Raw genomic sequence first — 72,089 nt, 5'->3', positions numbered from 1 at the left:
TCTATAAGTATTTTGAATTGTATTTTCATTGTTTTTGAACCTCCTTTGGTATACTTCAACAGTCACTTCAACCTCAACACCTTCAGTTCGCTTAATATCGATTTTATATTTTCACTTCATTCGTTGAGTTTGTGCTCATGACTGCCGTGGACGTCATGTTTCCGCTTTTGGGCAGTTCCTGTCTCTTCAACCAGTTTTTTTGGCAAGAAGACTCACTCTCTTTGTACAGTCATACGATGTAACATCTCAGTTTCTAACGCGTCCATCTTTGGAAAACTTTATCCATTTTCATCATTCATTATGTCCTAGTTTGTGTGCTTATTCAAGAACCATTCAACGCATTTTTCATCAGTGAACGTTTTTCAACCATATTTTCTATGAATTTAACTTACCTTTCGGGACTTTTCTACTAAGCGTCCTTTTTGCAAATCACGCCATGCTTTCTGCGTACAACGTTTTTCAATTATTCATCATACTATTATTATGAACTGTAAGTAATTTCAACATGAATTCCACATGATCTTTCAACAATCCTCAATATGAACTTTTGATTTATTATTTATCACTTCAATTTTACTGAGCATCAGTACACATTTTTTAGCGGTCACATTCATTCTTCATGTATGCCCATAGGAGATACATTTTTCAACTTGGGAAGTCTTGTGCAAGTGCAGCTTACCTTATTCAACATTTCAACTCAGGAAATTTGCGCAAGTGCAGTTTGCCCTTCATCGTCAACCGCTACTCATTTTTAGCTACTCAGTCTTAGCTACTCATCATTTATTCATTCATCTTGTATGCTCATAGGAGATACATTTTTCAACTTGGGAAGTCTTGTGCAAGTGCAGCTTACCTTATTCAACATTTCAACTCAGGAAATTTGCGCAAGTGCAGTTTGCCCTTCATCGTCAACCGCTACTCATTTTTAGCTACTCAGTCTTAGCTACTCATCATTTATTCATTCATCTTGTATGCTCGTAGGAGATACATTTTATTCAGGGAAGTCTTGTGCAAGTGCAGCTTACCTTATTCAATATTTCATCTCGGGAAATTCGCGCAAGTGCAGTTTGCCCTTCATCATCAACCGCTACTCATTTTTAGCTACTCAGTCTTAGCTACTCATCAGTTATTTAGTCGAACTTTGTCAATCTCAATTCTTACTGATGCCAGTGATTTCAGTCGTCAAGAACATTTTATCTCTTTTTTCAAATATTTATTCACTGCAATTACATCAACGTTAGGACATAACCTCAAACATTTATTCTACTTAACTCATGGTGGAACCTTTTTCCAATTAACATTCAACCAGTGAAACTCATTCAATTTGTGAAGTGCCCATTCGTCGTTATACTCATTATCAATTTAATATTGGAACAGTCTCAACTTTCAATATCTCAACGTATTCAAGTCAAGTTCTCTTCCGCATCGGTCATCGTTTATCAGGATATAATCAAGATATCTTCATCGTTCAACTTCTATTAGCCCAGCAGCTGTCTGCAACTACAATGTACTTGACAGGAGTCAAGTTTCATCCTCGGAATTTGAGTCACCGTAGGCCTATCACTTTGGCAACACATCATTAATTATTCAGGGAAGTCTTATTCTATTATTCACATTTTTGTACTTACCCGCTCAGAGGCACTGTGTTTACTGGTAGTCTTCATCCCATTCAATTTTGTTCCTGATTAACTTTTTATTCCTAAATAATAACTATTTAAATACTATCAATCATTCAATTTCTTTTATCTTCTATTATTATTACTTATGTGTTCTACATATAGTAATATTCCCCATGTAACTTGACATGCGTTAAGCTGTCATTTCCCAGCCCGCTTATGTAATACAATATGCTGAGCTTCGTCTCCTTTCAATATTGTATTTGGTATTTTTCAACCTTTTCTATTTTTAATTATTAATCGAACCTTCAGTTCTGGACAGACTTTCTGCTCCTTCTGCTTACATTATAGCCAAGTTGCTGTATTTGTCCTCTTTCAGTGTTACATAGTCAACAGCTTGAAAGCTTCAGGTACGATTGGATTCTACCTAAACTGAATTCCTAGTTTTCATTTTTTGTGAAATTAGGTTATTGTTCATATTCATATAATTTCTGTATTTTCATACCTTTAAGATTACTAAGAATTTTGCAGGACTTTTTATCTAGGATTTTTGTCTCTCGATTGATTTTATTATTCAGGTTAAGATTCTCATATTTACTATCATTTTTCAAGTATTCTAAATTTTTATTCATTTTAAACATTGCTAAATTTTGTACGTTCAATTCAATCTTTACTCATTGTCATTATTATTCTATTATTAGTTTCAGCATCAATATACTCTTTGTGTATTTCAACATTAACATTGTTATCCCAACTTTATCTTTGTATTACTCAATCTTTTGCGCTCACAGAGGTAACATCATTTTTGAAACATTGTATCAGTATTCTTAAACGTACTAGCAAAAGTCTAGGTACAATAAACAACTTGAGTGCATTCCTAATTCTTTTTATTTTAATTACAACTACATTAATTTAAAGCATTTCAATAGTTACATTCAAATATCAGCTTTACATACGGATAATAAGAAACTTATTATCTATCATTCTTCAATTATTAGTCATCATTATTGCACTACCTTTGTGCATTCTACTTGTGCTCAGACGCACAGTAAACCAGAGGTATTTTTTCGGATCTACACATTCAAGGTTTGTAAATCCGCTCATAGCAAATAATGAAAAGCTGTCAGTGCCTAGATCAGATATAGATCTCATCTACACACTTCCACACAGTCCACTACTTTGCAGATCGGCCTTACAACCCGATCTACTGACAGTCAACATTATTTCTTGGTAACTCCGGGCCGAATTATTTCTTGGTCCTCGTACGGGCACGGATCGTCTGGCATCCTGTGGTGATTCGTAACTATTTATTGGATTACTATTTTCAAGTTTCTCTTTGGGTACCTTAATTTTTTTTCAAGTCCTCTGTAGTTAGTTGAATATACCCAATACAGGTAGAGCAGTCAGCGTCCATGTTTATCAACTGCATTCTAGCATACATTAGTCTTACATCATTCTAATAATACTCGTATATATTTCAGTTTTCGAAGGGTGAACCAGCACTGAGACCAGAAAGGTACACTACGTTGTATCGGCGCAGTGAACCAGCCAACCTGTAAACTGTTCGTGGACCCAGACCTGAGCGAGAGCCGATTCCAAGCACAGAAGCATTCAGAACACTGCTGCACCTCGCATCTTGCCAAGTCTAAAGGCAACTCATCTGGGGACCGAATCAGTCGCTGGCTATTCAATTTGTAAGACCGAACCATTTATCAATTCTGTAAATTCATTTTACCGACATACCTTTTGTAATATCTTTTCTCTGTGAGCGTCATAAATTTTTTTAGGATTACTAATCAATTCTTGCTATTTCAAGAGACTTATCTATTCATCAATTTACTTAATATTTTTAAATGCATTGAATTCATGCAAATATTAATACTTACCACGCATTTGGTGCTATCTTGACATTGTGCAATTATCATTAATCTTTACGCAATTAGTCAACAAACCATTAACGACATTCATTTATGTCAAACAATCAACCGATTAGTTCACTGACAATTTCTATAATCAACCATTGTGTACTTATTGCGCTCATTATTGTGTTACATTGTTTTATTACGTCCATTCAACATTATATTCATATATCTATTCTTATATTACTCAAATATTAATTTTTTTTTTCAAGTCTATATATTTTGTACAATTCAGTATGGAGAATCCAAACGACTCGCTCGTCACCCTTGAAGGTGAAGTTTCTCAAGGTGAGGTCAGACAATGTCCGTCTCCCACCATTCCTAACAATCTTGACACTATCAATCAGCAATTGATTCGATTAATTCAAGATGGTGTTATCAAAGAAATTCAAAATCGTAATGACTATTTTTTTGCTGAAGATCTCAAACAAGAGATGTTAATGCTTAAGAAAAATTTTCATAGTACTACTGAAAATTTTTCCAACAAAGGTTTGCCTGTTGACATTGAATTGTGTCACCAAATTCGCCAGAATTTTGGTACTGTTAATTCTGTACTCTCCAATGCCATATATGAATATGAATTGAAAACTAAAAGAGTAAGTGAAGTCAGCTCCCCATCTCACTCAAGTCACGTTGATTCTCCTCACATGGTGAGCGCTCGTCTACCGGACATTCCATTGCCAAAATTTGACGGTAGTCTCAGCGCTTGGCTCAATTTCAAATCGACCTTTACAAGTCTTGTTATCAATAACCGTAACCTTGATAATACATTGAAATTTCATTACCTGCGTCAAGTCCTTTCTGGAGAAGCACTTAATAGAATTTCTAATTCTCCTTCTGGAGATTTTGAGTTAGCTTGGGAACTCTTGACTCAACGTTACGATAATTCATTATTGATTGCCGAAACTCATATTTCAGCCATACTCAACCCTCCTAAACTTGACTGTAGATCATCCCAATCGTGGAGATTATTTATTGACAATCAAAAGACAAATATCTCTGCTCTTGAAGCCCTTGCGCTCAATATCAGTGTGAAAGATCTCATTTTTATTTTTCTCACTGTGTCACGATTTGACAATGCTACTATTAGAGATTGGGAGAGATTTTGTTCTACCAAATCTCAACTTACCATTGATTGCCTTTGGGACTTTTTAGAGTCGCAACATAAAATCGCACAAGCAATGTCGAGCTCATTCAACAACACATCAGTGCAACGCAATACGCCGGCTAATAACCAGCCTAGCACCAGTCGACAACCATCACAGCCCAAAGCCAATATCATGAATTTCAACACTTCAAATTCACCAAATGTTTTCAACAGAGCATCAACTTCTGAGTGTTATTTTTGTCGCAATGGCTCTCACAACATTTTCAATTGTAGTCAACTTCTCAAAATTCCAACTTCAGAACGAACCTCTGCTGTATTGAAAAAATCCTTGTGTGTCAACTGTATTCGGCCATGGGATCGAGCTCACCAATGTCAAGGTTCCTGCAAGACGTGCAATTTACGACATCACACGCTACTTCATGGGTCAAGTCCTGTCCCTAAGAGGTCCAACTATGTCACAACATCGAACCATGCGCGCAATCCAGTGAAAAATCTGTCGCAGAGCATGCCGTACTGTGAGTATAACATACCTCATCAGTCACAACAACAATTAAGGTATGATAATCAATACAACCAGCCATCGCAAATGTCATCAGTGCATCCAGCATCAATGAACTCCAATTCAGCAGTGCCAATGACACACATGGTTTCACCTGCGCCGCAAATATCAACTAGCCTTGTCCAGCAGTTGCCGACTTCTAGTGTTGTTGTCAATTCAATTCCCTCTAGACCTCAGTCATCAAATTCTGAGGGAAGTCGTCAATTTGATTCATCTCAATCCAGTTTGCAGCCTGCCACAAATGTTGTTGAATCTCACAATCAGACAGTCAGCTATGCCCACAGCGCACCACAAATCAAATCCATTGATAGCAGACGCACTTGCATCATGCCTACAGCCCAGTTGATTGTCTTTGACAAGAGTGGTCAAGCTGTTATTTGCCGCGCACTCCTCGACAGTGGCTCTGATAGCTGTTTTATTTCACGTCAATTAGCTACTCAACTTCAATTACCCACTATTTGTACTGGCAGCACAGTTCATACTGTGTCTGGCAGTAATGCTACCTTATTGAATTTGTCATCTTTGAGTATTCACTCACCTGACCGAACTTGGTCAACTCACATTGATTGCATTGTCACAGAGAAAATTGTTCCTAGTGTTCCACCATCTGGACTCAATTTTTCAGATTTCAATATTCCCCCCAATGTTGTTTTAGCCGATCCTACCTTCTTCAGAATTTCAGGAGTGGATATACTCTTAAACGTTGATGTCTACGCCATGCTTCATTTACCTGGTCAAATTCGCCTGTCCGAAAGCTGTATTCTTCAGAATACCAAGCTAGGTTGGATAGTCTGGGGCTCCATTCCTGCTTATAAACCATCTGTCACCCATCAACACATTTCCAATTTCGTTTCTAGCATTGAACATGTGTCCAACGCAGACATCTCTAAGCAATTGGAAAAATTTTGGCGAATTGAAGAAATTGATACTGAATCCAGCACGCCAGCAGAACATGCACAAATTGAGCAGCACTACATTGAGAATGTTCAACGTCAAGATGATGGCAGATTTTCTGTAGCCTTGCCGAAAAAGGATTCATTTCATTCGTTAGGTCAATCCTTCAGACAAGCATTGACTCGCTTTCACTCGCTGGAGAAACGTCTTGATACTCATCCTGAACTCAAGAAACAATATATACAATTCATGGATGAATATATTGATTTAGGTCACATGTCTCTTGCACCACCTTCATCTCCATATGATCCATATTATCACATTCCTCATCATCCAGTTTTCAAGCCAGATTCCACGACTACCAAACTTCGAGTTGTGTTTGATGCTTCAGCGAAGTCCACTTCAGGATTATCACTCAATGATGTTCTTCACATTGGTCCAACAGTGCAGCCTGAGTTGTTTGACACAGTGCTCAGATTTCGTATGCATCGTATCGCATTCATTGCTGATATAGCGAAAATGTACCGCCAGATTCTTGTTCATCCAAATGACAGAAATTTTCAACGCATCTTTTGGAGATCTGATCAGAATCAACCTATTCAAGAGTATCACTTGAATACTGTCACTTACGGCACATCCTCAGCTCCATACCTTGCTACACGCACGCTCAATCACTTAGCAGATGTTGAATGTTCACTGCAATCAGCAGTTCATCAAGCCATTAAGGAAGATTTTTACGTGGATGATCTTATCAGTGGTTCATCTTCACTCTCATCAGCCATAGAGTTGGCTCATCAATTGCTTACTACACTTAATAAAGGAAATTTTGAACTCAGGAAGTGGTTGTCTAATTCGTCAGAATTACTTTCAACGATCCCAGCTCATCTCATCGAGACAGCTACATCACGACCATTATCTGATTCAAACGACAGTGTTGTTAAGGCACTTGGTCTCATTTGGAATTCTACGGCTGATCAACTCACTATTTCATCCAACATTTCAAAAGTTGTTCATCAAACATCTTTCACTAAACGTCAATTATTGTCATGCATTTCTAGCATATTTGATCCGCTTGGACTCATCTCACCCATTGTCATTCGTCCCAAATTGTTATTTCAAAAGCTTTGGCTCCATAAACTTGATTGGGACCAAAAGCTACCATCTGAGCTTCTCACAGAATGGTTATCCATACTTCATGATTTACCAAACATTGCGAATGTTTCTATTCCACGTTGTGTTTTGCCACCCTCTTCAGAGGTCGATTTGGAACTGCATGCATTTTCTGATGCCAGCGCAACAGCATTTGGTGCTTGTCTTTATGTTCGCAGCTCATCATCGGACGGGGTTCAAGTTAGATTGCTTACGTCAAAGTCCAAGGTAGCGTCCATAAAACCATTGCTCACAATTCCTCGTTTGGAACTCCAAGCAGCATATTTGTCATCGAAATTAGTTGTGAAAACAATTCGTGCTTCCAAGCTCAAATTTTCCAGGGTAATCTTGTGGACTGATTCCAAGGTTGTGTGCGATTGGCTCAAGGCTTTGCCAAACAGAGCAGATATCTTTGTTTCGGTTCGCGTCTCTACGATTCAGAATCTTACAGCAGATTTTACATGGAAACATGTCACTACGAAACATAATCCTGCTGACCTAATTTCGAGAGGCTGCACTCCAACAACACTCATCAACAGTTCACTTTGGTGGAACGGCCCGTCTTGGTTGTCCAAGCAAGAAGCTACATGGAATGACATCTCCTGTAATGTTGCAATCATCCGTCCTATCTCATCACATGCCACTAGAGTCACAACTTCAGTGTTGAACAATATCATTCATAAATTGTCTGATTATCATCGCATCACCCGTTCAACAGCATACGTTCGTCGTTTCATCCATAACATCACTCGACGTCATCATCCTGATCAGCGCAGATGTGGTCTACTCACAGTAGAAGAAATTCAAGAGGCAGAAATTGCGATCATCCGCACGGTTCAAGCAGAAGCATTCACAGAAGAGATTCGTCTTCTCCATCAAGGCAGAGAATTGCTTCCGTCTAGTTCCTTGAAAGCGCTATTGCCATTCATTGACAATGACTCATTATTGAGAGTTGGCGGCAGATTGAGTCAATCGGACTTGCCGTACGACTACAAACATCAAATCATCTTGCCTTCTAAACATCGTTTCACTCGTGCGCTCATCATGTCATATCATCGACGTCTTTCTCATGATGGAGTTCAGAGCAACATGACTTCATTACGTCAGCGTTATTGGATACTATCTACTCGTCGTACAGTCAAATCAGTTTTGAAATCCTGCCATTTATGTTTTCGCTTCGCCAAATTTCGTTCGGAACAAATCATGGGACAACTTCCTCCTGTCAGAATACAGTCTGATTTTCCATTCTATAACTCTGGCATAGATTATGCTGGACCGTTTTCATTACTTGTTGGTTCCAAGAAATCACGCACATATTCGAAAGCTTATTTAGCTATCTTCGTCTGCATGGTCACGAAAGCAGTACACGTAGAAGTCGTCTCAGAGTTGACAACGAAAGCCTTTATTGCGGCACTCATTCGCTTCTCATCACGTCGTGGTATTCCACACTCCATATTTTCGGACAATGCAACCACGTTTGTAGGTGCAAACAATGAACTACAAGATCTACATCAGTTTTTTGAGTCATCTAAAACTCAACAAGATATTCATAACTACACGTCGGTTCTCAATATCAAGTGGCACTTCATTCCACCTCGCGCCCCATCTTTTGGAGGTCTATGGGAGAATGCTGTCAAGAATTTCAAGAAAATTTTCAAAGTCGTCACATTCAATCATATTCTTAATTTTGAAGATATGACTACATTCGCAGCTCAAATTGAAGCTATCCTTAACTCTCGTCCACTCGTACCTCTTACAGAGGACCCTCAAGATCTTCAGTATCTCTCGCCAGGTCACTTCTTGGTTGGTCGCCCATTGACTGCGTTGCCTTTCCATTGCCCACCCACCACCCATGTCGATAACAGGTGTCGTTGGAAACTTCTTCAAAAAATCACTCAAGAACTTTGGGACAGATGGTCTAAGGAGTACTTAGTCACACTTCAACGCAAGCACAAATGGCTTACTGAATCGGACAATCTCACAGTTGACACCATGGTTCTTCTGAAAGATCTCAATTCTGCTCCTTCCACATGGAAGTTAGCTCGCATCATTGAAACCCATCCAGGTGCTGATGGAAAAGTTCGTGTTGTTACAGTGCAGACTGCACATGGTAGATTCAAGAGAGCCATCTCTAGTCTCGCTCCGCTTCCAGCATTTGAAGATGATTAATTTGGTAGTCTTTCACTACTTGTCCTTTTTGTATTAGCATTTATTCATCATGTTATCCACCTATTATTCGTATTGCTCGTATATTTCTATTCGACTCATCTAACATATATGTATTTTTTCGTACTCATCATTTTTTTTGCACTCGCTACGTCTTGGTTGACAAGACTTGTTCCTGCATCGAGGGGGGAGCTTTATGTTAGATTTCGTCTCATATTTTAGCCAGTCTTATGGTCGTCCATCTTGTTTTTGTAGCATTTGAATCTACCGCTGCTACAGTCCGCAGACATTTTTCTCACGTGTCATGCGATCTCTGACGTCACGGTTTCATTGATCGCTTGATCGATAGTAGCGCTAGTTGTCGTCTGCTTCTTTCAATGTTTTCTAGTTTAATATTCGTCTATAAGTATTTTGAATTGTATTTTCATTGTTTTTGAACCTCCTTTGGTATACTTCAACAGTCACTTCAACCTCAACACCTTCAGTTCGCTTAATATCGATTTTATATTTTCACTTCATTCGTTGAGTTTGTGCTCATGACTGCCGTGGACGTCATGTTTCCGCTTTTGGGCAGTTCCTGTCTCTTCAACCAGTTTTTGGCAAGAAGACTCACTCTCTTTGTACAGTCATACGATGTAACATCTCAGTTTTTAACGCGTCCATCTTTGGAAAACTTTATCCATTTTCATCATTCATTATGTCCTAGTTTGTGTGCTTATTCAAGAACCATTCAACGCATTTTTCATCAGTGAACGTTTTTCAACCATATTTTCTATGAATTTAACTTACCTTTCGGGACTTTTCTACTAAGCGTCCTTTTTGCAAATCACGCCATGCTTTCTGCGTACAACGTTTTTCAATTATTCATCATACTATTATTATGAACTGTAAGTAATTTCAACATGAATTCCACATGAGCTTTCAACAATCCTCAATATGAACTTTTGATTTATTATTTATCACTTCAATTTTACTGAGCATCAGTACACATTTTTTAGCGGTCACATTCATTCTTCATGTATGCTCATAGGAGATACATTTTTCAACTTGGGAAGTCTTGTGCAAGTGCAGCTTACCTTATTCAACATTTCAACTCAGGAAATTTGCGCAAGTGCAGTTTGCCTTTCATTGTCAACCGCTACTCATTTTTAGCTACTCAGTCTTAGCTACTCATCAGTTATTTAGTCGAACTTTGTCAATCTCAATTCTTACTGATGCCAGTGATTTCAGTCGTCAAGAACATTTTATCTCTTTTTTCAAATATTTATTCACTGCAATTACATCAACGTTAGGACATAACCTCAAACATTTATTCTACTTAACTCATGGTGGAACTTTTTCCAATTAACATTCAACCAGTGAAACTCATTCAATTTGTGAAGTGCCCATTCGTCGTTATACTCATTATCAATTTAATATTGGAACAGTCTCAACTTTCAATATCTCAACGTATTCAAGTCAAGTTCTCTTCCGCATCGGTCATCGTTTATCAGGATATAATCAAGATATCTTCATCGTTCAACTTCTATTAGCCCAGCAGCTGTCTGCAACTACAATGTACTTGACAGGAGTCAAGTTTCATCCTCGGAATTTGAGTCACCGTAGGCCTATCACTTTGGCAACACATCATTAATTATTCAGGGAAGTCTTATTCTATTATTCACATTTTTGTACTTACCCTCTCAGAGGCACTGTGTTTACTGGTAGTCTTCATCCCATTCAATTTTGTTCCTGATTAACTTTTTATTCCTAAATAATAACTATTTAAATACTATCAATCATTCAATTTCTTTTATCTTCTATTATTATTACTTATGTGTTCTACATATAGTAATATTCCCCATGTAACTTGACATGCGTTAAGCTGTCATTTCCCAGCCCGCTTATGTAATACAATATGCTGAGCTTCGTCTCCTTTCAATATTGTATTTGGTATTTTTCAACCTTTTCTATTTTTAATTATTAATCGAACCTTCAGTTCTGGACAGACTTTCTGCTCCTTCTGCTTACATTATAGCCAAGTTGCTATATTTGTCCTCTTTCAGTGTTACATAGTCAACAGCTTGAAAGCTTCAGGTACGATTGGATTCTACCTAAACTGAATTCCTAGTTTTCATTTTTTGTGAAATTAGGTTATTGTTCATATTCATATAATTTCTGTATTTTCATACCTTTAAGATTACTAAGAATTTTGCAGGACTTTTTATCTAGGATTTTTGTCTCTCGATTGATTTTATTATTCAGGTTAAGATTCTCATATTTACTATCATTTTTCAAGTATTCTAAATTTTTATTCATTTTAAACATTGCTAAATTTTGTACGTTCAATTCAATCTTTACTCATTGTCATTATTATTCTATTATTAGTTTCAGCATCAATATACTCTTTGTGTATTTCAACATTAACATTGTTATCCCAACTTTATCTTTGTATTACTCAATCTTTTGCGCTCACAGAGGTAACATCATTTTGAAACATTGTATCAGTATTCTTAAACGTACTAGCAAAAGTCTAGGTACAATAAACAACTTGAGTGCATTCCTAATTCTTTTTATTTTAATTACAACTACATTAATTTTAAGCATTTCAATAGTTACATTCAAATATCAGCTTTACATACGGATAATAAGAAACTTATTATCTATCATTCTTCAATTATTAGTCATCATTATTGCACTACCTTTGTGCATTCTACTTGTGCTCAGACGCACAGTAAACCAGAGGTATTTTTTCGGATCTACACATTCAAGGTTTGTAAATCCGCTCATAGCAAATAATGAAAAGCTGTCAGTGCCTAGATCAGATATAGATCTCATCTACACACTTCCACACAGTCCACTACTTTGCAGATCGGCCTTACAACCCGATCTACTGACAGTCAACACTGGATTTCTTGATAAAGTATCTGCTTCAACATTTCCTTTTCCTGGGCTATATATCAATGTGAAATCATATTGCGATAGGTAGTATACAAGATCTCCCAATTCTTCATCGGTTCGTGCTTTCACTCTAAGATTCTCCAATGGTTTGTGGTCTGTGATCACTGTAAACTTCCGTCCTATCAACCAATATTGCCAATACATAATTGTCTCTTTTATAGCCATACATTCCAGATAAATAGCTTTTTTCTTCTTTTGAGCAGGGCTCAGTTTTTTTGAAAAATATGCTACTGGATGAAGCTCATTATTTTCTTTTGGTTGTTCCAGTACTGCTCCAAATCCCTCTCCACTGGCATCGGTGAAAATGAATACTGGTTTTTCATAATCATAAATTTGTAATACGGGACTAGAACATAAGTATTTCTTCACGTTTTGGAAAGCTTTATCACATGTCTCTGACCAGATAAAAGGTATGTCCTTCCTCAGTAGATTGTGTAAAGGTTCTAGAACTTTCACTGCATTCTCTATGTATTTATAATAGAAATTTATTTTCCCCAAAAACTGGCGTACATTCTTCTTGGTTTTCGGTTGTGGGAAATTTTCAATTGCTTTGAGATTGTCAGTGAGTGGACGGACTGAGTTATTTTCAATTATGTGTCCCAAATATTTAATTGAACTCCTTGCAAAGTTACATTTTTCCAATTTCAGCTTGAACCCTTCTTTATAAACCGCATCAAGTACGAGGTTTATATGTTTCAAGTGTTCCTCAAATGTCTTTGAAAATATTAAAATATCATCAATGTAGCAAGTACAAAAATCAGTCAACTTATTTTTTTGTAAAGTGTTACCCAATATTCTTTGAAAAATTGCAGGCGCGGTCTTCAAACCAAATGGTATCCGTAACCATTGATAATGGCCTTCGTGGGTCACAAATGCAGTTTTCATTCTGTCTTCTTTTTTTATTGGTATTGTCCAGAATGCTGAATTAACATCAAGTACTGTGTACCATTTACAATTAACAGCCTTCACTGTTATATCTTCTATTCTTGGGAATGGTTGTGGCTCTGGTATTACAATTTTGTTCAGTTCCCGGAAGTCAATACATAGCCGTGATTTTTTTTTCCTTCTCGTTTGAAGGCAAGTGTAACAGGAGATGCAAATGGTGAAGTTGAATATTCAATCAATCCTGCCTCTGAAAGTTTTGAAATTTGTTGTTCTATTTCTTTTTTATCTGGGATACACGTTCTGTATGGCTTCTTAATAATATATTTATCTTCTGAAAGTTTGATTTCTGCCTCTGCATGTTTTACCTCACCTACATCATATTTGTGTTTTGCAAATAGTGATTCATAACCTTCAATCAGCCTTGTTATTGTTTGTCTCTTTTCAGTATCAAGATAATTCAGATTGCTTTCCATATTTACAGAGAAGACAGATGACTCATAATTCAATCTTTCAACATCTGTTTTGTCATCAACCTTCTGTAAAATTTCTAAATTTTCATTCTGTATCAATTTGAACTTTTTTATTGCATCCAATCCAAGAAGTAAGTCATAAGAGAAATTATTGTTCTTCACAACATATACATCTAATATTTCTTCGATTTTATTGATTTTCATTGGAATTTTGGCCCGGCGATTTGTAAAATTCACACCACTAATAGTTCGAAAAAGGTTATGGTCGTTCATAAGTTTTGTCTTCAGCTCATCAACAATTTTCTGATTTATTAGAGTGATATTTGAGCCACTGTCATAAACCCCTTTTACAATCTTCTTTTTATCAACTAGTACATTAACTGTAATCAATGGAATGAACTTACACGCCGGCTTATTCAGTTTTTTGAGTTATGAACATCGAGTGTATTTTCCTCACAGGTTGTGAAATTCACTGTTTTATTTCTATTCCTACAGATCTCTGCAGGATGAAAGCGATTTGGTTTTCCCAAGGCTGTACATACAGAACAAGGAGTCTTCTTTCTTCTTATCTCTTCCATCTTTGTTGAGTCTTTTTTCTGGCTATTTATATGACTATGTCCGTTTGAGTTTGTGAATGAATCATATTTTTGAATCTCATTCATCAGATCTTCTGTGGTCTCGATATTTTCCTCATCTAATCTATTCTGAATATGAACTGGTAGTCCCACAACAATATGTGAGATTCTAGATTCATCTGTCATAGTTCTTTCACATTCAAGCAATAATCGTTCCTTCTTCAAAGCATAATCAAGCATAGATCCAAAATTTTCAATGTATTTGAATGAATATGCATATCTCACATTTGACCAGCCTTTATTAGAAAAAGTTTGGAGAAATGTTTTTGACCACAAATTCCAATTTTTCAATCCTAATTTATATTTGTTGGAAGTATACCAATCTTCAGAACTCCCTTCTAAAAATAGTCTTAAACATGTTATTTTTTCTTCATCGTTGTGGATATTGTAACGGATACATTCTTTCTCAAAATCTTCCAGCCAGAATTTTGCATTTTGTCCAATTTTCCCCGAGAATTTTTCCAGAACAAATTTCCTATCAATATCAATTGAAAATTCACTCTTACCTTTTTTCGGCATGTTGAACAAAAAAATTGATTTATAATGATCTTACTTCGCACATTAATGAATAATTGACGAAAGATTTTCATTTACTTTAGAAAATCGATTTTTAATGTCAATTATAATATAAATAATCTCAATAACTTAAACTGTACAAATATGAACATTCAATGATAGTTTGATAAACAACATTAGTAAATTATTAACAAGTCATATGGTTCATATGATTAGAAAGAAGAAGCGTGAATGTAGAGCAACCAGCTTCTTACATTTATTTGTTCCATTTATTTAACACTATATACAGCATATTTATTTGATTTCATATTTCATACTCTCTGTCCACTTAATTTCATTCAATGAATCATTAATTACTATTAATTATATTATTATTTGTTTTTCTCTCAGAATTTTATTACTTTATTTCTCTTTATTGTCGGTCGGCTAGATGAATGAAGTATGATTCAGTATAACATTTCTCTTCAACAGAACCTTTCCATTCAGTCAAATCCATATATTATCTTGATGTTACTTTTGCATTATATTTCTGTGTGTGAATGAAGAGTAGAATCTCACGTGATTGTGATCTAGTTGTCTTTCTTATACCGTTATCATGACTACGCCCAACTTATCTGTTGCCTCCGTTCTCTGTCCTAATTCTTCCTAATTGGTAGGGTTTACCTCTTTGTCATTTTTCTGTGTCACAATGGAAATAAGTTACCGCTCATACACTATCAGTATGCAGTTTGTTGCCTAATATATGTATGTGTATATATATATTTTTTTCTCTCTCTTTAATTATTTTGCTAATTACAGTATTTTGATTAAGTTATCAGCCTTCTGCTTCTTTTTTCTTCTCAATATTCACTATTCCTGTGGTACTTGTATTTGATCAACAGTATTAGTATGCTTGTATCAATGGAGCCGAACCGTCTTGACCATCTAATACAGCGTTATCCTATTGTTCATAGCGCTCGACTTCTTCACTTGATTTTGTTTTTCTTTTATCTCATATGATTTCTATATTTCTTTTCTCATTTCTTTCTCTGTGTGTGTGTGTCAGTATGAATGTGGTAAGTGTCTTTTTTGTATCTTCTTGTTATTTCGCCGTTTCACCCCTCTCTTCTGCCTTGCTGCTTCGTCGCAGCCACCTTGTCTATACAGCAGGATGACGGCGCGGCCGCGCTGAGTGTCGGCGATGCCCTCAAGCGGGCTGTCTCTCCTTTCCCTGATCGTCTCAAAGTCGCTCATGTCAATGCACAATCCCTTCTCTGCCATATAGATGAATTTAGGCACACTTTCGAGGGCAAAGATTGTGACATCATTCTTATATCTGAAACCTGGCTAAAACCGACAATCCCTAATCGACTTGTCGCACTAGAGGATTATGTGCTCATTAGGGATGACCGGTTACACAAGAATGGGGGAGGGGTTGCTGCGTTTGTCAAGCGTTCTCTGTTGCCTGTTCATAAGTTTTCCTCTGATACCTCCCGTGCAGCTAGACCTGAATACATGTTTATTGAGGTAAAGTGTAACGGAGTTAAAATGTTAATAGCAGTTTGCCACAGGCCGCCTCATATTAGGTATATGTCAGAATTTGAGGAAGCACTACTTGAGCTGATGGTGCCCTATGAACATGTGGCTATCATGGGTGACTTCAATACTGACTTACTTGGACCTGATACTCATGACAAAATACAACTGACCACTATGTTTTTTGCGAATGGTATGACCTTGCTGCCTCTCCAAGCTACGCACTATACATCCACCTCTGACACATTGCTTGATCTTATTGCAGTTGCTGATAAGAAGTCAGCTGTGTGCCATGGGCAGATCCCTTTTCCAGGCCTTTCAGCACATGATATGATATTCCTTGTCTATAATATCAAGAGGCCTAAGCCTAAACCTAAAATAATCACTTATAGGGATTATAAGAATATTAACTACCACAGCTTGTTTAATGATGCAATTAACCTTGACTGGCTATACATATTCCATACTAATGATGTTAATGTCATGTTGAACATTTTGAATCACAATATAATCTCTCTTTTTGAAAAACATGTTCCTTTGAAAAATCGTAGAATGACCAGGGATCCTGCTCCATGGCTCACTGATGAGATACGCCAGCTGATGAGGGATCGAGATTATTGGTGCAAAAAAGCAAGAGCGTCAAAAAGCCCTAATGATTTCAATCATTATAAGCGTTTGAGAAACTCTTGCAAGCAAAAAATTAGAAATTCTAAAGCTACATTTTACCGAGACTTGATCTCCTCAAAGCGATCATCAACTTCATCTTTGTGGCGTGCTCTGAGGGAGATTGGGGTTGGCAAGGAGAGGCAGGTACCGACTGTTGCTCACTCGCTGGATGATCTCAATGATTTCTTCACTGACATCCCTGTAAGTTTGGACCAAGCTCGTGCTCACTTTGACTCTCTGCCTGATTGTCATCAAAATGAGGATTTCTACTTCTCCAATGTCACGGAGCAAGAAGTCTTCTTGGCTGTTCATAGAGTAAAGAGTAATGCTGTTGGTGCAGATGGTATCCCAATCAAATTTATCGAAATTATCCCTCCTCTCATCCTTCCTTTCCTCACTCATTTAATCAATACCTCACTTTCAACGTCGGTTTTTCCTGATGGCTGGAAGTCATCTATTGTAATCCCCTTGGACAAGATCCCTAACCCTCTCTCTCCATCTGATTATAGGCCTATTAGCTTATTGTCCGTCTTGTCAAAGGTTCTGGAAATCATTGTTCACTCTCAATTGAGCACATCCGTTCATGGCTCTGGATTGATTGGTGACTTTCAATCGGGGTTCCGTAGTGGTCATAGCACCACCTCTGCACTCCTGAGAGTAACTGACGACATCCGTAGGGCCATGGATAATAGAGAGCTAACAGTTCTAGTCCTAATAGATTTTAGCAAGGCATCCGACAGTATTTTCCATCCTACTCTACTCTACAAACTCAGAAAATTAGGTTTTTCCAACTCCACTGTGGCATGGGTGAGGTCCTATCTTCGGGGTCGGTGTCAGTGTGTGAGAGTTGGGGATGCCTCTTCACGGTGGCGTGAAGTGAACAGAGGAGTTCCTCAGGGTTCGGTATTGGGTCCTCTATTGTTCAGCATTTACATAAATGACGTGACAAGCACTCTACTTACGACCAGACATCACCTGTATGCAGACGATTTACAAATATACCGACACTGCAAGAAAAATGACTTTGGCGTCACAGTTGATGAGGGCAATGCTGACTTGACTCGTTTGGTACAGTGGACTGAGAATAATGGACTAAAAATTAACGAGACAAAATCGAAATCTATAGTGATAGGTTACTCAAGACTTTTAAACACAATTGACATATCTAATGGACCATACATAACATTGAATAACATACAATTGGAATACAGTTCTGACGTGAAAAATTTGGGACTGACAATGACAAGGACTCTTGACTGGACCAGCCACGTGACTCAGACTTGTAACAGGGTCATTGGGGGGATCATGACATTGAAGAGGATCTCTGACTTCATTCCCTTCCCTACAAAGGTTATGCTGGTCAAGACTCTGATTTTCCCAATCTTCAACTACTGTGACATTGTGACTCTTGAAATGACAGTTCAACTTTTGCAGAGGATGCAGCGTGCACATAATTATTGTGTTCGCTTTATCTTCAACCTGAGACGTGACGACCATGTGGCCGAATACTTTAACTGACTTGAACTCATGAAGCTGCATGAGAGTAGATCACATCATGCTTTGTGCTTCCTGCATAAGATATTGAAAACCAAAACGCCTAAGTATCTGGCAGTGGAGTACCATTACTTGGGTGATTTTGGCCGTGGAGGAACGCAGCATGGATCCCATCTGCTGGCTGTCCCAACACATAGGACTGTTATGTTCAATAAGTCGTTCCTTGTGACAGCCTGTAGTTTATGGAATTCTTTGCCTGCTGAGCTGAAGCTAGTTGAGGGACGTCGCCAGTTCGGCGCGGCTGTCTTGCGGTGGATCAGAGGTGGTGGACTCGGCTGGAATGCTCCCTAACCCGTAATTCAAGTCCATATAGTGTATATATGTGTGTGTGTGTGTATGTGTGGTTCCTCTCTTTCTTCCTCCTTTCTCTCTTCCTTTTCTTTTCTTTCTTCTCCCTTCTTCCCTTTCTTCTACCGGAATAATCTATGGATTTGGACTGAAAATTCTCAACTGTATTCACTTTTCTCTTCTTCCTTTCTGCATAACCACCTTTACGTACTCAAATTTGAAAGTAGTTCGAGTTTTCTCTTTTTTTTATTTTTATATATAATAATAAATAATTATAATATAATAAAAAATTAAATATAGTTATTATATTTATATATTTTTTTTCTTGTAAATTTTCTAAGTTATTGTTTTCTTTTACTTTAGTTCATTGTTTATGATGTTGTTTTAGTTGTAACTTAGAATTGTATAGAGGGTTAAGTGTGAGAGAGGGCCGGCTGCGCCCTAACTTCGCCCTCCTAGGTTTTCAATAAAGGCAGCAATTCAATTCAATTCAATTCAATTCTCTCTCTCACTCCTTCTGTCTAATGTGAACTCTTATTGTTTTACTATCGCTGCGGAAATCAACTAGTTTACCATTCTGATCAACTATCTGAATTACAATAGATTGAATTCTATGTGTGTTCAATGGAAAATAAATAATTGGATTTGGTGATTCATTTATTAGAAAACCAGGTGCAACCTTTGGAAGAAATTCAAAAATTGTATGAACCTCTTCTCCATTTCGATAACTACCGCATGCTAGATTACAACTAATCTGGAACGATATTATATTTGTGATGCACACTAATTGTTTAGAATAATGCCATTTATTTGCTACTAGAATTTCTCTATCAAAACCAAGTATATCAGCTAGTGAAGTGCTCATTGTTAAATCAACATCTTTATCCGCTTTTAATTCACATAGCATTGTCGTATTATTCCCCTGTAGAATGAGATTTGTACTATCAACATTTAATTTCCTCTCTATTTCACTTATTATATGATCAATTTCAAAGGAACCTGTATCCAAATCAACCAATTTATCACCATACTTAGAAGATGAGTTGACATTTTTGATTATATTCGGTACACTATTGTATGTCCATAAATTAATCAAACCAATTCCATATTCATAGCATGTTTCAAGCTCTAATACAGTGGGTAGTACTTCTATTACACAGCTACTACTGTTTGATAATGTTATTACAACCATTGTGTGTGTGTGTGTTACCACCTTCCACAACTGACTAAACACATCTGCAAGAAATAAAAGACAAAAATGACCGCATACATTACTATTCAGTTTTTGTAATTGATCATAATTGAAATAAATTCCCACATTTGGCTCTTGTTTGAAATAGTCTATTAATTGAACAGGTGGCTGTAAATTACCAATTGGATCAAAATGATAAACTCTATGTGCATGTTTTTTATAAGCCACCCAATGTGTTCCAAGTTTATAATTGCTTTTTCACTGAAATTAATTCTTTTTGGCAGTGTATCAATCATATAGATTCCATGTAATTTAATATCTAAAATATCAGCCCAATCTTGTAGATCATAATTTGACAGCAGTCCTTTAATCTTCATGTTTTCTCCTTCTTTGTTGCAGTTTTTCTCCTCCTCCTCCTCTCAATCTTTTGTCTGCTTGGACTTGGGATGATTCTACCATCACCACTCAAAAGTGAATATGGTCTTGAATAAAAACCTCGACCAGCTATGTGTTTACTTAATTGTTTGATTGCTTTATGTCGTAAATGTGCACTTCTTCACTCTGATAAATTATTTTTCCAACCTAATGTTTTCCGTTTTCCTTTGTGGCCGTGGCCGCCACCACCAAATGCAGCTTTTGCTCTAATCAAATTTGTAACTAGATATGCAGCTGCCTCTCAGATAAACCAGTGTTTGGATTTTTGAAAACAGCCCATGCAGTGTCAGCCAAATGACGATCGGCCACTGCTCGTGTCTTGTTATCACTGTGCTGTGCGTATGCTATATCATGCACTTTACATGCTTCATCTAATGAATTAATTCCTTTATCCCCCCTCTTTAATCTTTTATCTAACTTTGTGCCCGGGCCACAAAAGCGATAGTTTGGTGGGATATGCAATTCAATTGGTAAGTTGTCGACAATTTTATTAAGGGCGGTTGAGGCGAATCCACTAAGTTTTGATAAAATACCAGCGCCACAACGACGATGCATTGATTTTCTTGCTACCAACCTTTCAATAGCAATGTTGAATTAATACTAAATAGGAAATTCAGTTAACCGTCACCCACCTCAAATATATTACAAAGTTGAAATGTTGTTATCAGCAGAAAATTTGATATACTATCACCTGACGCTGGGTTTATGTTAATACAACTGTTCAATGATGTATAATTGTAGAAAAAATCACATATTACCTTCCGTTGATCATTCATATAAGCATACCACTTGTCTAGTCCATCATCAAATAATTTCGTTGTTTTATAATTCATTTTAGATTGAACACATAGTCTTATATAAGATAATATATGTGCTCTATAAGCGGTTAAATTGACACCACTGCTGCTGCTGCTGTCTTTCACTGTTCGGTTACTACTACTACTACTACACAGTGTAAAAAGTAATATCATACTAATTGTGTATATTATGAATATAACAATAATTAATTCATAACCTGTCTCCATTGCTGCTGCTGCAACTGCTACTGACAAACTAAGTTTGCGTGTATTTACTGTGCGTGACTTTGACTATAAATAGACAAGTACAACAATGATTGCACATCAGTTGTTGTTACGCACACAAGGTTGGCAGACACGCACGCAAGGTAAGTTAACAACAACATATATATATATATATATAATATATATATATATATATATATATATATATAAAATTCACAAAATTTTTAGAAATTTGAAAATATTTTAAAATGTAGTTAAATTGTTACAGCTGTAACAATTTAACTACAGTGGTCAGGCAAAGTAATTGAGTGCAACTCCAGCATTGCCATCCTCATTCTTCTTGTGCCAACTGAAAAACAAACAAAACACATAATAATAATATTATTTTTCTTTTTCAGTTGCTGACTAACACAAATGTTGCCGCAAGCAAGAAAGCGTTGTATTCATTGTATTGATGATGATGATGATACAGTTGAGAAAAAAGCGGTAAATTACTTTAAAGAAATAGATGGGCTTGACTCATTTTTTGATGGTAATAAGACGATTTGGCCACACCAGTATCCTAAACCCAATCATCTAGCAGAAGCAGGTTTCTATTTTTTAAAAGTGCACAATAGAACAAAATGTGTTTTTTGCAATGTAGTTTTGGAAAATTGGGAAGTCACTGATTATGCTATTCCTGAGCACAAAAAATGGTCACCCAAATGCGAATTCATAAATAATTTTCTTGTCGGCAATATTAGAACAACAACTTTCCAGAAAAAACCAGATTATGATGTGCAATACGAACGTGAAAATTCATTTATGAAAATAGACTGTTTGCCGAAAAATTTCAAACAGCTTGCAACTGACAGTTTTCACTATGGAATTGATTTTTCAAATTTGAATGGATTTGGTCTTATTTGCAGTGCATGTTGTATGTGGGCAGACATATCGATCAATCAATACCAATTGTTTGATCTACATATACAATCATCGCCAAATTGTGAATTTGTGAAAAAAAGAACAATGAGTAAAGAAGAAGGAGAAGAAGAAGAAGAAGAAGAAGAGAAGAAGAAGAAGAAGAAGAAGAAGAAGAAGAAGAAGAAGAAGAAGATTGTTAACAGAAGTGTATTTATATAACAGTAGAGTTTAGTTTGTAGAAGACTATTGACAGTGCTAGCAAAGAAAACTATTTTATGTGTAGGAGAAGAAGAGTGATTAGTTTGCTAAACAAAACTTGTATGGAACTTACATTGATTTCGGTGGTGCAGGAGTGTTTGTTGAAGTTTTGCGATTCATGATTATCCACTTGATGATTATAGAAGGCAAGAATAACAAAAAAGTATATCTGTTTGATGCATATGTTGTATGCAAAATTTTAGTACAGATGCTTTATCAGCTTGAGGAAAAAACGGCTAAGTTGTTTGCACCTTGCAATTTCGTTGCAAAGAACTGTAACAGAATCAACATCTGTCAAAGTAACAGCTGTGAGAAAGTTATTGTGCATATTATAATTGCAATCAATATGTTGTCTGTGTGTGTGAGTAGTGGCAATATAAAAGCGTTGTCTGCCATGCGTTTTGCTTACATTCATTTGTTGTGTCTCGATTAAGTTTGTTGCAAAAATCATTGTGTGTGTGTGCTAATGGATTCACTGCAATCGTCAGAAACAGCAGCTGCGGCAGCATCAACCTTCACATAAGTGAAAAATATTTTATCTAATTATTGATTGTTTTTACAAACTGAAAATATTTGTGATAAAGCAATTACATTGACATGCTTAAAGTTCTATTGTGAAGATTATATTGCCTTGCTCTAAACTGTAAATATTTGTGCAAGTAAATTTTATCTGTTCATTCAGTACGATTGCAAATGTATACATTTACACACACACACACACCACACACACACACACACACACACACACACACACACACACACACACACACACACCACACACACACACACACACACACACACACACACACACACACACACACACACACACACACACACACACACACACACACACACACACACACACACACACACACACACACACACACACACACACATACACACATTTCATTCTATTTGTTTGTTGTTTCCAGATGGGGGGAGGAGGTGGTGGTGGTGGCAGAGGAGATAATGGACTATGAAGGCGATGAGACGGATGACTGCACTTCACCACCATCAAAACTTTTTTGTCTAACACCAAAACCGATACGATTAGACCAGAGGCGTTGGTATCAAAAACACGGTGTCGGAAGAGGACGACAAATCTTCACATCAGCTGAGGAGGGGCTGCAGTTGCAGAAACCATTGACCAGTAGTTGGTCTAGTGAGCAGGGACTGGATGCACCTGAAATTTTGTGCAACAACACGTGTTCGGCAGCAAAGGACGAAGCCAACGAAAACAGCAATAAAGAAAACAACGATCCACAATCAACAACTTTCAAGCGGTGAGAAATTTCTTATTATTACTACTACTGCTATTTCAAGTAATTAATATGGATCATACAATTGAAAGAATAACCAGCATAAATTCGAGCGCAATACGATATTGTCTTTTATTTAGAAAAATATTTATCGATGTTGTTCAAACATTACTGCAAATTTTGAAACCTAAACTAATTGAACTAATTGTTGAAGAAAGTGAACATTTTGATGGAAATATTAAATGGAATTTTGTAACAACTGTTTTATTGAAAAAAGTAAATGTTGATCAACAGGAAGTTATTGAAACTACAACAAATGCATCATTCTATATTTTTACGTCTGTGTTAGTAAATGTTGATGAACATTTAGATGAGTTGCAAGATCAGTTTATTAGAGGTGTAGATAAAATAGAATCGACACTTGACAAATTTATAAGATACGGTAGTGAATGGAATGTTGTTAGAATTATTTCCCTTGATTCAAATATTATTCGTTATAATCCTTTAACTGGTGGAAATAGCACTTATATTGAAACACCTGCTTTTATAAAAGCAAAAAAAGCCATTATAAATGTACAGAACAGAAACGATAGCAATTTTTTTCTATGGAGCGTACTTAGCTATTTTCATTTTAGACGTAGCAGTATGACTGTTGATTATCTTAAACAATTTGAAAACACACTAAATTTGACCGGTATAAAGTTTCCTAGCACAGTGCATGACATTAAAAGTTTGAATTACAAAATGTGAGCATATCAATCACAGTGATTGCCTATGATTCAAGTAACAATAAGTTTTTCCCATACCGTTGTTCAATTTATAGACAACGCGAACACAAAATAAATCTTTTACTCTTGTCAAATGATACAACACCGAAAAAATGGCACTATGTTCTGATAAACACACGTCAAGGGTATAATGGTTTGTCACGACTACTGAGCCACCACTTGTCATCACATAACGGACAAGTGTTTATTTGCCCATTTTGTTTCAATAAATTCACAACTAATAGACAAGCAAATTGTGATGGGAAAGCAAATTTAGACAAGCACATGGATTTGTGCTCAACATTTGCTATACAAAAAACAATACTGCCTAAACAGGGTGAAATTTTGAAGTTTAGCAATTATTCGTACACTTTGAAAAATAAATACATTGCATTTGCTGATTTTGAAAGTTTTATTGTACCAACAAATAATGATGATGATGTGGATGATGTGGATGATGATTTGCTTGGAACTGATATAAGAAATAGCTTTACAAGGAAAACACAAAAACACGTTGCTTGCGGTTACTCATTTATTATTTCAGATGAATTAGGTGAAATATTTTACGGTCCACGCGTCTATAGAGCTACAAGTGTTGGTGAGAAAATTGTTGAAAAATTTCTAGATGAAATCATAGCCATAGGTCGAAACTGTTCTTTTGATATGCAATGTGAAGTGCCAATGATTGAACTGAATGAACAACAATTATTAGATTTTAACAATAGTAGAAACTGTTTTTTGTGCAACGATGAATTTAAAGACAACGATATTCGATGCAGACATCATTCGCATACGACTGGCTTGTATCTCGGTGTAACGCACAAGTCTTGTAATTTAAATGCAAAAGCACCGTCATTCTTAAACTGTTTTTTTCATAATTTTTGCGGATATGACAGTCATTTCATTGTAAAGGCTTTAGCAGGACGAAAGGAAAAAATTCATTGTATTGCAAACTCATCGGAAAAATTCCTCACAATTACAGTAGATCGGGTAAGATTTCTTGATAGCTATCAATTTTTGTGATCAAGTCTACAGACACTTGTTGCCAATCTTGCAAGTGATAAAGAAAACATTGAAACAAATTTCAAAGTAATGTGTGGCATATTCAACGAAAAAAACCAACAACAATTGCTATTACGCAAGGGTGTCTACCCCTATGAATATATAACAGATGCAGACAAATTTGATGAACAGCAACTACCGCCGATTGAGGCATTTTACAGTAGTCTTAATAATACAGCATTACAAGTAAGCGATTACAAACATGCACAAAAAGTATGGCACAATTTTGACATTGAAACGATAGGCGATTACCATGATCTGTATCTTCTTACCAATTGTTTATTGCTGGCAGATATTTTTCAAAATTTTGGGAATGTATTTTTTTCGATTTACAAGCTTGACGTTTCCCACTTTGTTTCGTTACCACATTTTTCGTTGAATGCAATGTTATTTTTGTCAAAAGTACACTTGGAATTAATCAGCAATGCTGATATGAACCTGCTCATAGAAACTGGTTTACGCGGCGGCTTGTCAGTCATTCCCCACCGTCACGCAGTCGCTAACAATAAATTTATGGGTTGTAATTATAATCCAGCTATTGAATCTAGTTTTTTGTTGTATCTTGATTGTACAAGCTTATACGCTCATTCAATGATTGCATACAAACTACCACAATCAAATTTTAGATTTTTATCACAAGATGAAATAACAGTTTCAGGCGATTCTACAACTATTGATGATGAAGCAGACATTGGCTATATAATCTAAGCAGACCTGTTGTATCCTGTTAATTTACATGATTTACATAATGACTTTCCACTCGCACCGTTAAAAGATCAGCTGCCACACAGCCTGTTCTCATCATATCAAACAGAAGACAATGTTGTGCACAGAGAAGCGCCATCATCCTCACATGTGATGGACGCGCGCGCTAGCGCATCAACAAGATTGTTAGCAACCCTTCATAATCGTAATCATTATGTTCTTCACCATAGAAATGTGAAACTTTATTTAAGCTTAGGCATGAAATTGACTGCTGTACATAGAGTAATCGCTTTTCAACAGTCATACTGGCTTAAACCGTTTATTGATTTGAATGCACAACTTAGGAAGGAGGCTAAAAATTCATTTGAACATCAGCTCTTTAAATTTTTGAGTAATTCACTGTACGGCAAGATGCTTGAAAGTTCTAGGAAACGAATAGATTTTAAGCTAATTACTAGTCAGAAATCATTGGAAAGATTGATTGCAAAACCAAGTTGTATTTTGTGTTTGACAAAGACATTGTTGGTGTACAAATGTGTAAAACAGAAATAAAATTAGATCGTCCAATTTATGCTGGTTTTTCTATTCTTGATTTGAGTAAATTTACAATGTTCAATTTCCACTACAACATTTTCTTGAAAATGTTCGATCCAAGCTGTGTGAAATTATGCATGAGCAATACAGACTCATTGCTATATCATATCAAATCAGACGATATCTATGCAGTTATCAAACAAAATCTCCAACATTTTGATACAAGTGCTCACCCCACCACTCATTGTTGTTATAGTCAATTAAATCGTGGTGTACCTGGTACATTTAAAGATGAACTTTCTAATTTCCAAATAACTGCTTTTTTGGGTTTACGGGCAAAACTTTACAGTTTTGAATATATTTTAAGCAGCATAAATAGTAGTAGTAGTAGTAGTAGTAGTAGTTGTTGTAGTAAGTATTTAGCAAGTAGTAAGGAATTAGCAAGTAGTTCTACTAACATAATGAGTAAACATACAGCTAAGGGTGTAGCAAGAACAGTTATAGATAATAAACTGAGGTTTGATATGTAAATGTCCGACAGATAGATTAATACAACGCAAATGTTTTTCACAATTACGTAGTTACTCCCATGATATTTATCAGATAAGATGTGCAAAAATTGCATTATCACCATTTGATACAAAGAGATATATTGAATCAAATGGAATAGAAACAAAAGCGTGGAGTCATTATTCAATAGAAGAGAGAAGAAGAGAAGAAGAAGATGGAGGCAGCTGCTAGAGCTAAAGCAGTGAGAGAGAGAGTATGGGTGAACAATCGGCAGCAGCAGCTGCTGTTGTGTGTAGAGAAAGTGGTTATCACAAGTGGTCAGTGTTGTGTGAAGAAGAAGAAGAAGAAGAAGAAGAAGAAGAAGAAGAAGAAGGATTGCTGTTGGCAGGTGAGCTGAACTCCAGCAAAACGCACGCACGCACACAACGTGCAGTAGTAGAAGAAGAAGAAACAAAACCAATTTATGATGACGGATTTGCAACAGAAAATTGCACAAGAATTACATCGACCAGCAAGAAGGAAATTTAACAGACGTAATTATATACTAAAAGGAATAAAAGACCTCATTCAAATTGATTTAATAGAGATGCCAGAATTTGCTAAAGCAAACAATGGCTATCATTATGTGTTAATTGCTATTAATTGTTTTCCACGTTATGCTTTTGCTGAACCATTAAAAACTAAAACAGGAAAAGAAGTTGTACAAAAATTAGCGCGGATATTACAGTTAAATAAAGGTATAAAAAATGTGCAAAGCGATTTAGATCGTGAATTTTACAATAAAGATGTTGAACAACTATTGGATAGATTACACATTAATCATCACAGTGTATTTTCTGGAATGAAGGCAGCTTTTGTAGAAAGATTGAATAGAACATTGAAAACAAATTTGTATAAACAACTAACTGCTAGTGGGACACAAAAATGGTTGAACATTTTGCCAGACATTGTAAATCAATATAATAACACTATTCATTCCTCAATTGGCATGACACTGGCCAGTGTTACACGACGTCATGGAAAACAGTTGATCATGTTACAATTGAAGAAGAATAAAAAGCAATCATGTTTAGTTTATCGTGCAAAGTTTGCATTAGGTGACGTAGTGCGAATAAGTAAGTTTCGTCAGGTTTTTGATAAAAGTTTTAGATTAAATTGGTCGCCAGAACTGTTTATAATACATGCTGTTTATAAGCAATCTTAACAATGAAATCATACAAGGTCGATTCTATAGTGAACAATTGATGAAAACGGAATTATCACCGTCTGAACAAAATACATATTTGGTTGAACACATAATACGAAAATCTAAGAATAAATGTCTTGTTAAAAGGTTAGGTTTTGATAAGCCAAGCTGGGTAGATAAGACAGATATTATTACTCCAACTGTACAGAAACTACGTGCAAACACTAGCAGTTATCATCAATAATATTGTTTCAGATATGATAGAAACATAATGACAGAAGTGGCGGCAGGCCCACTGTTGTGTTTTTTGCTGAATGGTAACGATTTGTCTCGTGTTATTACTAGAATTATATATCTATTGTGTACACTAAAAGCAATGTGTGTAACATGTGCTGATATCGAAAAATGTTTTTTTGTAAACTTAAAAAAACACACAAGCAAGTGAATGTGTTGATGATGATGATGATAAGTTTCATTCAAGTATATGCTCCCATAACAATGTATTTTTGAAAGAAGCAAATCAAAATGGATTCGATGTGGTTGATACTTGTATTTGTGCTCAATTTTCTATGTCACTGAACATACTTTACTCACAGATTAAATCAACAAAGTTCAATTCAGATGATGATGATAAAGAAAACATATTCATTTATATTTTAGTCAATTGTATGTCAAAGGCAAATCTTGATTAGTGTGTGTGTGTGTAAATTTTGTTGTAATAATTATTAGCTGAAATACTGTCAATATTTGTATTCTTTTGCAAGTGAAAGATTGAATTTGTTGTAATAATAATTATTAGCTGAAACACTGTCAATATTTTTTGTATTCTTTTGCAAGTAGAAGATGAAATAATTATTAGCTGGTGCGTGACAGATATTATCTTGTGTTAATAAAAGCTGTATGTGTACATCTGATCATTGTGTCTATGTTTTCTTCATCCACAAACCATTTGTAGTACGTAGCAGCAGTAACCTATCCAGTATAGTTGTTGTGCAGATGCGCATGTGTAAGCAGCAAGCATGCAGCAGCAGCAAGAGTTGATAAAAATAGTAGTTATTATGTCGGCGGCGGCGGTACCGCCAGAAGAAGCGGCAATAGCAATAGTTAACTTTGATAATCTTATTGTAGATTCAAAACAAGCAGACAAAGCTTGTCTAGATAGAAAAAAACATGGTGAATTTTTACCAAGTTCAGCTAGAATTCTAATTTGCGGTGCATCAAATTGTGGAAAGACAAATGTACTGCTGAATTTGATATTTGATAAGAATGAATTCAAATTCAAAAACTTATACTTGTTCAGTAAGTCATTGTATCAGGAAAAGTATAAGTTATTGGATATTGTTTTTTCAAAACTCAAGTGTGTGAAATATAATAAATCTGACAACATTGAAAGTATACCACAGCCGAATGATGTTGACAATCATTCACTGTTGATATTCGACGATTTGAATGTTAAATGTGTGCCGCAAATACGTAACTTTTTCACAATGGGCAGACACAGAAACATAGATTGTGTGTATTTGATTCAAAGCTATGGTGCAATTTCAAAACATCATATTAGAGACAATGCAAATATGCTTATTCTATTTAAAATGGATATGCATAATTTAAAATTAGTGTTTAGAGATTTTGTTGGATCTGATATGACATTCGTTGCATTTAGAAAACTATGTTCAGATGTATGGCAAAGCGGAAATCATAGTTTTATTTCAATTTTTACTGAGTGTAAAACTGATGCTGGTAAATATCGTAATTGTCTTGGTAAGTATATTGATCCAAGCTTGTATAGCAGCAGCAGCAATACCAACTAACATGTGTCAATTCTCATCATTTGTTGTTGAGACAGTGTAGATGAAAGAGCTATACTCTACTAGCAATATGCGTAAATTAAAATCAAAGAGAAAAAAGAGGACGAGAACATGCACGGCGACAACGTCATTACCATCATCGTCAGTCTAGAAAGTGATTGACAGGATAAAAGGTTTGCGTGAATCAATTGAGGGGCCTAGATGCAAAAGTCACACTCTCCACTTTTCCAAATTTTTGGGAAACCGCAAAAAACTGTTTCATGATGATAAAATAAGGATATTGTTGCAAGTTTTTTTTCAAGCAAAGCTTGAAACCATACCAACTACTTGCACACAGCTTCAATAAGTTGTTGAATTAAATAAAACAGGAATTTAACTTCAAAATACACAAAGTGTGAGTTTTGTAGCAAAATTTGGTTAAATGTGAATTTTGAAGCAAACTTACATGGAGAATGTAAGTTTTGTACCAAAAAGATGGGATACAACTAGAACCAAGAAAAATAAATCTCAAGTGATTTGTGATACCATTCTTACCAGCAGGAATAACCATGAAAAAATAAACAAGAGTATTTTCATACATGTTTAATACCTAGTAAAAAACTGTCCATAGCAGTAGAAATTAATAAGCTTGAAATATTATTAGTCATTTCTGTTTGACATCAAACATTGCTGTAATTTATTTCTGGAAAAGGCTCTTAAGGCTCTTCTTCATCCTCATGAAAAAATAACAAGTATTTACATACATTTCAAATACATTATGAAGAAAAACTGTTCATAGTAGTAGAAATAAGAATGACATTAACAATAATGATTAATGTATGACATCAAACATTGATGTACGGTAATTTATTTCCTGAAACGGCTCACATGTTGACTCCTCTTCATCTTCATCAACAGCTCCATCAATAATTTTTCTATAGAAAATCAACTCTTTATTTTGCCTTCACTGATCACCATAGTGTTTTTCCAACAAATTATTCACATCGTCCTTTTTTGTTTGTTTTAATGAGTTAGATTTTGGAATGAAGAGTGGTTCCATATTGAATATCACCATGCTTTTTTGCAGCATTTCGCTTCCACTTATCAAGAGATATTTTCTTCTCTCTAGTCAGTCCAGTAGAAATCTTGACTTGTTCTTCCATTGAATTCCCTACTACTTGGATATTGAACTAATTCAAAATAATAATATAACAAATTAAAGTGGACGATCAAAACAAATGAATCTAACCAACAAAAGTGCAGACCGAAACAGAGCACTGAGAGCAGTGAACTGAGCTCTCCCATGATGCTTTGCAACCTTCAGATGCCCTGTGATTGGCTTAACTGGAGAGTGTGAGTTTTGCTGCTAAACATTGACTGGTAATTGTGACTTTTGATCCAAATCGTGATTTTCAATACAATTTTTAGGTCTGTAAAAGTGAGTTTTGCTACAAAACAACCAGACAGTCTGATTCCCCTTTAAAATACGAACACAGACATATAAATAACTCAATTTCTCAAAAAAATGGAGAATGTGACTTTTGCATCTAGTCCCCTCAATTATTCATAAGCATAAATCGTTAACTAGTATGATTAGGGAAAATGATACAATTAGACAAAAATCATTAGAACCAATTGTTAATCCACTAAAAGAATTGAAAGATACACTTGTACAACAACATCAGCAGCAGCAGCAGCAGCAGATGGCTGACACTAGAAGCAAACTTAAAGAAGAATCAGAGGAGGAGGAGGAGGAGGAGGAGAAGGAGGAGGAGAAGGAGGAGGAGGAGGAGGAGGAGGAGGAGGAGGAGGAGGAGAGGAGGAGGAGGAGGAGGAGGAGGAGGAGGAGGGAAAAGGTAAAATGGTGGATGAGGGGGAAGGATTGAATAGATCTAATGTGGGTGATATCTTGAATAAGACAACAATACAAAATGATTTCGTTGATGAGTATATACACGAATTTCATAAGGAAAAACTAAATAATTGTATATCTTATGGTATATGTTATGACAGTAACGATAATAAATACTTTATGGGTACAAAGGAAATTATTATTGACAATGCTAATTTAATTATCGACAATAATAATAGATATCGTTTAACAGTTGGTTTGTGTGAACTTCACTTTAAAAAACAGCCTGACATGAAAATGTACACCGAACGTGATTTGATAAAATATCAAAATATACTACAGCTAACATCTGCTCATTTAGATCGTCGTGGATATGTTAAAAGAAATAAAGGCTACAAATCACAAATTATTCAATCTTTATTCCCATCAGCAAGTAGGAAAACAAAGAAAAGATTGAGGAAGAACATTGCTGGTGATGCTGCTGCTGCTGTTAGTGGTATGTGTTTTATAAGAAATGAATCTACTAGTCGACAATATGTCTATTGGGATGATCCAAATGAACTGATTGACAGATTAAATATTTTAATTTCATCACAGCAGGCAGGAAATAGATCTCATACTGTTGAAATAGCTTCAATTATTGAGGAACTCAAAGAAAGTGGTATTATATTAGGTGGTGGTGGTGGTAGCAGTTAGTATGTGTTTAACACTTGACAGAGATGGCAAGTAGTACTGTGAGTAGTAGTACAATAGATCGCTTTGGTCGAACACATCATGTGTTTAATAGTAATCATACAGCAGCAGCAGCAGCAGCAGCAGTAAACAGTGGTTGTGAATCAACATCGTCATTAGTGGCAGCAAGTAGAGGATATTTAGACAGTAAACTACTTGAAATATCATCAAATTTATTTACTAAATTACAGTCAGATCCATTGTTGGTTAACAGACAATACTTGGACAGTAAATTGCAGGAAATTTCAACAAATATATTCAATAAACTGCAGTCTGATTCATCATCATCATTAGTAAATAGAAAATATCTAGACAGCAAATTAATTTCAATATCAACTAATATATTCCAAAAACTACAGGCTGATTTAATTACAAAGAAAGTGTTTGAAAGTAAATTACATACAATGTCTGATATATTGAAGGAAATAGCACAGCAAAAACAGAATTTTGATTTACAATTGAAAACCATATCAAAATCAATTAGTGATGAAATTGAGGTAAAGTATGTTAGTAGGTCGTTGTTTGATCAAAAATCAGATGAATTGAAATCATTATGTGAACAACAAAGTAAGAACAATAGTTTGAAACATGTTGATACAGATTTGCTAGATAGGAAATTGACAGATTTAAAAGAGAGTTTACTCACACAAACTGAAAATAACTATATTAGGAAGCAAGAGTTTAATCAGAAGGTACTCGAAATACAAACTGCAATTAATGACATGTTTGTAGACATGCATAAGCAACTTGATGGTAAACATTTAGCACTAGGTGACAAATTAAAAGTTGACATTATGCAGATGATTATGAAGGGTGACGATTTTCAGAATTATTTACATGAACAGTTGTTCAACTTTTCATACTATTTGATTGCACAATATGTCAAAAAGAGGTTCATCTTTGACATGAGTGAAGCTAGACAGCATAATTTGGATTCTGATCAGGTACAAGAGTTGTTTCTGAAAAGAATGTTCAGTGGAAGGAGACCACCAGCAGCAAATGATACAAAAAGAAAGAAATATGACTGGGAAGTAGATGACTAGTAGTAGTGATTTAAATAAAAAAAAAGAAAAAAAAGCAAGCTAGTAGTAGTAGTTGTGAGTTTTGCCCAGTTGAAATCTGAGATTTTAAATATCTGAGATATCTGAGATTTTGAAGATTTTAAAGAATTTAAAGTTTTTAAAGATTTTAAAGATCTGAGATATCTGTGATATGTTGGCAAGCTTGCTGCTGGCCCAAGCAGGTTGTGCACCTGCTGCTCAACAAAGAAGGGGGACAAAATGGCTGTCCTATTGGTGCACCTGCTGCTGGTCAGGGGAACAAGCCTTCCTATTGGTGGGGCGTGTGCACCTGCTGGTCAACAAAGAAGGGGAACAAGCCTTCCTATTGGTGGGGCATGTGCACCTGCTCAACAAAGAAGGGGAACAAAATGACCGTGTGTGCCTTCCTATTGGTGGGGCGTGTGCACCTGCTGGTCAACAAAGAAGGGGAACAAGCCTTCCTATTGGTGGTGGGCATGACAGGTGCACCTGCTGGTCAACAAGGAAGAGGAACAAAATGACTGTGTGTGCCTTCCTATTGGTGGGGCGTGTGCACCTGCTGGTCAACAAAGAAGGGGAACAAGCCTTCCTGTTGGTGGGGCATGTGCACCTGCTCAACAAAGAAGATGAACAAAATGACCGTGTGTGCCTTCCTATTGGTGGGGCGTGTGCACCTGCTGGTCAACAAAGAAGGGGAACAAGCCTTCCTGTTGGTGGGGCATGTGCACCTGCTCAACAAAGAAGAGGAACAAAATGACTGTGTGTGCCTTCCTATTGGTGGGGCGTGTGCACCTGCTGGTCAACAAAGAAGGGGAACAAGCCTTCCTATTGGTGGGAGGCCACCATTTTGCAGATGGTGGGGGAAATCCGCCATTTTGGACACGCCTCCTCGCTTCCTATTGGTTGGGGAAGGGGCCTTGGTGGGAGCAAAATGGCCAACACTAGCGCTGGGGATGGGTGGAGGGTGGGAAATCCGCCATTTTGGACACGCCCCTCGCTTCCTATTGGTTGGGGGCGTGGTCAAAATGGCCGACACTAGGGCTGGAGGCGGAGGGAGGGGAGGAGGGGGCAGGGTTTTAGGCCACGCCCCTCATCACTTATTGGTCTTGTGCAGAACTCTCAAATCTACATTACTAATGTCATATGTATGGGAACCCTTCAATAAATTGGAGACTCTTGTAGATTCTTGTACATAGACTCTTGTACTGTAACCATCAGGATAAGCTATTGGGCAAGTACCCTACCTTTTGACGTACAACTGAATTTCAACTCCTCATAAGGGGGTGATTTAGGGGTTGTAACTCCAATATTTTAAATGTTAACACCCATTGTGTGGTACATAATTATCAAGGTCATTATAATACAAGAAAGATAACATCAATAAAAATGTTCTATGATACTTTTATCGAAAATGGAGAGTGATTGAAGTTTGATTAAAAAAAAAAAAATTGTATTTTAATCAGCCGCCATTTGGATAAAAGTATCATAGAACATTTTTATTAAGGTCATCTTTCTCGTTTTGAGAAGGCATTTGAAATGATGTATCACACAGTGGGTGTTAACATTAAAAATATGCGAGTTACAACCCCTAAGTCACCCCCTTATGAGGGATTGAAATCCAGTTGTACGTCAAAAGGTAGGGTACTCGCCCAATAACTTATCCTGATGGTTACGGTATTATATCTACAAGAGTCTCCAATTTATTGAAGGGTTCTCAAACATATGACTCACTTTGTATGTGACTAAACAACTAGAATATAATATAATAACTGTAACTAATATTTATGTAACTGAATGAGTAACTGATATGTGCACAAGTAACAGGCTTCGGGGGATGTTAACTTCTGCCAACCAAATTATTTTTTTAGTAAAATTGTTTATGATAGATTTAATATTAATTAGATAAATATTTCTACATTGTACTCTGCTATCATGTCATGTAGGCTACTGTATTCTATTGTATTTTGGTTTTTTGAAATAAAATGAACTGGATTACTTTTACATGTTAACAACTTTTACAACTTTCACACTAATGCTTAGCTTAGTATACAGCTAAATAATGATATTATTCATATTATTAATTTTAATGGATTTTATTTATATACATTATTTTCCAACTGCAAAATAAATAGTTTACTGAAAATCAATTAATTCTAATCACTGAAGACAGCACAATTATTCGAAACAAAGCAATGTCTTTAGAGCATGAGTAAGTCTTTAACCTGAGGCCGCACTGCTGGATGGTTACAAACAGAACAGCCATTTTGTTTTTAATCGGGGCGTCTAGAACTAGTAGTTCTGTGAACAGTAGATATCACGCAGTATTCTCATCCACAAGTACCTGATTGAAAGAAACTATATATAGACTTTACAGCAATAGACTGGCTTCTCCACACATCTGTCAGCTGATTTATGATGAATAATTTTCTATAGTCTGATTTTTACTCTAATATTGGCGTATGAAGGAGGCTCCTTTTTCCTTTTATATTATCCTTGAAATGCAAAATTTCTAAAAACCTTGTATATACGTCGATGCGCAATTAAAAAAGGAACATACCTGTCAAATTTCATGAAATTACCGCGTTTAACCGTAAATGCGCAACATATAAACATTTAAACATTAAGATAAATGCCAAACCGTCGACTTGAATCTTAGACCTCACTTCGCTCGGTCAATAAAATACGTGTGCTGTTGGATGACAATGATTATAACAGCTGATTTTTATTTCTGTGTGTGGCCAGCTCACAAAAATATTCTCCCCATAAGGATTACATATAAACTTTGGAGGACCGAAGGAAAGAATCCTGAAGTCTATCAAATAGAAGTCTTTGAATTCTATCAAATTATAAATTTGATCGGCCATAAACCTGGTCCTGAACATAACGAACACAGCTAAAAAATCATAGAATTCGGTGCACACATAAAAAAGTTATTGAATGTCAAAATTTGAGGCTCGATTTTTATTTATATAGATTACTGCATTATTACCGAAGTGCCGCCTTGCTTGTACCAATATTACATACCATAATGTTACTTATTTATAATGCACTGCACCTATATATTTACTTAGTTACCTTGGTAAAATATTTAGTAAAGTTATTATAATTTATTCCGAATAAACACAGTAAACTATAAATTAGTTGAATCGAATAATTATGAGTTTATTCAAATTATATAAAAATTTAAAGTAAAGCCAATTAATTACCCACTGCTTCACAAATTATTGATATCATCATTGAGCATATTTGTTTTTTTAAATGTTGTTCTCATTGTGGAAAATTGTGAATAAATATTTAAATAAATTAGTGCAATGGGATAACCTCTGAATATTAATCTCAATTGATCATACATGAGTTTTGAAAGAGTAAACTTGGAATGTAAATTGAATGATTACATTATTCATTATAATCACACAATTCACATTCTTCTCTTCTTTGAAAATTAAATGAATTAATAAATAATAAAACTGTTTACTTGAAAGACATTATGTACTGTCAGACGTTCGTAGCGTTCCTTCTGGAGATTGGAATGAATATCCATCATTCGTCTTTTATTTTGATTTTTAAGAATGGTGGAAGTAATCTCTTCTTGTAAGCTTGTAACTCAATTGCTTCTAGCTCCATCGCTTTATCTTGAATCTTAAATCTAATCTTGTTATTTTCCTCAACTCGAGGTGCTAGGTTCTTTAGCAATACTGTGTATAGTCTTGTACATCTTCAAGGAATTTTGTAGATTAAGTTCAAGAATATCAACTGGATCAATCAGCCGAATTCGCTTCTTCTACGTAAACTTTAATTTTTGCTTCAATTGAAGATTGCTTCTAAGATTTGGTAATTGTAGGTTCAATATCCTGGTTGAAATGAATAAATGATAATTAAATAAGGTCTTACTTGTTTTCAATGTATTTTTCTGATACATTTACGTTTGATGTTTGTTAATTATTCTGAGTGTATGAAATAAATAAAAGTTTTCATAGCAACAACAGTGTATTTTTCTTATTCAGTCCATTAATAATTAGGTACTATACGTTTTGGACTCGGAACAATGAGTAATCCCATTGGAGGAAGAGTGATTGAATTAAGCCAGTCCTAAAAAGATTTATCTACTTGGAAAAACGGTAACAAACACTTACAGGTGAGGTGACACACACTTATCATTTAAAAACACGTAGTTCTGTGAACAATAGGCCTCACGCAGTTATAAACCACAGCCTCCTCTGTCCATACTGTCCATCAGAATAAATTCTGTCCTGTTGGGGAGATATCGGCACAGAATATTGTATTCTGTGATATCGGTCGGAAAACAACTATGTTTTGGGTTGGTGTATCTACAATACTAATCATCTGTTGTAAACAGCTACTATCATCATAAGCTGACCAAGTTAAGCCATCATTCATCTTAAATCAGCTGTCGAGTGGATTATTTATTGCATGCAATTGATAACTCAGAGTAACATATAGTATTTCTTCCGACCTCTCCCTGCTTTTAAGGCTAGCTACACACACATCTATTTTTGTTCGTACAATATTTTTCCGTCCTTATAAATTCTATTAGATTAATCAGATGATGTTAGTCAGGTTCCGTTTATAATAATAAAAACTCAAAACCTGGAACTGCTCTGTCTTTGCTGAAGCCAGATAATTAATAGTAGAGATTTAGAAGACTTCTAGTTCTGAATATTGTTTTTAATTGTCATGTCCAACAATATTTACACACAAATCAGGCAATAACTGAATTTTTTGTTATGGGTAGCCTACACTGGGGCTCGGGTCCCCAAAAGTTCCCGAGAAAAATTGGTCAAACCCGGACCTCCCACCCCCCACCGAGTGGCCGCTATCTTCACAACTGTTTTAGTTGTTAGTCGATCATGAATATAGTTGATAAAAGAAGATTAAATGTTTCTATATTATTGCTGATGGATGGAGGAATGAAAACAGGCCTATTGGAAAGTTTTAAAATCTAAATCCTTTCCTCATAGTAAATGTTGGCCTATGTTAACTAAGAGTTTCATAATTTAAGCATTATTCTACAATGCTCATGATAAAACCTCTGTACTATTACTGATGGCCTAAGTTAACTAGGAGTTTCATAACCTAAGCATTATTCTACAGTGCTCATGATAAAACATCTCTACTTTTACTGTTACCCACTTATTACATTTTGAATAGAATAGAAATAATATATACTTGTGATGATATTGAATCATCATATGACTAGTGTTTTTCTTCTTATGTTTCTGTTATCAGATGTTGAACTATTTATTCTAATTTTGAATCTGTTATGAATTTATTACTGATCAATAAAGCCTAGAATGCAGAGGTTTTTCATTACAATTTATTGATCAGTAATCCAAAATCATCAAATCAATTCATCTTATCAAATACGAGTCAATCAATTTCTATTCTCTATTTCACAATTTCTATTCAACAACAAATGTATAATCTTCAAATCTTTTCTGGAAACGAAAACTGAAAATTCGCGTTACGATGGACAAATTTTTGAAACCAGACAAGTTTGATGGTGATCCGAATTCTCCAACAGCTCTACAAGAATGGAACTTCTGGCTAAAGACTTTTGAGAATTTCATCGCATCTTTTGACGAAGAAGACATCAATGATGAAAGTAAGTTGCGGTTGCTTACCAACTTTCTATCTCATTCTGTTTATCAAACAATTGCCGACAAAAATTCATATACTTCGGCTATTGACGCACTAAAATCTGCATATGGATGTAAAACCAATAAATGAAATATTCGCTAGACATAAATTGGCAACTAGAAAACAGTCTTCAGATGAGACAATTGACCAAGCTTTACAACAACTGAGTAAGAATTGTGGGTTTGCAGATGTTGATTCTGAAACTCATAGGAAAACATACATTCGTGATTCATTTATCCGGAGCCTCAGCTCTCATCAGATGGGACTGAGACTTTTGGAGTTTGACAAGCTAACTCTTGATGAAGCTATTGAAAAAGCACGTGCCTTGGAATCTGCCAGAAATCAATCAGCTTCTTACTCTTCTGAAATAACTCTTAATGCCACTTCAAATAATTCTTCAGAAAATTCATGTAAAGAAACAAATTTGTCAGCTGTAAAAACTGGAAGCTCAAGTTTTCAAAAATGTTATTTTTGTGGTCGTCAGCGACATAAAACACGTCAGCAGTGCCCTGCACTAAATAACTCATGCGAAAAATGCCAGAAAATAGATCATTGGAAAAATGTCTGCAAATCTACTAAAACTTCTTCATCTTCGGCGCTTATTGCAGCCTCTACTGTTCTTGAAAATGCTACGGTACAAGCTCAGGTAAACAACATTCCTACTTCTGCTTTGATAGATACAGGAAGCTCTGAGACATTTATTTCACACTGTTTTGCTAAAAAATGTGGACTTGAAATGTACCCTACAACTGGTGCAGTGTCCATGGCTTCAACATCACTAAGAAAGAACATTTCCTTTTATTGTGTAGCTCATTTAGAATTTTCAGGTCAACATTACCCCAAAACAAAATTCAGTGTATTGCCTGATTTGTGTGCTAATGTTATTGTAGGACATGACTTACTTAATCAACACTCTGAACTTAGAGTTTCATTTGGAGGAACTAAACCCCCATTGACTATCAATTATCTGGCTCCAGCAAAGATAGAACCTCCACCACTTTTTGAGTTTTTGACTAAAGACATTAAACCTATAATTACTAAATCCCGAAAGCATTCTCTTGAAGACACTAGTTTCATGGAGAAAGAAATTGAGAAACTGCTAGCTGATGGAATTATTGAAGAAAGCAGGTCTCCCTGGAGAGCTCAAGCATTTGTAGTGAAGAACGAAAATCACAAAAAGCGAATGGTAATAGACTATTCTCAAACTATTAACCGATACACACATCTTGACGCATATCCCCTCCCTAGTCTTGAAGATATTGTTTCTAAGGTCTCAAAAAAACTCTGTATTCACCACTATTGACTTGAAAAGCGCTTACCATCAGGTACCCCTACGAGAAAAAGATCGACCTTTCACTGCATTTGAGGCATGTGGCCGTTTGTATCAATTTCGAAGGCTTGCTTTTGGTCTGACAGATGGTGTACCCACTTTTCAGCGAGTCATTGATGATGTTATTAATAATGAAAAACTTGAAAAAACGTATGCATACCTGGATGATGTGACAATATGTGGTAAGAATCAGAAGGAACATGATTTGAATCTCAAAAAATTCTTAGATGCAGTACAAAAATATAATTTTACAATCAATACAGAAAAAAGCAAATATTCACTTACTTCAATAAGCTTGCTTGGCTATAAAATTGAATATGGGACAATTTCTCCTGACCCTGAACGTCTGAAACCATTGCTCAATCTTCCACCCCCAGATAATAGAAAGGCTCTTGAGCGAACAATTGGAATGTTTGCACACTATTCCAAATGGATATCCAATTATTCAGATAAAGCTAAACGGCTTCTTACAGCAAAGACATTTCCTTTGACTTCTGAAGCTATAGCTGACTTCAATCAACTCAAAACTGAGATTTCTAAGGTAGTAGTTAGTACAATTGACGACTTTGAACCTTTTGTGGTTGAAACAGATGCATCTGATTTTTCAATTTCAGCTGTCCTATCACAGTGTGGACGTCCAGTAGCGTTCTTTTCTCAGAAGCTGAATGATAGTGAGCGTAAACATTCATCCATTGAAAAAGAGGCTTTTGCTATTGTGTGTGCTCTTAAAAAGTGGAGAGATTTCTTACTTGGAAGATTCTTCAAAATTATCACTGACCAGCGCTCTGTATCATTCATGTTTGATATGACTCATCAAAATAAAATAAAAAATGAAAAAATACAACGATGGCGATTGGAGATGTCATGCTACAATTACGAAATAATTTACAGACCAGGAAAGGACAACCAAGTCGCAGATGCACTTTCCAGAGTGTGTAATGCAACTCGAACTGATAAATTACACTCCCTACACTGTGACTTGTGTCACCCTGGAGTGACCAGAATGATTCATTGGGTAAGAACTCATAATTTACCCTATTCAGTTGAGGATGTCAGAAAAATGACTTCTTCATGTCAAACATGTAATGCCATAAAACCTCAATTTTTCAAGAAATTGAAATCTACTCTCATAAAGGCGACACATCCATTTGAAAGATTAAGCATGGACTTCAAGGGTCCTCTTCCATCAAAAACTAAAAACAAATATTTGTTGACAATAATTGATGAGTACTCTAGGTTTCCGTTTGCATACCCTTGTCCGAATATGAATTCATCAACTCTAATTCAGTGCCTTGTGAACTTGTTTACCACATTTGGTTTACCTTCTTATGTACATACTGACAATGGAACCTCTTTCAAATCCAGAGAGCTGCAGGAATTCCTTCATAATCGAGGAGTAGCCACTTCCATGTCATCACCTTATAACGCACCAGGAAATGGCCAAATCGAACGAGAAAATGGTACAATTTGGCGCACAGTGTCTCTTAAATTGAAGCATAGAAATTTGGATGTATCTGATTGGGAATCTGTGCTCCCAGATTCTCTACATTCTATTCGATCCCTATTGTGCACGGCTACTAATGAGACGCCACATGATAGGATGTTCCGACACTATAGACAATCATCTAATGGTATAGCACTTCCAACCTGGCTTGCCCCTTCAAACAAAGTCCTAATGAAAGTACCTATACGAAGAAGTAAATTCGATCCATTGGTCGAGGAGGTGGATATTCTTCAAATCAACCCACAATATGCCAAGGTACGGCTTAGTGATGGAAGAGAGACAACTGTATCATTGAAAAACCTTGCCCCTCGAGGAGAAGAGAGCATTCAAGAAGATAACGATAAAAATCAAGATGATACAAATGCAGGATCAAGCCTTAGTGATCACGCAGAGCCTGAGAACAATCAAGAAAATTATCATGAAAATCAAGATGAAACAAATACAGGATTCCCCCTCAGTGATGAAGAAGAGCCTCCTGATGGCACCCTGCGAAGATCTTATAGAGAGCGCAAAATGCCTTCTTATTTGAAAGACTATTCATTGAATTCCTAAAGACGGGAAGAATGTGATGATATTGAATCATCATATGACTAGTGTTTTTCTTCTTATGTTTCTGTTATCAGATGTTGAACTATATATTCTAATTTTGAATCTGTTATGAATTTATTACTGATCAATAAAGCCTAGAGTGCAGAGGTTTTTCATTACAATACTATACATAGCCTACATTATTATGTGAATAATTAACATGACAGCATCTTATGAACATCATATTATTGATAATAGTAGCCGATTGAGTAACGATAAAAAAATCTGTAATGATTTAGGCGGCTAAAGTGCACGTCCAGTGCCAAGATACCTGTCATCAAATTTTTGGTTTGGATCGATTTAGTATGTTATTTTGAGCACATAATCACAAAAATTAATCTCAAAATAACATACTAAATCGATCCCAACCAAAAATTTGATAATAGGTATGTTGGCACTGGACATGCACTTACACCGATTTAGGCTAATGCGTTTAAATAAATATAAATAGCCCATGCTATAGGTTTTTATATTCAACTGTTTTAATTTGTATCTCAGTTTAAAGTACAATAAACTATTATTAACCTACCTACAGTAAAATCTTCCTCTTTATAGTAACAAATGTATTTTATCAATATTATGAATAATAAACCTTACTCATAGGTTAGTTGCTGGAACCCTGTTTTCATTCTATATTTTTTAATTCAGTCACTAACTACAAACAAATACACTAGGAGTAATATATAATAATAAATTATTAAAATAATTATGCTTACTGTACTAGGCTACTTACTTTTAAATTCGAACTAAAAATTGAATGCTTTCAAATCATAGGTTATGTAACCGATCTTACAGTAAGCCTATTTCATTTATGCATTATTTACAAATCTTTCTAAAAACAAAACTGAACAATTTTTTTCTCAAAATATTTATGTTCAATCAAATTTTAAATAAAGAACATCAAAATCATACAGTTTAAAAGCTGACATTCATGGTTAATAAAATTTACAAAGATTTGTCTCAAGAAGGTTAGCCTACATTTTGTAATTAAAAGACTTAAAACCACTTACAGTTTACAGTAACAGGTTAACTTTTGAAAGTGGTTTTAGCATTAAACTAATCATCAATATTAATTTATGTTGTGCTTCTTGTTCAATCTATGCTTATCTAGATCATCTATTGATTATAACGCAAAATATAGCATATAGCTGCAAAAAATTGGAATACTTCAATACAATTAATACGGTAGCTTAAATTCAATGAAGCGTTTGAATGTGTTTTGAAATTGGCGGGTAGCGGCAAGGCGCTTCCCAACAAGATGGCGCAGTCATGCGCAGAAACGTGATTTGGCCTTGGTGCACTCAAGGTATTAGAGTCACGTAAAAAGCATTGGTTAGATGGGCGTTTGATTCCAAGTTTCCTTTCTGTATATATTCTGTGGCTGAGCCTAATAGACCATGCACAAGTTTTATACTGATTACGGTCGTTTTCACACTCTCCAATCGTTGGTCTACACTCACAATTTGTCCTCTAAATGACAATCGGCTGATGATGAGAATCAGGCGATCGGTAAGTGTGAAAGGTGACTACGACAATACTAAGAGTAATATCAGATTATAAGATAATCTAGGGCCCAATTCACACAGGAATGGTGGTGGCGTGGCATTGATGTTTTTCACTTCCACGTTACTCCTATATAAACATATAATATAAACGTTTCGCCACGCCACTTCTGTTTGCATTGAACCATATGTTAAAAAAAACCATGGCAGCTGCCATAAATTATGGGAGTTGAAAAGTCAGTGCCACGCCAATTCTGTGTAAATTGGGCCATAGGATTACTCTAATTACGTCGAAATTGTACTCTTACAGTGAATACGAGTTCTATGGCTTCGAAATAATTCAATAATTGAGAAGTTTTTACTAGATTATAAACTATGAATATTTATTTTGAATCCTCTTGTCCAATATATCCGGATTAGAAACCTCCAGTATATATTTGTATTCTTAAAAAAGGCATCAAACATAAATAATGAAAAAAGGAATCAAACTCATGTTTGCATATCAATGAGCATCCATCAAAATTCGAGAGCAACAGTTTTTTGTTTGGACCTGTTGCTTCTGTTCTCTTCTTCGTAGCTATTTAATATAAATAAGCTACAATCTAAGCTATTATGTTAATATTAATAACATAATATACGAATGCTTGTACAGAAAACTAATAATTTTCAACAAAATAGCGAAAGCCGAAAATTTAAAAAAGTGGACGTAAGTTGGAAGGAAATAAGGATACTCACGGAGACATAATAGATTTCGGCTTGTTGGATTATCTTCTTACTGTCGGGTTTCTGTATGTGATCGACAGAGAAGTGATTGGCAGCTGCCAGGTTGGCGCACAGTGATCGGTTGGTGCCATTCTTGGTGATAAGCACGGCACAGCTGCCTTCAACACAATTATATACATTACAATTCACAATCTTCATTTTGCTTTATAAAAGACAATTGTCAAAGTAAAGGGTAGATTATGATTACTTTTTACAAGCTAACCATACTATCCTTCTACCTTCTTAATTGGAGTATAACTCAAAAATGTGTAAGTGACATGTTTGTTTGTTTGTTTTTAAAGCTTCCCAGAGACTCTAATCAGAGTAAAGGAATTGTCAAAAATTTATAATACATACAGTATTACAAAAAAAGAAGAAAAAAAATCACACAAAGGAACCCTCTCTACACACAAACTCTTCTGTGCTACGGTATAGAATACTCCAAGCATCAAAAAACTTTTTAATTCCTTCTCAAAAACATTGACATCTTCACAATTTTTCAAGTGAGTAGGAAGCTTTCTAATAAATTTAAGGCCCATATATGTAGGTTTTTTCTCAAAAAGAGCTGTTCTGTGATACAGTGAAGCATAGTCTCCTCTATTTCTAGTATTGTATACATGCGAATCAGCATTTCTACTTCTAGTCATTGTCTGTCTTCTAACATGCATAATCACCTCAAAGATATAAATAGAGGGAACGGTTAGTATGCCTAATTCTTTAAAGTGGTTCCTACAGGACTCTAAAGGCATAATACCTTTGATCGCTCTAACAGCTTTTTTTTGGAGCTTGAACACCCTCTCCAAATTCTGGCACGACCCACCCCACACAATAATGGCATAACGGATGTGTGACATTATGAGTAAGTGGTAGACTGCCATTGTGAGTTTGGTATCATTCAATCTTCTTATTTGTCGGAGTGCAAAGACTCCAGATGCAATACTCCCACAGAGCTGATCAGTATAGAAATCCCAAGAGAGATGCTGATCCAGAGCAACCCCTAGGAATTTCACGAAATGAGGCTGGTTAACATTTTTTAATTTATCTGTACATTAATAAGTTGATCTATCCTGGAATTATTTCTATGTTTAAATAGAAAAAAATGGGATTTTGATTCATTAATTCCTAATTTGAGTTGAGAGAGGTACTGGGCTATGGCATTAATGTTCAAGAAAGATTCTATTTCTAACACACTTGCATCCTGAGAGCTGCAAATGTATGATGTGTCATCGGCATACATTAAAACTATACCCTGGGATATAACTTTTGGCACATCATTTACATATAGCAAAAACAACAAAGGGCCAAGTATAGAGCCCTGTGGTACACCAGCCTTCACTGATACTCTATCCGATAAGTAATGAATTATCTTCCCTTTCTCTTCCCTTGTTATTTCCACACACTGAGACCTATCCAGGAGATAGGACCTGAACCATTCCAGTTCAACATCTCTCACACCCACCAACTCCAGCTTCCTTGACAAAATTGAATGGTCAACGCAATCGAAAGCTTTGCTTAGATCCAGAAAAATTCCAACAGCTTTCTCACCCTTATCCATCATATCAATTATATCCTCAAAAATGGATACAATTGCCGTCTTTGTGGATCTTTCTTTCTGAAACCCATGCTGCTCCTTGGCCAGAATTTGATTTTCAGCAAGATGTTCAACAAAGCGAAACATCATACACTTCTCAAAAACCTTACCAATAGAATTCCCAAGAGTAATAGGTCTGAAATTATTTGCAACGTTTCCCTCACCGCCTTTGTGGATGGGTACTACTTTTGACTCGTTTAATTTATCAGGGAATACACCGTACTTCAAAGATTCATTTACCAAATGGGTGAGTGGATCTAATAAATATTCTTTACAAGACTTCAACACCATAGTAGATATCCCATCCAGACCAGTTGACTTTTTACCTTTTAGACTATTTAATATCTTATCCATCTCCTCTCTTGTAAAAGGAGCAGCTATGAATTTATTCACAATACTTGTTCTGTCATGATAGGAGTCAGAGAAAATGTTGTCATTTAATTGTACAGAGACATTATTCTTTATGCCAGCCTCCTGAAAAAATGTTGGAAACTTCAAAGCCTCCTCTCAAAACCGTTCTCTCTTCTGTTACAACTTCGTCTATATAACAGTTCTCATTCCTCCGTTTCAACACACCCCTCTCTTCATTTATAACCCTCCAGACAGAAAGATTCAAATTGTTGGACTCCCGTAAAGAATCTGCTGTAAATTTACGCTTAGCCTTTCCAATTTCATTCGCATAAAACTTCTTCAATCTAATATACTCTTGTTGGTGTGCATGGTCTCTACTTTGTGTGAAGCGTCTAGAGGCAGCTCGTACATTATCTCGCAACTGCGAGAGCTCATCATTAATCCATTTATTCTTGATATTTCCTCCAATTATTATAACTTTTTCAATTGGACAACAGACATTATAAAGGTAATTCAGAGTTTGTACAAAATTTGAATACTTTTTGTTGAGATCATTTCCATTGTAAACTTCCTGCTACTTTTGTTTTGATAAATGCATATTTAGACAAACCAAGTTACAATCACTTACATCTCTCGAATTTTTTGAGATAACTCTCTTATCCGGAGATACAAGATGATCGCCCCGCATTTTAATAGATTGAAAAGTGTGGTCAGATAATTCAGAATTTTTTACTGCAACAAAACTATCCTCTATATTTGTTATAATATCATCTATTATAGTCTGAGAGTCTCTTGTGATTCTGGTAAATTCACTAACTTTTATTATCAGGTCGTTTTCAGCAAAAAGGTCTCTGAAAGCATCACTTAAAGGGTTTTTCACATGGAGATCAACATTAAAATCACCTGCAATTACTATCCTATTAAACTTTGGTGTTGGGATTTGCAAAATTGTGTCCATTTTGTCATGGAAATCATTCCAAGCTCCACTGGGCGATCCATACTCCAGCAACAGCAATTTTCCCTTTTCCTTTTCCTATTTCTACAGCAGTGATTTCTAAATTCATTTCAGTGGAGAATTGATTCAAGAATGAGAGTTTCTGAACTTTAATGTTTTTCTTTACCAAGATACAAACGCCGCCACTCCTGTGTAAAGATCTACAATAACTTGCACTTATGCTATAGCCTTCAAAGCTTAATTGCGTTATTTCAGATTCTTTGAGACCATGTTCAGTAAAAACCACTACATCTGGCTTTTCAGCTCTTAGGAATACATTTATTCTGTCCACTTTATTACTCATATATTGAATGTTCTGATGTATGATAGTGCATACTACTGTAATATTTGATTCAGTTAAAGGTCCAGAGTATCTAAAAAATAATTTCCAGAAATATCATTTAAAATTGGAATACTGGAACAGCTCTTTGTTGAAAATTCAGATTCCTTTACCATAAATGTCTCAGTGCTTTTCTGGTTGCCTATTAAATATTTTTTTATGAGTTGAATGAGTTTAGGTTTGCCCTTGTGCTTGTTGAAATGCAAGCCATGGCGAGTGTAATCTGTGATGTCTAGCTCATTCAGATCAATCATGCCAATTTTATTAACACTCATTAACTTAAACTCCTCAAACATCCATGTGTTTAATCTACTCACATTTACATTCATTAGAGGTCTGTCATACCTTAACGGAATCGTTGATATAGCCACATTTGTTTTCTCAGCTATTCTCTTTATTGAGTCAAAATTCAGGTTAGTGGGCTGATCCACTCTGTCAACTACATCGTTTGTCCCCGCTAAAATAATCACAGTGTCGTCCTTTGTGAAATCCTTAGTAAAATCGTCAATATCATGAATTACCGTATTGAAGGAGCATCCAGGTCTAGAAAGTACAGTTGCCTCATAGCCTTCACATTTCACTTCATCATTCAAATTCCATCCTATATCTCTTCCATGACTGTCTGACATTACTAGGACTCTTTTCTTATAATTTACTCTCTTCTTGTTTGCAATTTTTCTTGCAACATGACTTTTTTCCTTAATCTTTTTCGCTATCTTATTTATGACTGGTTCACTAGGTTCTTCCAACTGATTTAAAATACTGAATGAGTTTTCCGTATGCACAATTCCGCCGCTCAGAGATTCATTTGCAATTGTTTGACCTGGCGAGTAAAAATTGTTCAATTCTTCGTAATTTAACTGGATTGTCTTATATTTAGCTCGAAGACAACTGTTATCGGCTTCTAAAACCTCAATTGTAGTCCTCATCTCGCTTAATCTCTGCTCAAAAGTTTGATTTTCTCTCTTCCTTTCCTCCCTCATTTGCCTTTTCAACTCATCCATCAACGATTTATAGTGTTCAATCTCGCTCTCTTTATCCATTTCACAAGCTTTCAATCTCGGATTGAGATCCCTTGCATGCTCAATTACATCGACAGACTGTTCATGTCTCATCTCCCTTAGGGATGAAACCGCTTCCGATGTATGTGCAGGTGATTCAGTTTCTAAATCAATCAATTTTTGTTCCAAGACAACTGCTCTATCTGTTAGTGCATTTTTCATGAACTCCAATTCAGCTACTCTCTGTCTAAGATAATTATTTTCTTCGGATATGGATTTATATTTAGGTGGATCGGGCGTGAGTGTAACATAGGGAGAGAGCAAGCTTGTTAGGGATGGCGTCTCATCATCAGGTGTTTTTTGCGGTGACCCACCAAATGATGAATCACCCGCTGCATCACAATCAGCCTCCTCTGCTTCATTTTGCTCTGATGTTTTTTGTCCCGCCGACTTTGTTTTATGATTATGAACACTCGGTTCTCCGACAACAGTCGACTTAAGCGAGTCTGTTTTGATAGTGGATGAACAAAGCTTATTAGTACACCGCCACACTATAACACCCGTCTTCTGCTTAACAGGTCTACTAAAACGAAACCCTTCATACATGATTCCTGGTTGATCTCTTGAAGTTCTTATTATTTTGAGTGTCATAGTTAACTGCGATGATGACTTACGAAACAAAATAACCAGTAAGATAGGGAAACAGTAACAATAGGAAGATATATATTAGTAGAAGCAAAAAAAAAATAATAATAAATAAATTATAATAATACTGGACTACGAAATTATATTATAATTACGAAAAAGTGTTATCAAATCAACAACAATTTATTTATTAGCTGTAGTAATAGTATTCTAGCAAAAATTAGTCTGTAGACATGCGAAAGAAAAAAACAAAACCATCATGCTTACGTGCAGCAAAATAGAAAAGGAAACTTTAAATTGATTGATTCTTATTTATTTTATTTTTTTATTAAATTCTAAAAAAGGGAAAGAGATTGCAATTCTTCTTAAACGTCAAAGTATAATAACTGACAGTCATTGTGATTAAAATAGAGAGAATGTTGAAAACGTTTTTATTTCTGAGTGAAGAATAATTAATTGAAAGTGATTGATTATCGCAACAAGAGATGAGTTTGATAAGGACTGCTACTATTTCACAATGCGAGAGTCAGACTTCTCCAACACTCCTACTTCCAATACGATCCACCTACACAGGCTCTCATTTATAGTTTAGGAAAATTTCGCTGTTGTATGATCGCGCGTGCTCCGTCCCCCAGCAGACCAAGCCCGACCACCAAAATCCAGAGCAAAGCTTGTGCCAAGTTTACAAAAATTCACCTCAGCACAATACTTGCAAGGACCACTGCGATACAGAAACAAAAAACAAATTATTTGCCTTTCATAAAAATTAGTTTGCTTAAAATGCCAAATAAAGCTGAAAAGAGTAGGCTTATAAGCAATTAAGCGAAAATAGGGTGCTTGGAAATAAGAAAGTCCGACAAAACACGAGTATTACCCAAACTACAAGGCCAATAAAACCGATTGAAACAGAAATAAAAGAAACTATAGAATTTGAGAAGCTTTACAATTGAAACTTGGAAACAGATTAGAAAGAAGAATCAAAATAGGAATAATAGATTAAATATTTTTTTAATACATTATAAGTAAGCAACACTGTATACTTTAAGAATTTTTCATTATATTGTTAAGATAATTATTAGCTAATGAAAAGAGCAATTTGGTGTATTTAAATTCAGTTTAAGAAGAACTGAAAAGTTGTACTCGAAATTATAATAATTTGGCAAAAAGAACTTTAGAATTAATCAGAGCGTATTAAGTTCGTGTTCTTAAAAAGTTATCAATGTAACAAAATAGTATTTATTTGGGATAAATTTAAAAAATGGATTAAATATAAGAAACAAAAAACAGTAGTTATTACTTAATTAAAAAGTGATATTTTGCTTATTAATTTGATGTTAATAGAGTTATTATTAATAGACTATCAATTACGGTGAAAACAGAAAATATTAAAAGATTACTGTTAGAAATTATTTTTTTTTTTAAATTTGGAGTACTTATCAGTTAATGTTTGAAAACGTTTTTAAACTATAAAAGTGTTAGGTTAAGGAATACAAAAACCGAAAATGAAAAACAAGCAGCAATCTTATCACAGAGCAGCAGGAATTCAACACAACCACTCGGCACCACGGCACGATAACTCGACATAACCTAGCTACATTTGTACTGTTTTATAAATTATAATTAGAACCGATTTGGGCTCAAGTCTGTGTTAATTTTCTAAAAGTTGTAAAATTCTAAATAAGAAATGAATGAATACCTTCCTTCTATCATTCTTATCTCTCTGTTATCTTTATATAGAGGGTATTTACAAAACAATTAACAGACACTGTAAACCATATACTGGATAAAACTAAGTCAGTACCTACGAAAACCCAAACACAGAGGTTAGCGACCCACTTATGTAAAATGTAAATTTTGGAAAAACTCAGTCAAGTGAATAATGTAGAATATATAAGTAAGAATGTACGATGGCACCATCTGTTGGCTTTCCAACGAAACTGGTTGGACTAATTTTCTAAATAAATTTACAGTAAACCACAATAAAACATTATCAAAAGTCCCCTTCATGTTATTGCAGCACTACTAGTTTCAGCTCTTCAAGAGCCATTTTTGTTGTGTTTTAATAATCAGTAGCCCTAAAAAGTAAACATTACAAAAGTAAAAATTTCAATTACACATTAAAATGTAGACATTGGTAGAGTAGACATTTACAGTACAATAATTAAAACTACAACGTCCGGTTTACCAAACTCAGTTAGGACATTTAGGCATGTTAAGGTTCGGTACACTTTACAAGTGTGCACTGGAAAACTATAATAAATTATTGATAGTAACTACCGTCATAGAAATCATATTATTTTTCCAGTTCACTCGTTGTAAAGCGTACATGATTTCACAATGTTTCAATGTCTTGACCAAGATTGGTGGAGCGGGGATTAAAGTGTCAATTACTAAGACGGAGTAGTATTTTAATTGAGCGATTCGCCCTGACGGTTCAGACTGTATATTTAATATTATATAGATGAATTGTATATATGAATATTATATATTTAATATTATAATCATCATATTGAATAATCAATATTAAAATTCTCAATTTTCATTGTCAATCTTATAATTTCAAGTGATCGCTCATTGAGCTGTATACCAATCAATGTGTTAATATTAGAGTACAACTCCTGAGCAAGAATAAACACTATGGGAATTTGAAACTAATTCAATGTATTTTCCTAAGATAGTGATTGTTCCATAACACGGTAGTTCTTCTGTAAAAAATTGTTTCTGATATACTCTGAAGGTCCAATTTCTAGGCGACGACTCTAAGCGCGCGACTATAACAGAGTTTTATTAACGGCTGTAGTCTATTAATGTATAATTATTATTATATTCAACATAATATGTCGACGTAGTCTTCAAAAATATACAGTAAAAGACTACATCCGTTTATACAGCGCGGCCCAGAGGCTAGAGTCGTCACTTGAGAATTGGACTCAAAAGGACCTGAATAGGTATTATGACTGTGATTTCTTTCATACATAACTGAATGTCTTCGATTTTCTATATCGACTATTGTGAGTCACAACATGGTTTTATGACAATTGAGATGATTGATTGATTGGAGACTGATGGCTCACCAGTTGGTTCCGTTTCGTGGTATTGATATTGCACGTTGACTCCGTCAGCCACCGCCTTTTCCTTTAGAATCTTACTGTAATCATCTCGTCCCACACAACCAAAGTATGCTCAAATGTTTGGCTTTTTCAATATCCACTGCAAACAAAATGAATGAATGAATAAATGAATTCATTTCTCCCTCAAATTACCGCCCAACGTTTTCAATTAAACATTTCTGTGATTAAATTGTGATAGAACACATTATCGTATTGATCTTCAAAATCCAGTTACATGTACATCGATTTTTGTAAAATTGATTTTTTACCGTTTCCATGAATTCTAAGAATTCTATGAATTCTTTATACAGGTTCAGCACAACTTCTTAAATAACATTATGTTTGATTCAACAGAATTCATAAGGACGACAAAACATCGAACAACAAAAAAACGCTTTCTGAGTAACTGGCTTTAACAAAGCATGGCTTCACGAAATACAGTACGATAATTTAGAATAGTTGGTACAATGGTTATGCTTTTCGCATTATGGCAGCACTGTGCTTGCTCACTCACTTCTCCAGTTGACACTTGTTGACTTGTCAGTTGTTTACTTGACTTGACTTTGATACCTGTCATTACGCGATATTATCTGAGTTTGATGTGGAGCTGTTGATTACTGCAGTTTGCAACCGACCTGCTCGGTGGCATGACCTGCTCTTTGGTATAAAAGTCTTGACATCTACAAGGACCGGAATGAAGTCGCCAAAAGTTAGATGGAAGTTTGCAGAGTGATCAAAGAAGATTTCTTGCTTTAACCATTTCCCAACAGAAAAAGTTTGGTAAGTAGGATATTTCTATAATGATTTCGTTTTCCTCGGTCTATGGAATAGTTTGAAAATCTATTATTTATAGGTTTTTCAATTTTGCTTGCTTTCTTCAGCATGTTTTTAGTTTCTCTTATTGATTCATTGCTGTTTTTAGAAAAAACTACACTAAGTTTTGGTGATCCCAGCATTAAGATTTTGTTAGATATCAAAGGAATGTACTGCCTATTCCATTCTAAATTAATTCATCTAATTATATTCATAATTTAATAATTGTCATGGAAATGTTCAAGTGAAAACGTTGGGCACAAACCTACTGCCATGGGGAGACAAATGAAATTTATGAAAAGCTTGATAGCTTGAATTGTGATCTGGATATCTGTTACACGTTTTTAGTTCAAGACATAATTATGTCTTAGAATCATTTTCAATTTGTTTTGTCAATCGGAAGGAAAACGTTGGTTTTTCTAAGTTATCTTACTGCCTTATTTTTGGGTATTTTACAGAAATCAAGATAAATATCCCAACAAATTTCCTACACGAATATAGTGTAAGTTGTATTATAATAGCTACAGTACTTACGCACTGTATATAGTACAGTACCTGTTCGTTTTTACCGTATAATTATATGATAATAGAAAGCTTTATTTGAAACAGCCATAACTTCCTTGTTTTCGGATATTTTCGAAAACGGGACTTGCGCGTTTAAGAATTTGGGGTCGCTGAATCCAAATCCGAAATCAGAAATCTTCTATCTATATTTTTAAGGAAGTTGGACTTGTAGAAAAAAGATGAGTCATACTTTGAGCAAACGTCGGCGTAGTTTTAGATCTGTCGGCTTATTCGTAAGATCCCCATGTGAAAGCACAGGAGAGCTGTAAAATATGAAATATGATCTTCCAGTAGCGAGGACCCTGCCGTGTGAAACTGGCCAATTTAACGGTACGTGAATACCCTAAATACCTATGTGATCTCCCGCACGTAGGCCTACTACTTTTACAATTGTTTAAACTCTTTTTAAATAGAAAATGAACTTTTATTCAACCTTCTAATGGACTGTGGAGAGTAATATTGAATATTTTAAAATGTTTGAATTATTTATTGGGTAATCCTTTTTTCAATATCCTGCTAAATATTTTTTAATATATATATTTTTAATATATATATATATATATATATATATATATATATATATATATAAATATGATAGAGTTATTCAGTACCAAGCGGTTAGAAATCTCAATTAAAAATTGAAGTGGATGGAAATACTTTACTCAAAATCGTCAAACCAGTTTAGAAGAATCGTGAAACTTTTGCTCCGATTATTAGGTTTAGGCCTAACTACTATTATATCTATTCATCTACCGTACTATTATAATATTATGGTGGTACTCTTCTTCCATGTATGGTACAGATAGAGATTGATATGGGCGTAACAATAACCAGGCCTATACTCGTTCCGATTTTTTAATGTGTGTTGGGCCTATACCTATTTCAATATAGACCTGATCTAATATGCTTGTGACAGTTTCAAGACTTTGGTCTACGGTGGCAGAAAAGTTTGTTAAATTTTATTCATTATTAAATGCCACTATAGTGAGGTCCACGTTATAATGGCAGTAGATAAAGATAGGAGAATAGCGATGCCGATTTCTCTGCATTAATTAATTATATTTCTACACTGTCAAAAACATAATTGGCATCGTTGTGGACCTAGAAAAGGATAGTACCACCGGCTTTGTCGAATGATAGACAAGGATAGCAAAACCAAAGTTGATCAAATACTGTCATTATAACGTGGATCTCACTATAGAACCAAGAACCAATCGCAAAAAGCTTTTTGAATAGAAGGCTTCTTTGATTGGCTCTCGTGGTATTTTAAAAATGATCAAAATTTAACAGGCTTTTGTGCAATCGAGCCGCTACTATTTAATATGAATATCGATAACAATATCACTTTCACTCCTATTAGTATGGTACTCCTACATTGGAATCGACTTTTTCCGTCCATCCTATTCCGTCCGTCTTCGTTCGCATAAGGGCTAAAATACACAAGGCGTTTTTCAGACGAGTCGGCACGGCATGACAGGACAAGAAACCCTCCGATTGGCTGATTAGGTTGGCATATCGCCGTCTGAAAAACACCTCGTGTGCTTCGGCCCTTAGACTGACTCCGACTGACTCCCAGCAACATCAAGTCTATAGATAAAAATTGTTTTGGTCGGTCGGATGACGAATTCGGTTCCAATGTAGGAACATCCTAGAAATAAAGTGTAAATCCTAATATTTTTAGTTGCTTCTACTGTTAGGACTGAAAATTACTGAAGTGTTCTAAAGTGGCTACGGTCTTGGGCCTAGATTGCGATCTTGACCTATGTTTGTGCAGGTCAATATCATTGAAAGGCCTATTACAATAAACTGGCAGTCAATATGAAACATCCAGCAGGGCTCGGGCCGTTGTTACCTCTTCATAAGAAAAGTTCATCTTTGAGGAACCAGGATAGCCAAGAAGATAGACAGATAGATAGCCAGGATAGACAAGAATTATAAAGTTTTGATTGCAAAATATTAAAATATTCCAAGGCTATTCAATTTTAATTAACGACGATGCAATAATACATTCAGTGATTCTTATTGTCTTACGAGAAATTTACTGTAAGTACTTGTATAGTAGGCATACTCTAGTAGGCATACAGATTGTGTTTTTGCTTGCCATGACAGTTTTACCAATCGATATATTAGGGGCAATTTAATTTTATCGATTTGATGACGCATTTTTTAAGTAATCACAACTTAACGAACTTACAGTACGACCTAACATAATTATATATCTTTAACCTGTGCAATGCATCAAATTTCATCATTTTCTGCTGTTTTTTTTCAACTTGGTTTTAGAAAAAAGCTATAAAAAAGTTTAGAAAAACTCTGGAAAATTGTTGAAAATTGTCGATATTTGAAGGTTTTCTGAAGCAATAAAGAAACAATCTTTACACAAGAATATTATTATTCTAGACCTCAGCTGAACCTGTGAACCTTTATTGTCGTTTTGTTATCGAAAAACGAGAAAGCATATGGGAAACGCAAATAAATTTTGGCGTAAATATGATTTATTATTTAACAATTCGTCCCAATCTTAAGCCTATACGCTTCTAAACTATTCTCCCAATTATAGTATATCAATAATAGCAATGCGGCTGAAGTTGAAATACAGTACCTTTCATAATCGGAAATGAAGTGGTTAAACCAATTAGACAAGATTGCCATCTATAATCCAAAGGTCAGTGAAATTCTGAGTAATCCGGAACGTGTTACACCGTATTTCACCTTTCTCAAGAATAGCGGCGATGTGTTTAAACTCACGTAGTTTTCATACTATCTTTTCAAGCAACATTTTTGCTCATTCTAAATTTGAATGATGGGATTCCTATATTTTATTTTAATATAGAATTTAGGAAATCTATCAGCAACAGTAGAATTTAGGAAATCTATCAGCACCAGTAAAATTATCTCCACAAAACTGCGGAGAGATCATCAATCAAAAATAGCCATCAGAACGCACACAGCAGCAGATGGACGTATGCAGACAGACGGAGAAAAATCCCTCCCACGCTGTTCGAATGTTACAACACACCGAGACGTCCGTCTGTCTCTATATGTGTGTCTGTCCATTGTGTGTGTGTGAGTGGATATTTGTGTAATCATGATTTATTCACTATGAAGATTTCTTGCTTTTTGTTTTCTCTGTTTCTCTTCATCCATTTGATTTATAATTTAGGTATTAATTTAGTTGCTTTTTTGCAATTGTAATTGATATTTTGGCTTCATTGTGAAATGTTGTATGATTGAGGTATATTTTTATTTATTTTTTTTCATGTTACCAATAATATCGTGGGTTAAGTGGAAGAGGGGGCTCTTATTGCCTCAACTTCGCCCACATCACTTTTTGTAATGTTGTAAATTGGAAATAAAAGACACATTTATCTATCTATCTATCTATGTCTGGTCACGTCTGAATGTGGACTTTTGATTACATCTTCGTCGGTATGCATACGTCTGCGTTATGTGTAGAAATAGAAATAGAATAGAATAGAAATTTCTTTATTGACATAAGACATTTAACAAATGTATGGTCAATCGTCACATATATATATATATCCATACATACATACACATATACATATAAAGATATATACATATACACATACATATAATATTAAACAAAAAATTCAAAGCACAGAAACAATACGATTCTACAGTACAAAGTAATTTACAAACCCATTTTCACAATTCATACATACGAAAATCAATTTCATAAAAATCAGCCACTGTATAAATGCATTCTTGCTGCAGGATAAATTTAACAGTTTTTTTGAAACTCATACAAGAAAGGCTTCTAATAGATAGTGGCAAGAAATTGTACAATTTCACTCCAATAAACAGCCAGCTTTTTTGTGATCGTGAATACCTGAGGTATTCAGTTCTTATGTTATTTCTGTGCCTCGTATTATGATTATGGACTTCAGTGCCAGTAGCCAAATCCCCTATATACGTTTGTATATAGAGAAGCAGGCTCATAACATAGACGGACGGCAGAGTCAACAGCTTAAGTTTTTCGAAAAGAGGCCTACAATGAGATCTTTGGTTTTCATTCATTATTATTCTTACTGCCCTTTTCTGAAGCCTAAAAATCTCAATGGACCTACTGCAATTTCCCCATACAATGATTCCATAAGACAACAATGAGAATATCTGAGCATAATAAACATTTAACAAAACGTCAACATCAACAACTCCACGCAATCTTCTTAACATATAAAGGCCTTTAGATAATTTCTTACTTAGGGACTCCACGTGCGAGAACCAATTCAGTCTGTTATCAATATTATATACCTAGGAACTTTAGTGATTCAATACTGCTTGGTAACCTATTATTATAACTAAAACAAATATCACAGGTTTTATCTATATTGAGTGTAATAAGATGATTTGCTGAGCACCAATCAGTCACAATATTTGTACTATTTACAAGTAGGTGATCTAACTCTAATGTGGTATTAGCTTTTATTTTTAAACCCAGGTCATCTGTAAACAAGAAACCCTCTCTGGTAGCACAATCAACATTTGAAGGTAAGTCATTTATATAAACTATGAATAATAGTGGTCCTGGTATGGATCCCTGAGGAACACCATACAGTACATCATTGCCACTGGACAGAAATCCAGATTGAAACACAAACTGACTCCTCCCCTCTAAGTAAGATTTAATCACTCTAACAGACTGAATTTCCAAACCATAATATTCAAATTTTCTTAATAACAGATCATGGTGGACTGTATCGAACGCACGACTCATATCAAATGATCTGAAAGTAACAATAATTTAGAAAATATAGGCACTATTGATATTGGTCTAAAGTTTGATGGATCATCTTTGGATCCTCTTTTATGAATAGGTATTACTTTTATTTTCTTCAACTCAGGAGGTAAATCAGAACAGTTAACAACATATTGGTTGAATAGGTAGGCTAATACTTCGAATATATACTTCACAGAGATTTTCAATAAAAGAGAATTTAAGCCATAAATATCTAGACATTTACTATTACTTAGATTATGAATCATTGCATAGACCTTCTCCACAGTGACAGACTTGAAAGAAAAATTACTTTTTGGCATCTCAACCCTCTCCAAATAATCAGAAGAGAGCAGGTTGCTCTTTGGAATCCTACTGCTAAGGTTTGCTATGTGTCCTGTAAAAAAATTATTGAACTTTTCTGCAGTTATTGAGCACCTTACATTGGTAGATTTTGTGTTAACATTAGACAGTGATCTAACTATGTTCCAAGTAGTTTTACTCACATTCTGAGAACTGAGAATCATGTGACTGAAGTACTTTTTTCTTGCATCCCTAACTGACTTCTTATATTTATTTTTAGAGGAGTTGTACAGATTTTTTAAATGTTGAGATCTGTAAACTTGATAGAGATAATACAACTCATCACATTCATCTTTAAGAGTTTTTAGTTCACCTGTGTACCATTTAGTGTCAGGTCTTGCATTTCTTCTCATGGGAAAAATTAATGGAAAAGCAGTGTTAACAGCTTTTAAGTATGTGTCCAGAAAATTTTTGATTTTTTTTCCCTATCTGATTTATAAACATCAAACCACACAACAGATCCAATAAGCTCCAAGAAATGAGATATATTACAATAATTTATTAGCCTAATTTTATCAAATCTTTGATCCATAGAAAGAGGAGCAGGCTTAACTGTTATGTCAGCTTCAAAAAGTAAGGAATTATGGTCTGAAAGAGCTGTATGAATGACATCTACATTGTATCTACTACCGTGTATATTTGTTAATACATTATCTATACAAGATCCTGGATTTACTATCCCTGGTCTTGTGATACTATTTATGGTAGGACTTAAACCAAAACTATCGAGCATACTGCATAGTTGTGTTTTTTCTTCACACTCACGATCAAAATTTACATTAAAATCACCACCAATAATTATCGAAAAACCTCGTTTAAAAATCAACAAAAGAATCTCGTACAAACAATTTAGGAAGGCAGTGAAAACAGCATAATCATTGTTATAAGGCCGGTAAATTGAAACAGCTATTAATTTTTTTTCTGGGATCTCAATGGCACAAGCTTCACATACCATTTCAGTGGATAATTTGTTTACATCTGTAAGATCGTTGATGACAATATTCTCTTTTACAAATAAAGCAGCTCCTCCCCTGCTCTTATCAGATCGACAAAAATAAGATACAAGACTAAATCCCGGCATTGATATACAATTCATCTCAGTATCTCTGAGCCAATGCTCAGCTACTGCAATAATTTTCACACTATATTGAGTCGTTAAAAGAGCAAGATCATCAATCTTGTTTGTCAGGCCCTGTAAATTCCAGAACAGAAATATATCTCTTTGAGGTTTTGGTTTTGTAGTTTGACTAAGAATTACAGGTATTGGTAGGCCAATTTGTTGTGCGTCCAGGCTGAAGTTGTTGACCATACTATGACCATAATCAACCTCATTGTCATGAGCTAAAAGTTTAAATTCAATTCTCCATTTGAATGTCCGGAAGACAAAGAGTCCAGACAGGTAGGAACCACACCTATAGTATCCTCAGAGCCTGCAATGTTTATTATTTCAACTCTATGCAAATCATTAATTGATGATCTCCTATTCAAAGTGGGAAGAGAGAAACAAGTTTGTTTCGCATTGAGAGAGTCACCAATTATGGTACAGATCCTTTTGACAATTCTCATTTTCCCTCTTTTATTAGTGTGAAGACCGTGCCTAGTATGTTCAACAGCAGAAAGATCCCATGTCTCTAGCAACATAGCATTCTTAGAGATAGTTTACCTCAGATGGTCATTGAGTGATTCTATCAAGATATTCACAGATGAGGTGGGCGGCATGTCGTATCTGTACGGTACAGTCCCCATGATTAAATTAGTATGTCTTATTTGAGACAGAAAATTCTCAACTGCAAGTCTGAGAATTACAATATCTTTTTCGTTTGCTGAAGAATCGAAGTCATTTGTTCCCCCCATTATAATTAAGAAGTCGTCCTTATTCAACTGCATCACCTCACTACAATTATGTACTGAATTCAAGATTTGGCACAAACCAGCACCAGGATACACAAAACTTGAGACTTTATACAGATGTGAAATCATATCTTGCAATAAGTTAGCCAGCTCACGTCCTTGACTATCGGAGAAGATCATTATTTTTCTCTCTACCTTTTTTGTACAAGTGATTTTAGGTATTGAACCAAGTATCTCCCTATCGCCATCCCCTAGAACTAATTCTTCAGTAATCTCGATATTTTTGCTTACTTTAGATAAATATTTGGCAAGATTTTTTCGTTCCATCTCTAATGAACTAATCAAGATTCTACTCTTAGCGATATCAGTCTCTAGACTAGCAATTTCCTTATCCAATGCATCTTTAGTAGTACTAAGTGAATGAAAACTCTGCAAATGTTCTGTTTGTGTTCCAATCTCAAATGAATTTTTCTCCTTCATCTCCATAATCAGTTTATCATTCATAATTGAACGGTCAATAGCTGCATTCCACTGCTCTCTCAGATGAACATTTTCCTCTTTTAAAGATTGATTTTCAATTATGTGTGCGTTATATGTCTTGCGATCGCCTTAATTTCTGATAATGGATCGATGATGATTTGATTGGCAAGAGCAATTAAAATAGTGGAAAGTGTCAGGCGGATCCAAGGAAATATCCTATTATTAATTACTAGTCTTGAGGCGGATCAGCTGCCCACCCTAAAATAATTGTGGAATTAATTAGGTACTTACATTTTTATTATCTATTTCGGTTAAAATGTTGAAGCTATAATAAAATACTGGAATGGAATAGATGTTATTAGTAAATAAATTTCATCAAATTACATTTTTAAAGAAAATAAAGATCCATAAGTCAGATTTCATAAACTCAATATAAAGTAATTTCTGATACAATAGAAATGATACCATCATTATGCATTGGCAGCTTATATAATATTTCTCTCGTTTATTTATTTATCTATTTAGTGGAGAAATCAATAGAAGAATAATTAGGTATAGAACAATAATTAAAAGGGTTATCGATATTTATTATAATAAAGTATAAAATCTATGAAGTACACACTACACAGTTTTGTATTTTGTTGTATTATTGAAGAAATGTTGAAACAAAATCAGAGAGTTAAATTCTCATATTGTAGTTTACTCAAGTATTAGATTAATAAGGAAACGTAAAAAATCGATACAAGTTGAATGCTAAGTGAAAAAATGAGAATGTATATGAATAAATATTCTTTATATTGATGTAATACAAAATTAGTAATTTTATTTAATTTAATATAATACTGTCATTATATTAACATTATCAATGTGGGAACATGATTGCCATGATGAATACATACCATTTCAATAGTAATATATCATATTTATGAATTAATAAGTGGAAATTGGGAAATGGTATATACTTCCAAAATCTATTCAGTTTTAACATTGTGAACGCCGAATGTGAACATATCTTTCCGATGTCATCTTAAAAAGTGTATAGAGGTATTTTTTGATAATTAGATTGCAGGAGTAAGTAGGATACCGTTAAGAATACATATCATTTCATCCAGTATAAGTTTTATGAATTAGGATTCGTTTTATAAATTGCGGTACGTTACTGAATTTTTTTGAAAGTATATTACCGGTATATTATTTCAAAATTTCCAATTTTCCTGCGCTACCTTTCACAGACATTTCTACAAATCACAAAATAATAACAGTAATATAGTTAACAGAAGCAGAAAATTTGTTAAGTATACAGTATAATAAAATTAATAAAATTATGTGATAATATTAAGCAAAGTAATAAGTTGGCTTTACTGGCAAAAGTTACATTTGAACGCCGGTACCTAGTGAGTTTACTGTTTATGAGTTTATTTCACATAGGGCAACATATATTTTTATACTGAACATAATGGAATTCTAATTTGTAGGCTATATCTCATAGCATGGTTGCACTTGCTTTAGTAACAGAACATTTTATCAAAACACAGTGGGCTACTGTAATTATTATTATTATCTATGAATTGATAACGGCTGGTGTTCAATCTCGGACCTACCGTAGGCTACTCATTCACAACACAACTATCAACTTTGATCACCACTCCCCTTTCCATCACCACTTGCTAGCCTGAAATTACAGTGTCAAACCAGCTTCAGTTGTGTTGAGTTGTGCTTGAAGTGTAATACCGTATTGTATGTAGATGTATATAATGTTGATTTGAAATGAGGAATTTCTAGGAACATTACAATTTCAGGTAAGTTAAGTGCTAAATCATTCCATTTATCTGCATTTTTTGTTATTACTTTTCCTTCCGATATATATATATATATATATATATATATATATATATATATATATATATATATATAGATATATATATATATTGCCGTGCTACCAATTTTTCCTTAAATCGGTTGGAATAGCATTCCACCTATTAACCTAAGGAAATTTATCGGCTCCAACGTAATAGATTCTTGATAAATTATGAATGGATCTATCGCCTATGAATGAGAAATCCAGTTTTCAGAGCAAATGAGCTTATAATCTTCAAAAGAATTTTGGCAATATACACAGATACACAAAGAACAATTTATTACAAGCCTAAGCATTTAAAGTTACTACGAGCTAAGGGTACTTATCCAGATTATAGTTGAAAAACAGTGGCTATTGGCTTGTATACACAAATAACAATATATGGACAAAATAGAACACTATAAACTGTTTAAAACTCAATTTAAAACATTAATAAATTCACTTAAATGAAAATTATTCAAAGAGCACCAAGTTACAACATACATAGCCAGCCATTTTTCTAGAAAAAGAAGCCACAGGAAAAGCTACAAGTCAGGAAGAGAGCAAAAGCTTCTAGACAACTCAACGTTACAGACACGTCACCAAAAAATTATAAATATCACAAGTTTAGAATTCACATTTTATATTTGTTCTCAATAAAACTTTATTTTGAAACTGTTATTTTAAATTTTTATATATCATCTCTATTTAAATAAACCATTTATCTATTAATTCTGTTCTGTCAACCCAGCCTCGGTGACACCATGGAACAATGCAACAATCATTTACGATAAAAAATTCTCAGTCGAAAAGTTTGTTCGTATATCGATGACTCTGATATTTACTATACAGTTTCATAGATCTCGAATTGAAGATTCGATTCCAATGTGAGAAAAAATGTAATATTACAAATACCCCCCTCTTGACATAAAAAAATTTTACTGTTTGAAAATTAAAGAAAAAAATTACATTGACCCTAATGAAAATTTTTAATTGTAAATTCGAGAACAGTAACAATTTTTTTTTTTTATAAAAACATTACATGTCAACTATAATTGAAAATTATTATAAAAATTCATCAATAGCATTTGTTATATGTTCCAAACAATATTTCAAAGTATAGAATATCAAAATTACTTTTGATTTAGCTTTATAATTTAAAGGAAAATATCTCAACAGAAAGTTTAATATGTAAAGAATAGTTTTTTGAAATTGCACATAAATTTAATAGATAGAAAAATTCAATTTTTTATTGCATAAAAAAAAAATTAGTATGTTGAATGAAAAATGTATTATTATTATTATTTATCATTTTTTTTTTAAATTAATTGATGAATTGTTACATTTAATTTTCACATAAAATTTCAATAAATCAAAAAATGTTCATTTCTTTCACTATTGACGCGGTTGATTTTATTGATGCACATTTTGGAAAACAGTCCATTGAGGCACTCAGTATGATTTTCAGTTAAGTGTGACTCCAGTGTGATGACGTTAGTGTTGGGCTGATCCGAATACTCGTAGTGTTGGGCTGATCTGGATGCACGTAGTGTTGGGCTGATACTTGTAGTCAACTGATTCATATCAAACTCGATACAGGTGACATCTCAGTTAGCATTGCCTCATGCTTGTAGTAGACGGCTGCATACCAAACTCGTTACAGGTGACATCTCAGTTAGCATTGACTCATGCTTGTAGTAGACAGCTGCATACCAAACTCGATACAGAGTCACGTAAATTTTGTATAATATTTGTAATTATACAATGTACATTTCAGGCTTGAAATGACAAGGTAATTCGTGTTTTGGAAAAGAGATAGACGCTGCATACAGGATTAATTTAGGTGAGGATTAATTTAGGTAAGGTTTGGTTTTTTGATATTTTCAGCTTTCAAGGTTTAGAGTTCTGCATACAGGAATAATTTAGGAGAGGATTTTTTGAATCAATTCTTTCATGATACTGTGACTGTTATTCTGAATTCAAAGTTGCGAATGTGAACATGGATGGCAATTACCTCCAGGTAATGTAGTAGTGTTGAAGTTTGAGATACAAAGTCAGCAATAAGCGTTGGCATTGCTATTGGTGTATGCTTTGGTGTCAGCATTGGCATCGGCGTTGATATTGGCATTGGCATTAGCATTGGCGCAGGCATTAGCATTGGCGCAGGCATTAGCATTGGCGCAGGCATCGGCGTAGATTTTGGCATTGGCATCAGCATTGGCGCAGGCATTGGCATCGGCGCAGGCATTGGCGCAGATTTGGCATCAGCATTGGCGCAGGCATTGGCATCGGCGCAGGCATCGGCGTAGATATTGGTGTTGGCATCAGCACAGGCATCGGCGTAGATTTTGGCGTAGTTATTGGTGTTGATATTGGTGTAGATATTGGCGTAGTTATTGGCGTTGGCATCAGCATTGGCACAGATTTGGCATCAGCACAGGCATAGATGTAGATTTTGGCGTAGTTATTGGTGTTGATATTAGTGTAGATATTGGCGTAGTTATTAGTGTAGGCATCAGCGTAGATATTGGCGTAGTTATGTCACACTAGTTCGAAAATCACCCAAATGTTCTTAACACTCTTCATGGCGTTCACTTGTTGCTGATTTCGAGATTCACATGATAACTATTTCAATGTTGATGTCTGTGCTGTACCTGTTATCTTAAAATGCTTATAAACTAAAAAGAAAATCTTGATTAGGCTATCAATACAATCTAATACACATGAAAATTATTTTTAAGTATATAATCAATATAAAATTGAAATTTGTTAACATCTTATTATACAGTCAGCAATACATAAATTGTGAAATATGTAGATATCAATTATAAATTTCAATATGAAAAAAAATTTCATTTCCATCTATTCACTGTTCAAATATCAAAATTTAAACCATTCTTCAAAATAGAAATAGAATTTCATAACACTCTGTATCATTTATCAAAATTGTAAAAAACATCAGATTTTCACAACAAAAATTAATTTCAATATATATTTCAATAATTTCAGACAATTGGTCTTCTATTCACAATCATTTCATAATATATCTGCATTTCATTATCATTTAGTATAACATTCCATTTATAGCAAGTTCATTTCACATTTATGATTTATCATTCAGGGTTTCAAAATTATTTAGTTTTAATTTTTTGTTCAAAAATTGTATAAAAAGCAAAATATTTAATATTATTAATCATCGTTTGTTGGATACTATAGTTTATTTCGACTTTTCAATGTTCTAAACACAAACTACATTTCATGACAAAACTTTACTATCAATCATTAAACAAGAAATCATTCAAAACATCAATAATATTTTGCTTCAAAGGCAATCAATATTCATAAGTAATCATCATTTTGCATCTATGGCAATCAACATTATTAATCATTATTTTGCATCTATGGCAATCAACATAAGTAATCAACACAAAAAATATTATCTCATTACTGCCTCTCTAAGTCATAACCTCTGTTATTCCTTCTTTAGGCAATAATGGGTTTCCATCTCAAAAAACAATCACATACCAGCAAAATTCTAATCAACAAACCCCACTAAAAATTCTACATACACTCCAGCATCCATTTCAAACGATAATCAATCATATCAAAATTTATAGAACAAACAGTTTTTTTTTTTTTAATTTAGAAAAAGACATCAATCACAAAAACTTATTTCAATTAATAATATAACAAAACGTTTTTATTCAATGAAAACATTATTATTCAAGTTAACCTTCATTAATACATCACATATATATGGCTACACAATTCATTAATACTTTCAAATTTTGAAGTTTATTTATTATAACAAAAGAATTTATACATAAGAATAGATTTCAGCATGTTCTAAATTGAACCATTTATTTTTGAAAATAATTTATAATTTAAAGACTGTATAATAAGTACAAACATTTCAAGATTATAATACAAAGATGATCAAGATGAATAATGGGTAAATAAGTTCCCTAAAAAATACAAAAAAGAGAAAAAGAAAACTGGGTAAATAAATTTCTTAAAACAATACAAAGAAGAGAAAGATTAATTAGAGCCTATCCTACATGTCAGTACTGAACTTTCATGAGGAAGTATATTTAATAAAATATACTACTATGGAATTTTGTAAATTCCAAGTATGACTCTAATTTGTTATAATTGTGAGCTATCACTCCCACAAAAACAACTGGTGAAGGAAAAAAAATGTTGACTATTGTGACTGGGTGGAGAGTTCCTAGATGTCTGTAAGGCAATGTGATAGCAGACTCTAGTATCGGACCACAAAAACAAAAGTATGCAAAAGTTTTTTACAAACATTTGATGTTGCAGTCTTATGTGGTGGTGGAAGCCAGCAAGCCAGCCAGCCAGCCAGCCAGCCAGCACAAAGCTTGTGCAGGCAGTTTTGAATGTAAGCTTTATCTGGTGGTGAGCAGTCGCCACATTGCGATCTGTTGAGACTCGGCCCTTAGCTTGGCGGATTAGCTCGGCCCTTAGCTTGGCGGTCACCTTTAAGGTTTTTATATCGCAAACAAGTAGGTCAGATGATCGAGTCCAGCCGTATGTGGTTCACGCCCACACCTCTAAAAGAATCACACCTACTTGTCTACCAAAAATCCAAAGTATTGGACAGCAAAAAAAAAAAAATGCAAAATGGGTTAAAAGCCCAGAAGAAAACTATAACCCAATTACATATGGCTTATGGCACAATATGCAATAAAAGATGAGAACATGGGACAAAAATTGCTCTGAAAAACCTAATTACCTAATATGATACCTAAAAAAAAATAGACATGATTAAAATATGTAATACATGATGAAAAAATATACCGCAAGCAAACAATTATTTACACTACAATGAATAGATTTTAGAAAAGTTAAGTTCTATCAGCAATTAAAGATTAGGAAAATAAGCTACTATTTTAACTTCCAAAATTATTTCAGAAGAATACAAATTTTAATGACCATGGACAAGATTATTTAAGATATGCATCACAGAAGAATTTTACTGAACATTACACAAAGACAGGAAAGAATCGAAATTTGAAAAGATTAAGGGCCAAGAAAAATAGGCTACAGGAAAGAAAAAAGACACAATTATGGACTCTTACCATACACTGCGTAGCAATTATGCTATTCTGAATCCCGGCATAACACAGGATTCCTAATCATTGTGTGCTGGGGAATACCCTTTCATCATGTGATTCACAGTCATCATCTTGTAAATAAGCAACTTGAAACAACCTTTGAATACTAACACATCAATGGTGACTTTGTGTTTTGTTTTCTTCAAGAACATAATTTTATTCATGGGTTCATTTATTTCAACAAAGCCATTTTGCTTACAAAAGTTAGTCATGTTCACTTGAGAATGCATTGCATACACCTTTTCAATTCTTAGTTGAAAGTTGAACTCATCAACTTGACTCAAAGCAACATTCATTTTGTTTACATTGTTCCTAACCTCCACAGAAACCTGTCTCATGTAATCATTCACTTTGTTTATAGTTTTCCTAACCTTCGATGTAGCAATATTACTTTCATGATAGTTGACTTTCAGTGAAGACAACTCCCTACCTACGGTACATCTTTACTCAATTCTACTATCTCATTAGGGTTGACTTTTTCAACAACAGTAACTAGGCCTACATTGTCAGAAACTTGAATGAGTTGATCTTGTATCTTAACACTACTATTATCCTGCTTCAATTTGTTTTCATCTTCATGATTATCACTCAATGTTTCATGTGCATTTTTCAATAGAAGGTTTATAGTACTAACCTGCTCTAGTCTAATGCTAGCAAATTCTTGCTTCATATCATCAAACCTAGCATTTTGATCTTGTTTCAATTTATCAAACTTAGCATTTTGCTCATCAAATCTAGCATTTAGCTTATCAAACCTAGCACTTTGATATTGTTTCAAATCATCAAACTTTTGTGTTAAGAATGCTATAAGATTCAGATCATTTTTAATGTTTGCAATTTTGTAATATGCACTGATATCTATTCATTAAAACTTGATCTCTCTTGAACCGACTTCCCATTCAGCAGTATACCATTCATAACCTTTCAAGATATCTATCCTACTAATAATTTTTATAACCAGGGATTTCATGGTGTACCATTTGGGACATATTTATATTGTAATTCGGTCCCACCACATGGCGTACCATTTGCCGTGCTACCAATTTTTCCTTAAATCGGTTGGAATAGCATTCCACCTATTAACCTAAGGAAATTTATCGGCTCCAACGTAATAGATTCTTGATGAATTATGACGCCTATGAATGAGAAATCCAGTTTTCAGAGCAAATGAACTTATAATCTTCAAAAGAATTTTGGCAATATACACAGATACACAAAGAACAATATATTACAAGCCTAAGCATTCAAAGTTACTACGAGCTAAGGGTACTTATCCAGATTATAGTTGAAAAACAGTGGCTATTGGCTTGTATACACAAATAACAATATACGGACAAAATAGAACACTATAAACTGTTTAAAACTCAATTTAAAACATTAATAAATTCACTTAAATGAAAATTATTCAAATAATAAATAATAATAAATAAATAAATTTTATTGTCATAAACCAACATTGGTAATTGACAAAGTCACACAGTAAACAAAATCTAGAACACAAAATCAAAATATAGAACACAAAATACATTCATTCAGGTACTATCAAAAAATTCGTTCAAACAATAAAACGGTCTTCCAACAAGCCAATTAAATAGTAATTTCTTGAAATGAACAATGTTAGCACAACATTTGATCTCTGTAGGTAACTTATTATAGATTCTTAGTCCTATGCTGTCATAATGCTTCATGCTTGTGGAGAGACGTTGATATGGTATGTCAATTTGATGTTTATATCTTGTATCATGAGCATGAATTTTGCATCTTGTCTTCAAATTAGGTAAGTTTTTCATTGTATAAATAGTTACATTGTAGATATACAAATTTATGACTGTCAATAGTTTAAGTTTCTTAAAAAGAGGTCGACAGTGGCTCAGATAGTCTGCACCAGACAAAACTCTGACTGCTTTTTTTTGCAATAATAATACTTTGTTCATGTGGCTGCTATTCCCATATATTAAGATACCATAGGCAATTATGCTTTGAAAAAATGCAAAGTATGAGTTCCTGAGATATTGTTCTGGAACTAAAGTTTTCAATTGTCTCAGTAAATAAATAACTCTAGCTAGCCTACCAGTAATGAAATTTATGTGGGGTTCCCAAGTCAACTTGGGGTCAAACATTAATCCAAGGAATTGATACTATTGCTGTTGTTTAGTGTGTGATCTCTCTGGCTAAATGTCAGAAACTGAGTTTTGTCTTCATTTAATTTGAAGCCATTCGCTCTGAACCATTTGGAAGCTTCTATTAACGTATTAGCTGTCATATTCTTTAGTGTGTGTGCATCTGAGTGAGAATGAAGAAAAGTGGTATCATCAGCATACAACACAGTCTTACTATTGAGTGAGAGAGGGAGATCATTAATCATAATCACAAATAAGAGAGGTCCCAAAATTGATCCTTGGGGGACACCATACTTCACTCTGGCAAGATCTGATTTATTATTGCCCACACATACAACCTGTTTGCGTTCACTAAGGTAGGACCTAAAGAGACTGAGACTCTTCCCAGTGATTCCATAAAATGCCAATTTATTCAGCAGGATATTGTGTTCCACGCAGTCAAATGCTTTGCTCAGGTCACAGAATGCGGCCTGAGCAAAACACTTACTCTCAAATGATTCAATCACAAATTTTATCAGGGAATCAAAGGCGTCATTGGTAGATCTTCCCTTCACAAAACCAAATTGATGTTCTGATAACACTCTAATATTTATCAAATATTCGTATACCTGTATGTACATGACAATCTCTAGCACTTTTGAAAACACAGGCACTATCTGAATAGGTCTGAAGCTAGACGGTT

The 72,089-nt window shown here is 34.7% G+C and overlaps 1 pseudogene; it reads right to left on the bottom strand.

Annotated features, from left to right (window-relative positions):
- Window positions 1-42,985: 42,985 nt before the first annotated feature.
- LOC111063616 lies at window positions 42,986-54,077 on the bottom strand (annotated as a pseudogene).
- Window positions 54,078-72,089: the final 18,012 nt, after the last annotated feature.

This window comes from Nilaparvata lugens, chromosome Y (assembly GCF_014356525.2).
Source record: "Nilaparvata lugens isolate BPH chromosome Y, ASM1435652v1, whole genome shotgun sequence".
Taxonomy (NCBI): Eukaryota; Metazoa; Arthropoda; class Insecta; order Hemiptera; family Delphacidae; genus Nilaparvata; species Nilaparvata lugens.
This window is presented reverse-complemented; position numbering and strand designations above follow the sequence as displayed.